Below are 72089 nucleotides of genomic sequence, written 5' to 3'. Positions count from 1 at the left end.
CACTCGATCAGCTCTGCTGGGCAGGCCACATAGTCCACATGCCAGACATGGGACTCCCAAAGCAAGCGCTCTACTCGGAACTACTACATGGCAAACAAGCCAAAGGTGGACAGAGGAAATGTTACAAGGACACCCTCAAAGCCTCCCTGATAGAGTGCGACATCCCCACTGACACCTAGGGGTCCCTGGCCCAAGACCGTCCTAAGTGGAGGAAGTGCATCCGAGAGGGCGCAGAGCACCTCGAATCTCAACGCCGAGAGCATGCAGAAATCAAGCGCAGACAGCGGAAAGAGCATGCGGCAAGCCAGTCCCACCCACCCCTTCTCTCAACGACTATCTGTCCCACCTGTGACAGAGTTGATGGCTCTCATATTGGACTGTTCAGCCACCAAAGAACTCACTTCAGGAGTGGAAACAAGTCTTCCTCGATTCCAAGGGACTGCCTATGATGATGATTTTTATTCACTGAAATGAGTAGCAAAAAAGAAAAGTCCCATTTTCAAGTTACTTAAGAGGAATATGTCCATTACTTCTCCCTGATGAAAAGAGCAGTATCAGAAATAGTTGGAGATTGGAGATCTGATCTGGTATTTTACCATTTTGAAGAAGCTTGTTTTCAAAAAATAACAGAAGTTATCAATAACTCCAACCTTTGTTCTGGAAATTAACAGGTTTAGAAGCAGATACATCTTAGTATATAAAATCATCTTACAGGATAATCACAATTTTCCAGGAAACAACTTGAAACTGATTTTTATCAAGTCAGATAATTTGGTATTAAAACAGTTTATACGCCTACAGTTTAAGAACAAAGTTCCAGTCTGTTATAAACTGAAAATAATGGTCAAGTATGATCAGACAATAACCGTGGAAAAACAAGTGGTAAAAATGAAATGGTAATCAGAATAACATCGCCCTTGAACGGAGATGCAGCACACATTGCATTCAAATAAATAAAGCTATTCTCGTAGTTCTGTGGACTGGCAAATCATATTCATGCTGCAGTACACAGCATCTGGGCTATACTACAATTTGTTACTACACTTTAATTTTCCTGCTCCACCGCACGCTATTTTGAGATATTTTAGTTATGTGGTTTAAATAGCGAGCAGGCTATCCACAAGCACATTGTCTAGTGGTCTACTTTTTAAACCTAGTGGGGTGGGTGTCCCAGATGCACTACACATGTTGACCCAACAAGTCCATTAACCCCGCATTTTGCAAATTAAGATCGGGACCACTGGGGAAGGTGACCCGGCACGGCCTTACCTCCACCACAAATTCCCGTTCGTTCACTGCAAACCCCTTGGAGGTCGGAAGTTTGTCGATCTCCACCCGGATCGGAACACTCTCGGGGTTTTCGATGGCCAAAGTCTCGGTTTTCGAGCAGCCGGTCCTCACCGTTTTGAAGCAGACGAAGGGCCTTCGGGCGAAGTGAGTGAGTGTGAGGACGGGGACATCCTCCCGGCTGTTGCTGCTCGCCACTGCGGCCCCGCCGTGCGGGCGGCGGGTCGAGCTCACGGCCACAGAGACGCTTCTAACGTTTGGATCCATCGGTTGCCGATCGTCAAAAATGGGGAGGGGGTGGGGGGGTGGTGCGGCGGTGGGAAAAGGATAAGACACTTCCCCGAGCTAGGCTCTGCCTCTGGCCCGGTCTCTGGTCACTGTAGCCCTGGCCTCCTGTTCGTTACATGGACATTACCGCAATCGTCTCCTCAAGCAAAACAAATTCAGCTTCTCATCATCGGACCTGTGCCGACGATCACTGAATTCAAATTTCCAGCTCCAGCCAATCGCCCGCTACCATCCACACCAATCACCAATCAGACGCCGTAAAATGCAAGCCAATAGGAGAGCGGCGCCCACGAGGCACCGCCTCTCGCGGTCCCGCCCCGCCAGTCGTTTTCAAACCCGATCGCCCAATCAGCGACCGGCCTCTCAAAATATCCTGACCAATCGCACGCAGCGACTCCAAAACAATTTTTTTTACAATGCACAGGTCGAATCTGTTTAAATCTTCGCCTTCACGAGACGGCAGATAACGGTTGGTCGGGAGGGAGGGGCTTAACCAGGGATGTGGATTGACTGATGAGTAGTTACACTCCTGGTTATAAGCACTCAGCTCCAGACCGCCTTGGTCCAAACAGGGGTATTTGATAATTCGGAAGGATAGACAGAAAGGAAAAGGAGGTGGGGTAGCTCTGTTAATCAAGTATAAGATCAGTGCAGTAGTGATAAAATTATATTGGCTCAGAAAATCAAGATGTAGAATCAGTTTGGGTGGAGATAACAAATAATAAAGGGAAGAAGTCACATGCAGGCAGTCTATAAACCCCCTAACAGTAACTACACTGTTGGAGAGAGTATAAATAAAGAAATAATGGAGGCCTGTAAGAAAGATATGGCAATAATCATGGGTGATTTTAATTTTCATACTGATTGGACAAAACAAATTGGCCAGAGTAGTCTTGAGAAAGAGTTCATAAAGTGTATTCAGGATGGTTTCCTTGAACAGTGCGTTGTCGAACCAACCAGGCAACAGGCTCCCTTAGATCTGGTACTGTAATGAAACAGGATTAATAAATGATCTTATTTCTGGAGTATCGGTAAGGACAATGGCGCCTCTGGGGAGTACAGCCAGAGGCAATTCCAAGGCACCACGAGTGGCTCAGCTGCACAGGGTGGAGTGACAAAGAATAAAAGAGCCTTAGTGATAGGGAATTCTATAGTTAGGTGAACAGACAGGCATTTCTGGGGCCATAGACACGACTCCCGAATGGTTTGGTGCCTCCCTGGTGCAAGGCTCAAGATTGTCACAGAGCGGACGCAGGGCATTCGGGGGGGGGGGGGTAAACAGCTAGAGATCGTGGTCCATATCAGGACCAACAACATAGGTAAAATGAGGGATGAGATCCTACAGGAAGCTAGGAAGAAAATTAAAGGGTAGGATTTCAAAAGGTAGTAATCTCCGGGTTACTACCAGTGCCACGTGCCACAGGCCAATGAGTACAAGAATAGAAGGATAGACATGTGACTGGAAAGTTGGTGTAGGAGGGAGGGCTTTAAATTTTTGAGGCATTGGGACTGCTTCTGGGGGAGATCGGATCTGTACAGATCGGACCTATACAAAAGCAGACAGGTGGCACCTCAACAGCACCAAGACCAATATCCTCGCAAAGAGTTTTGCTAGTGCTGTTGGGGAGAGTTTAAACTAGCTTGGCAGGGGGATGGGAACCTGAGAACAAATTCAAAAGGGAAGGAAGCAAAGCAGAAATTGGATAGCAAGAATCTAGAAAGTGAATCTGTAAGACAAAGGAAACAGTGCTTAGTATGTAGTAAGCAAGGACATCTTCCTGTGCTGAATGGTATATACTTTAATGCAAGGAGTATAGCGAATAAGGCGGATGAGCTAAGAGCACAGGTAGACACTTGGGAGTATGACATTATAGCCATTACAGCCATTACAGAAACATGGCTGAAAGAGGGGCAGGTTTGGCAGATCAATATTCCTGGCTACAGGATTTTTACACAAGATAGAGAGGCGGGTAAAAAGGTGGGGGTCGCGGTACTGATTAAAGAAACTATTACAGCAGTGAGGAGGGATGATATGTTAGAGGGATCATCAAATGAGGCCATATGGGTCGAATTGAAAATTTTTAAAAAGGGGCAATCACACTGCTGGGCGTGTATTATAAATCCCCAAACAGTGGGGCGGAGATAGAGGAGCAAATATGTAGGTAAATTGCTGTGAAGTCCAAAAATGATAGGGTAGTAATAGTAAGGGATTTTAATATCCAAATATTGATTGGGACAAATTTAGTGTGAAAGGTGTAGCGGGTGCAGCATTCTTGAAATGCATTCAAGAGAACTTTTTTGGTCAGTATGTAGCAAGCCCAACACAAGAGGGGGCGGTCTTCGATTTCGTTTTGGGGAATGAAGCTGGGCAGGTTGAAGGGGCATTAGTGGGGGAGCACTTGGGTGCCAGTCAGATTCAAGTTGGTTATAGATAAGGACAAGGATAGGCCTGGAATAAAAGTTCCAAATTGGGGAAAAGCTAATTTTGCTAAGTTAAGGAATGATTTGACCATAGTGGACTGGAAACAGCTACTTGTGGGTAAATCAGTGTTGGAACTGAGGCAGTTAAGGAGGAAATCCAGAAGGCTCAGGCCAAACATGTGCCCTTAAAGAAAAAGGCTGGGAAAAATAATTCTAGAGTCCCCTGGATGTCTAGGGACTTGCAGGGGAGGATTAAGGAAAAAAAAGGGACGCTTGTCATATACCAACGGCTAAATACTATAGAATCTTTAGAAGAATATAGAAAGTTAAGAGGCAAAATTAAAAAGGATATTAGGAATGCTAATAGAGCACGAGAAATTCTTGGCCAGTAAAATTAAGGAAAACCCAAAGATGTTCTATAAATATATTAAGAGCAAGAGGATAACTAAAGAAAGGATAGGGCCTATTAGAGACCATGAGGGTAATCTTTGTGTGGAGGCAGAAGATGTTGACAAGATTCTTAACAAATACTTTGCATCTGTTTTCACAAAGGAAAGGGACAATGCAGATATTGCTATCGAGGAGGAGTGTGATATTCTGGATGAAATAGTGAGAGAGGATGTATTAAGGGACTTAACAGCTTTGCAAGTAGATAAGTCCCCAGACCCAGATGAAATGCATCCCAGGCTGTTGAGCAAACTAAAGGAGGAAAAAGCAGAGGCCTTTACCATCATTTTCCAGTCCTCTTTGGATCTGGGCATGGTGCCGGACGATTGGAGGATTACTAATGTAGTACCCTTGTTTAAGAAGGGAGAAAAGGATAGGCCGAGTAATTACAGATCTGTCAGCCTAACATCAGCAGTGGGAAAATTATTGGAAAAAATCCTGAAAGACAGGATAAATCTACATTTGGAAAGGCAAGGATTAATTAGAGAGTCAGCACGGATTTGTTAAGGGAAGATCGTGTTTGACTAACCTGATTGAATTTTTTGGGGAGGTAACCAAGAGGGTCAATGAGGGTGGTGCGTACAATGTAGTATATATGGACTTTAGCAAAGCTTTTGATAAGGTCCCACATGGTAGACTGGTCATGAAGGTTAAAGCTCATGGGATCCAGGGCAAAGTGGCAAGTTGGATCCAAAATTGGCTTGGAAGTAGGAAGCAAAGGGTAATGATTGATGGATATTTGTGACTGGAAGGATGTTTCTGGTGGGGTTCTACAGGGCTCAGTACTGGGTCCCTTGCTTTTTGTGGTATATATCAACGATTTAATTTGAATGTAGGGAGTATGATTAAGAAGTTTGCAGATGACACTAAAATTGGCTGTGTGGTTGATAATGAAGAGGAAAGTCATGGGCTGCAGGAGGATATCAATCTACTGATCAAGTGGGCAGATCAGTAGCAAATGGAATTTAATTCAGAGAAGTGTGAGGTGATGCACTTTAGGAGGGCTAATAAGGAAAGGGTATACACATTAAGCAGTAGGCCACTTAATAGTGTAGATAAACAAAGGGATCTTGGAGTGCTTGTGCACAGATCCCTGAAAGTAGGCCAGGTGGATAAGGTGGTTAAGATGGCATACGGAATGCTTGCCTTTATTGGCCGAGGCATAGAATATAAGAGCAGTGAGGTTATACTTAAATTGTATAATGCTTTGGTTAGGCTACAGCTGGAGTACTGCGTGCAGTTCTGGTCGCTGTATTATAGGAAGGACGTGATTGCACTAGAGAGGGTGCTGAGGAGATTTACTAGGATGCTGCCTGGAATGGAGAATCTTAGTTATAAGGACAGATTGGATAGGCTGGGTTTGTTCTCATTGGAACAGAGGAGGTTGAGAGGAGACCTCATTGACGTGTACAAAATATTGAGGGGCCTGGACATAGTGGATAGTAAGGGCCTATTTCCATTGGTGGGAGGGTCTATTACGAGGAGGCATTACAAGGTGGTTGGTGGAAGGTTTAGAGGGGATTTGTGGTGGGGGTGCTTCTTTACACAGAGGGTTGTGGGGATCTGGAACTCACAGCCTAGAAGGGTGGTGTATGCAGAAACCCTCACCACTTTTAAGAGATGGTTGGATGGGCACTTAAAGTGCCATAACCTGCAGGGTTACGGACCCAGAGCTGGTAATTGGGATTCGACTGGATGACCTTTTATTGGACGGCACAGATATAATGACAAGTACTGCAGGGAATCGAATATGGCCAGGGTGATCTCCTGGACTAGTTTTGATTGCCTAGATGGGTCGGAGAGGAATCTTCAGATTTTTTCTCCCAAAATTGAGCTGGGTTTTTAAACTGGTTGGGGTGGAGTGTAGAATGCTTCAGTATAAAGGGTGTCACAGTTTTGTGAGGTGGACTGGTTGGGCAGGGTGCTCTTTGCCTTTCTGTCATTGTTCATAGGTTTATACATGTAAGGGATAGAGTTGTAGCAGGCAAAGAGCAGACAGATAGGTGGTCAGAACACATGCTGAAGGTAGTGAACTAATCAGTATTAGGAGGGTCTGAGGAATCAGTGATGATATGGATTATAATTGCCTATTGTATGTAAAACTCACTTATGTAAAGCACGCTTATACAATCACTTACATTGGGTTAAGAAGAGGGAGGCAGCAATACCTGATGGTTAAAGAACCATCTGAAGTAGCCAACACTGCATTGACCCTTTGTACAGAAAAAAGATGAAGAAAACATACACTCAGCACTGAAACACAAGGGCAGTGCAGAATCAACCTTCCAGAAGGATACCCAGAGAAGCAAGGTCAATCAACACGTCATGAGGAACTGAGGCAAAGTTGAACACATTCCAGAAGGGTGACAGCATGGGAGATGGACAACAGGTGGGGGAGAACCACTCAGAGCCAGTCTGAGCAGTAGGCCAATCGTGGTTTTGTAGGAGGGTCGCACAAATCGAAAAATTGTATAACTGTGCTTGTAGAACTCTTGTACTTTGAAGTATTCATCGGAACATTTCCCAAGCATGTTCAAATAATAAAACGGTAAACCGAGGTTTCGTTTGTTTGATTCCATGGTCGTTATACAGAGGAAAAGGGCAGGTGTCGACTTCCTATATCAGGTAGTCCGCCTCGAGGGAGAGAAGTGTTCCTTTTACCCCAACAATATGTAACCTTTAGGGTTGCTGACCAGGGGCCTTACGGCTCTTTGTCGGCCAGCGTGGATACAATGGGCTGAAATGGCCTCCTTCTGCGCCGTAAATTTCTACGTTCCTAAAGAGATCCTCTCGGAAAGAGTGATCATAGCATGGTTGAATTTCAAATTCAGTTGGAGTGTGAGAAAATTGGGTCTCAAACCAGTGTCCTGATCTTAAATAAAGGCAATTACAAAGATATGAAGGCAGAGTTGACTGGGAAAATAGATTAAAGTATAAGACGGTTGATGAGCAGTAGCAGACATTTAAGGAGATATTTCATAACTCAACAAAAATATATTCCAGTCAGAAGGAAAAACTTTGAGAAGGGAGAACCATCAGTGGCGAATTAAAGAAGTAAAGGATGGTATCACATTGAAAACAATGGCATACAATGATGCCAAGATTCAGGAGAGACCAGAGGATTGGGAAATTTTTAAAAACCAGCAAAGGATGACTAAATAAAACTGGATTGAGAGAGTAAATTAGCAAGAAATATAACAGAAGAGCTTCTACAGGTATATAAAAAGGAAGAGGGTAGGTCCCTTCGAGGATGAGGATGGGGAATTAATAATGGGGAACAGGGAAATGGCAGAGGCTTTGAACAAATATTTTGTATTGGTCTTCTTCACAGTAGAAGACACTAAAAACATCCCTATAATAGATAATCAAGGTTCTATGGGGGGGGGAGGGGGGGGTAAAGAGACTTAAAACAATCACTATCACTAAACAAAAAATACTTGGTAAAATAATGAAATATTGATGGCCTGCATCACTAGGGTCTTAAAAGAAGTGGCTACAGAGATAGTGGATGCATTGGTTGCAATCCACCAAAATTTCCTGGAGTCTGGAGGGGTCCCAGCGGATTGGAAAACTGCAAAAATAATGCCCCTATTTAAAAAAGGTGGGAGACAGAAAGCAGGAAACTATAGACCAGTTAGCCGAACGTCTGTTGGGAAAATTTCTGGAGTCCATTATTAAGGAAGCAGTAGCAGGACATTTGGAAAATTATAATTCAATCAAGCAGAGTCAGCATGGTCTTATGAAAGGGAAATCATGTTTGACAAATTTGCTGGAGTTCTTTGAGAATGTAACGAGCAGGGTGGATAGGGTGTATTTGAATTTCCAGAAGGCATTCGATAAGGTGTCACATAGAAGGTTACTGCAGCTCACGGGGTTGGGGATAATATATTAGCATGGATAGAGGATTGGCTAACAGAAAACAGAGTCGGGATAAATGGGTCATTTTCCAGTTGGCAAATGGTAACTAGTGGAGTGCCACAGGGATCGGTGCTGGAGCAGGCAGATGGGCACACAATGCACTCAATTATTTACAATCTATATTAATTACTTGAATTAAGGGACCAAGTGTAATGTAGCCAGATTTGCTGATGTTACAAAGATGGATGGGAAAGCAAGTTGTGAGGACACAAAGAATCTTCAAAGGGATATAAGACAGGCTGAGTGGGCAAACATTTGGCAGATGGAGTATAATGTGGGAAAGTGTGAGGTTATCCACATTGGCAGGAAAAATAAAAAAGCTAATTATTTAAATTGAGATTACAAAATGCTGTTAATTTCCTGTTAAGCAACTGGTTGATGGAGCAGGCAGATGGGCACACAATGTAAATTTAGAATAGAAACAGAAAATGCTGGAAATACTCAACAGGTCAGGCAGCATCTGTGAAGAGAGAAAGAGAGTTAATATTTTAGGTTGATGACCTTTCGTCAGACCTGAAACTTGAACTCTCTTTCTCGGTCTCTTGCTCTGTCTACAGATGCTGCCTGACCTGCTCCGGAACCTTCTCTGATCTGCCTCCAATGCAAGTATATCCCTTCTTAAATAACCAAGACCAAAACTACACAATACTCTAGGTGTGGTCTCACCAATACCCTGTATGGTTGTAGCAGGACTTACCTGCTTTTATACTCCACCCCCCTTGCAATAAAGGTAAGCATTCCATTTGCTGTACCTGCATCTGATCTTGGGCCCAGCTCCACTTTCTTGCCCACTCCCCACAACCCTTCACTCCACTTATCATTCAAAATTCTGTCTATGTCCACCTTTCAACCCAGCCTCCACAGCTCTTTAGGGCAGAGAATTCCACAAATTTACAACCCTCAGAAGAAATTTCTCCTCATCTCAGTTCTAAATGGGTGACACTTTATTCTTAAACTATGTCCCCAGTTCTAGATTCCACCATGAGTGGAAACATCCTCTCTGCATCTACCTTGTCAAGCCCCCTCAGTATCTTATTTGTTTCAATAAGATCACCTCTCATTCTTCTAAACTCCAATGAATATAGGCCCAACCAACTCAACGTTTCTTAAGTCATCCCTTTCGTCTATCGACTCTGGATCAGTTCCTATGGACTGGAGGGTAGCTAATGTAACACCACTTTTTAAAAAGGGAGGGAGAAATCAGGTAATTATAAAACGGTTAGCCTGACATCAGTAGAGGGGAAAATGTTGGAATCAATTATTAAGGATGAAATAGCAGCGCATTTGGAAAGCAGTGATAGGATCGGTCCAAGTCAGCATGAATTTATGAAAGGGAAATCATGCTTGACAAATCTTCTGGAATTTTTTGAGGATGTAACTAGCAGAGTGGACAAGGGAGAACCAGTGGATGTGGTGTATTTGGACTTTCAAAAGGCCTTTAACAAGGTCCCACATAAGAGATTGGTGTGCAAAATCAAAGCACATGGTATTGGGGGTAATGTACTGGCGTGGATAGAGAATTGGTTGGCAGACAGGAAGCAGTGTCGGGATAAACTGGTCCTTTTCGGAATGGGGGGCAGTGACTAGTGGAGTGCCGCAGGGCTCAGTGCTGGGACCCCAGCTCTTTACAATATACATTAATGATTTGGATGAAGGAATTGAGTGTAATATCTCCAAGTTTGCAGATGACACTAAACTGGGTGGCAGTGTTAGCTGTGAGGGGGACGCTAAGGGGCTGCAGTGATTTGGATAGGTTCGGTGAGTGGGCAAATGCATGGCAGATGCAGTATAATGTGGATAAATGTGAGGTTATCCACTTTGGTGGCAAAAACACGAAGGCAGAATATTATCTGAATGGTGGCAGATTAGGAAAAGGGGAGGTGCAACGAGACCTAGGTGTCATCGTTCATCAGTCATTGAAAGTTGGCATGCAGGTACAGCAGGCGGTGAAGGCGGCAAATGGCATGTTGGCCTTCATAGCTAGGGGATTTGAGTATAGGAGCAGGGAGGTCTTACTGCAGTTGTACAGGGCCTTGGTGAGGCCTCACCTGGAATATTGTGTTCAGTTTTGGTCTCCTAATCTGAGGAAGGACATTCTTGCCATTGAGGGAGTGCAGCGAAGGTTCACCAGACTGATTCCAGGGATGGCTGGACTGACATATGAGGAGAGACTGGATCAACAGGGCCTTTATACACTGGAGTTTAGACGGATGAGAGGGGATCTCATTGAAACGTATAAGATTCTGACGGGATTGGACAGGTTAGATGCAGAAAGAATGTTCCCGATGTTGGGGAGGTCCAGAACCAGGGGACTCAGCCTTTAGGGTAAGGGGTAGGCAATTTAAGACTGAGATGAGGAGAAACTTCTTCGCTCAGTGAGTTGTTAACCTGTGGAATTCCCTGCCACAGAGAGTTGTTGATGCCAGTTCATTGGATATATTCAAGAGGGAGTTAGATATGGCCCTTACGGCTAAAGGGATCAAAGGGTACTGAGGGAAGGATCAGCCATGATCTTATTGAATGGTGGTGCAGGCTCGAAGGGCCATATGGCCTACTCCTGCACCTATTTTCTATGTTTCTATGTCTCAGGAATCAACCTGTTGAACCTTCCCTGATCTGCCTCCAATGCAAGTATATCCCTTCTTAAATAACAAGATAAAAACTACGCAATACTCTAGGTGTGATCTCACAATACCCTGTACAGTTGTAGCAGGATTTCCCTGTTTTTATACTCCATCCCCCTTGCAATAAATGTTAGCATTCCATTTGCCTTCCTGATTACTTGCTGTACCTGCATATTAACTTTGTGTTTCATTCACAAGGACCGCAAGTCCCTCTGTACTGCAGCATTTTAATAAGATCACCTCTTATCAGAGAAGGTTCAGCAGGTTGATTTCTGAGACAAAAAGGGTTGACTTAAGAATTATTAAATGGTGGAGCATGCTCAAGGGGCCAAATGGCCTGCTCCTGCTCCTATTTCTTATGTTCTTATGTATTCAGCAGGTCAGGCAGCATCTGTAGACAGAGCAAGAGACAGAGAAAGAGAGTTCAAGTTTCAGGTCTGACGAAAGGTCATCGACCTAAAATGTTAACTCTGTTTCTCTCTTTACAGATGCTGCCTGACCTGTTGAGTATTTCCAGCATTTTCTGTTTCTATTCTTAAATTTACATTGTGTGCCCATCTGCTGTCCAAGGTCTGCTCCATCAACCAGTTGCTTAACAGGAAATGAACAGCAATAATTGCAGTGTTCTCTACAGACTACAACCAGCGACTTCAATTAACAGCACCAGTAATGGCGGAGGCAGATGACACACAAGAAATAAACAAACAGAGTCCTGAGCGACTTTACCTACCCTATCGCCGTAATTCCCTTAGTGACAAAGGCAACCCTTCTACAAATAGCTGGTGATATCTCAAAAGACACAAGCACCCAGACTAGGCCTATCCATCAGTCAGAGAAGCACTATGGCCATGAATGTAAAGCTCAGAGTCTGAGGGATGAGGAAAATTGTGATGCCTTCAACTATTTTATCAACTCAAACTAAAGACATTGAAGGAATCACGTGGGATCCCGATTATTGCGGCCTTACCACAGGCCCAGAGACTGGAAAGCCTCTTTCTTTGCTCCAGGCCTCCCCCCCACGCATCATACATGCACTCTCTCCTTTGACAGCGCTCTTTTCAAATGCGTCAGCAGCTTCCATCTGACACAGGGCATCTCCGCATGAGGGGAAAGAAAAGGGTTGAAAGAAAGGCTCATACTACCTTGACCCACACAATGTTGGACTAATTTGTGAATTTTCCCACCCTAAGCTCAAGTTTTAATCCTCCGGAAGAGAAGTTATCACTTCCACTATTTTATTTAATAGTTAAAAGCAGCAAATGGTTTATGAATGTGGTAGCGATTAGGGCTGGAACAAAAAAAAACATACCACTGACATGCAAAGGGATTGTCTAAGTGTTCAAATAGTATCCAACAGCAAGAACTTGAATTGACTGCACATGCACTATCTTTGTAGAGCTGAGATTATTCCACTTGTCTCAGTATACAGGGGAGTCTACGGATGTTTATGCCATCAAAATCAGTAATCTCCCCATATATAGATGGAACAAATCAACTGTCGGATCTCCTGAAATCTTCTCGGGCCGCGGACCCCCAGTTGAGAACCCCTGATTTAGAAAGGTGATACAACATGTGGTTAATAACTTTTCAAAAGTAGTACATTACTGTAGAACAAGTCAATTATGTATAATAGGTTGGTTATAATCCGGTAAGGCTTACAAGTGAAAAACAAAGTTGTCTCTTTGCCAGGAATTAAGGTTCTAAATGCAGAATTTTTGTTTATAGAATTTATTAGAGGGAATGATACTCACAGACAACACATACGACGCTGAAAAGATTGCGGTGCACTTCATGTTACAGCTGCGGAGTTTGATCACAGAACGATTAACCCTCCGCGTCTTCCCTAACTTCCTGATGAAGGTCTTGTTTTTTAAGCGCAGCTAAAAAGGCCAGTACATCATATCCTCTCCATGATCTTCACTCTTGGTTTTTACACCAACTTTCATTAACTCAGCATTCCAGAGAGTGGGTCTCATATGTCATTAGAAGGACACAAAATAGGGCCCTAAACATAAAACAGACTATTCACTAAAACCTTTCCTGCTAGCGTTCCTAAAAATCAGCATGATATAACTCATGTACTTGTAACAATTAAAAATGCAGTGTAATCAACATTAATTTTTCAAGAAATAGGTCATATAAATTCATTTAATTCATAGTTGACGATTGCAAACTTGTGATATTGTACGAAAGTGCACCGTGCACACACAAATGCTTTATGTCATTCTTATTTTGTGACCGAACTATAGTCGTCAAAAATATTAAGTCTGCTTAATAATTTTCTTCCACAATAGTTTTCACATAATTTCCTGATTTGATTTTTTTTTTAAATCTTTATTTAGCAAGGAAACTTAAAACATTGTATTGGTCTTGTACTTCAGTTCAATTTGACAATAAACTATGACAGGTAGCTTTACTTAACAATCTTCATTTATTATATATAAAATCTATCATGTCTGGCAAGTTTTTCAACTGGAGAAACTCAGGATGCCTGTGCCTTTAAGACATTTTAAGTATTTACATCTTTGATTTTCCTTTCATGTGTATAAATGCATGGTTTCTATGCGTCAGTTGAGTTTCTTTTTACCTGCTATCGGCAAGTCACAAAAGCAAGCTGTATATTGTGTACAAAGCAAATCTATTTCCCCCCCCCGCCCAAAAGTTTAAATTTATATCCAAGTTTTTATTTAAGTTTGTTATGGATATTATATCAGACATTATTTTTGAATACTGCACATAATCTGCAGCAAACCTTCGCAAGCTATTAAGGCACCGAGTGCCTCTGGTTTCTCCCCTGAACCTCTGCAAAGTTTGAGAAAGGAATAAAAATACAAAACACATGCTCAGCAGTGTTATAAATGACTGATGAAAATTAAAATAAAACATAGTAGTTGTTCCCCCCCCAGTCTCTGCTGAAATATCCAAACTCATTCAAGGCTAGGAAGAGGGAATAATTTTGAAACAGACCAAACCCACTTTATACCAAGAACCAAACATTCTCCAGGGTAATGTCCTTTACTAACTTCATCAATGTTCCATTCACTGCTTAACAGAATGGAGGACTTGTGTGATAATGGACCCTAGAAAAATGATCTTCACAATTAGTTGCAGAGAAATGTTATCCAAGACTAAATACTCAGCATTCATAGGACAATTATATTCTCTTAAAGAATGTAAATATAGAGGAATACTTTTTAATATAAAATACTATTTGTGTTAAAAAAATATTGAAAATACCTACTTTGTAGAACATATCTGAAATGTTATTTCTTTCCCCCCCCCCCTCCACCTATCATTTCAGTGTAATGCAAGCAAATCGCATTAATCTAGCCTTTTCATAACCTAGAAGCTAAAAAGTAAGGATTTAACTGAGAAACTTCAGTACCTTCTGAATACATGTCAAATCTGACCATCAACCACAGAGGACAGAATGGCTTCTCCTGCAACTGCTTACTGACTGCTCTTGTAACTGACATCAGTTTGAGTTGTTACCCAAGATAGGCATGTAAATTTGTAGAGCTACCCACAATTTGGCAGGACCGTGTACTCACAATGTGTGAAGTAAAATCAAAAAGGTAGATTTTAGTGCAAGTTATAATTCCTCAGTTAAAGTTTTATTTTCAATACTGTACTTCCTGCCACTTATGGATTCATCTGCAGGTTTTCTTGACTGCACATTTTTCCTTCTGTGCTAATCTATATTCCAGATTGTTTTTTTTTTTAAATGGAGGGAGAAGAAAACTCATCTTTATTAATGTCTTCCTATGGTCTATTTTATTTTTACTATCCAGATAGTTTAATACAAAAAATTCTTATTCCCAATTTTCAGGTTATTTTGATAGTAGTTTCTAAAGATGGCATTTCAAATTGTATATGTTTCTCATTTCAATGTTATATATTTATTTCCAGTATAAGAGAAAGGTTTCTACTTTCTTTTCAATGGGACTGAAATGAATGGATCTTGACTGTTACTGAGTCTGATGCCAAGATATTTCCACCAGTCAAAAAAAATAATGCAGCTGTATGAAGCAGGTTGTCTTCGGTGCAATTTTTTGGGAAACCTAGGTTCTTACTAAAATGCTTCTCAAAGAATCAGGCATCCCTCAGATTTTTCAAGCTGCATAATTAACTTAATAGTATGCAGAACTGAAGATGGAAAAGTTTAGCCGTCTATCTTTTCATCCTCCTACAAGAATGAAGACATTATGGTCAAACAATAAATATCAATTTAATATTAATCTTTAATATTAATCTTTGGATTCAAATAGTTTAATGTTTAAAATCATTCAAGTCATCTTAAAACTGGTGCTGAAGCATAATTTCAGTTATATACAATAACTGAGCCTTGCACGGTCACTCAGAAATCAGACTGAAAGGACAGGAAGTAAATGCAAACATGACAAATACCCCCTTTTTAAAATACATTATTATAATTTACCTGGGGTAGCAAACCGTGGATAATTGGAGCAAATCATACCAATTTACTAACTGATATCAAATTACTTTTGACGTAAAAGTTAATTTTTTTACTTTTCTGTATAAAACTACAACTCTACAGAGGGTGAATTGTTCATTACAATTAATGCTCTGCATTGGAAATACTTTGTACTGGTGTACCCGTGTCAAGCCCAAGTAAAGTTCCAAGATATGATTGGTCTCTCGGATCTAACATCTGATCAGCACGAACCGGATGCACAATATTGGTAGGTTGTGGTGTAAGAGTGTACTTCTCCAGAAATTCAAGGTCTGTAGCTCTTTGATAATCAGTCTGCTGAGGCAGCTGTTGGGAGTGAAGGAGGCTGTGAGGTTGTGAAGCCAAAGTTGCACCATGTTGGGTTGCATCAGTTTGGACAGGAGCATCAGCAATCCGTACTGGTACAAGTGTTACATCTCCGTGAACGTTCTGAACTGTTGTTTTGCCCTCTGCTGAGTAAACCTTATTTTGATCCAAATATGGTTTAGCATCTGTTTGGTACATTTTGCCATCTTGTGCATATAGCAACTGCTGGGATACCATTTTCACTTCAGAAGCTGCCACAATTGACTGTTCTATAGACTTAGTGCCGTGAACATGATCCATATGATACTTCAGCTTGTCTTTCCGTTTGAATGTTGCATTGCAGTGGTGACAGTTGAAGGGACGAGCATCAGAATGAATAACCATGTGTTTTGTTAAAGTCTTCTTAATTCGAAATGCTTGGTTACAAACTTGGCATTTATAAGGCTTTTCACCTGTGGTAAAGAAAACACCTTGGCTATGTTTTAATTTAACCACTAAAAGGTTTATGACATGATTAGATCAATTTGTCATCATTCATATATTCAGTATTATTGTTTTCCAAAAAGGAAGTCACCACCAGCACTAGAGGATATCTGGAATAAGGTTATGTAGTCAAGCCCAAATCAACTCAATTGTGCAGAATTAGAAAAACTCAAATGTAAATTCCTAGGACTCTCGACAAAATCTTTAAGGAATCTAAACTGTTGAGGACAGAGTCAGAGACTTTCCAGAAGTGATGGTATACATCTCTGCATGAAAAGGCCAATTCATTGTTATATGTTACAGGAATTTGAGCTTAAAAATCAAAATGGGACTCTGTACCTCCAAGAAATACCAACAATTTGACTTGTTCAGAAATAGTAATTGACAGCTACATATACCACATTTATACCAGTATATACACTGTGCAGTGAAACGTGTGATTGTACAATCTTTTGTAATGCTTAATAAAACAATAAGCTATCACATGCTTTCTTGAGTCATGATGCATTACAGAATCATTCTGTATGACAAGTTGCAAGGTAATTGCAAATGCATTATCTTGAATTTCTGACATAGTTTTGCACATATCCCACATTACTTCATTGGCTGTAAAGCGCTTTGAGACATCTAGTGGTCATGAAAGGCTCTATATAAATCCAAATCTTTCTTTCTTTCCCTTTCTTTCTTTCTTTGGTTGAGTGAAAAATGGGCCCTTACATTTTCTGGTGTCTTTCCATCTGCAGGCATAATCCATGTATCTTTCACTTGGGAGTGGAAAATGGTCCACAGATGGGGGCCTCCAATATGGTTAGTCTACACTGGAACTTTTAGGGAATAGCAGGGTCCTGGAGGCAGTGTCAGATATGAATAGTGTGTGACCTGCAACTTACCTACAAAGGCTACTGGAAGGACATAATTTGACCACTGCAGAGCAATTTGCCCATCCAGTCAAGAGCCTTCTCATGCTCAGAGCTGAAGTCACTCGCAGTCAGCATGTCTGGTGGGTTGAAACTGCATCACTGTGGTGAGAGGGCTGATGGGTCCAATGACAGATCCTTCATCCACAACACCTTACAATCTTTGCTGAATTTCAACATACTTAACCTGACAATTGAACAGGACCCCCAGGAAGCTCGCTGCTTAGCATCAATGAGCCAAAATATGTCATCATCAGTCCACAAGCTCTAGAAAAAGAAACCATTATACCCTTGGTAAATCCAAAGAAGAGCTGAACCGCCACAAGAACTGCATTATAATCTATGCTGATCTTGGTTCTGCAGAGCTGCAGAGAAGCTAAGCATCAAATGACAATGTCTATCTTCTAGAACAAAAACATTAAATATAGGACATTACATTCCAACAAACTAAAAGACAAAGGGGAGTACATTCCTTATTGGGTACAGAGTACAATGTATATCCAAGAAGCCAGCTGACTGAACCAGGGCTCACAGATCACTGCAGCTGCCTTTCTCGAACTTCCCATTTCAGCAGGTAGTTGTCCAGGTACTTGAGCATACCTTTATATGCTGACCTGTGGGTTGGATGATTACACTGGTCCTCCTATTTGGTTTAATATGTACCCATGGTACATGATACCCAAGAACATCAAGTGATGCTGGTGAGTTTGTGTCAGGGTGTATTAGGTTTCTCCCTTGGCGGATATCACTGCCAAACTGCACGAGGTTCTGGATGCTGTAAAATCTTTGGCTTTTGTCTATATGAACATTTGGGGGCTTCAAGAAGTAATTCCTTTTAGCAATGTTTATTGTGTAATTGTAATTTCCTTATTTTGCCCAATACTATCGCAGAGTGGATACAATGCAACCAAGCACCTGATCATCTAAAGTATTATTTTTTCTACTTTGGAAGCTGTAATTCAGGTTTTAATTTTTATTTATGTAGATATATAGGGCCCAAGTTTCCACACGCGCCTAGAACGGCGCAGTCCCGACCTGGACACCCGTTTTTCGCGCCACAGAGTGCGCCTAAAAAAATCCTCGGTATTCTCCACCTACCTGCAGGTCCTCTGGCCCTCGGCGCTGCCAGCACGAGCTGTGGGGGGGGCAGAGCCAGGTCCCTGCGCTGAAAACAGTGCCGGGACCTTTGCACATGCGCGCTACAGTGGGCATGCAAGTGCAGTAGCTCCAGGCGCCGAACTGTGTGGGAGGGGCCCGAAGCACGCAGTCCCTAGCCCTGGCTGAATGGCCTCACTGGGGCTGCGTGAATAAGGCTCCTCCCACGGCCAGCTCCTGCTCCCCCCCCCCCCCGACACTCGCTCCCCGCCCCCCCCGCCTCCGGACCAGACCCGACACCCGCTCCCCGCCCCCCCGCCTCCGGACCAGACCCGACACCTGCGCACCACCCTTACCCACCACCCTTACCCCCCCCCCCCCCCCCCGGCGACTGACCCGACCCGCGCTCCTGTTCCCGCTCCCCGCCTGGACCCGACCCGACCCCTGCTCCTGTTCCCGCTCCCCAACTGGACCCGACCCATGTTCCCGCTCCCCGCCCCCCCGACTCAACCCACGCTCCTGTTCCCGCTCCCCCCCGACTGGGCCCAACCCGTCCCGCACTCCCGCCCCCCCCCCAGACTGGATCCGACCTGACCTCCCTCCCTCACCCCCATCTCTCTCTCGCTCTCTCTCTTCCCCCCCCCCACCCCTCCCCTCCCCCCTCTCTCTCTTCCTCTCTTCCCCGACCCAACGCCACCTACCTGTAAATCTGGTGCTGGGGACGGGCCCTGCCCGAAGTCTCAGGCCGGCCCGTTCAGCCTTCGGTCCCGAAAGGCCTGCCTGAAGCACTTGATGGTTTATTTAATCTTTTCTTTGCTTATAAATGTTTATTCAGGTTGGATTTATTTGTATAATATTTGTATAAGTATAAATAAGGATTTATTATAGAATTTAATGACTTCCCTTCCCCCCCACCCCCCCAACCTCGTTCTGGACACCTAATTTGTAACCTGCGCCTGATTTTTTAATGAGTAGAACAGGTTTTTTCAGTTCTACAAAAATCTTCACTTGCTCCATTCTACTTTAGTTTGGAGTACGTTTTCACTGTGGAAACTTTCAAATCAGGCGTCAGTGGCCGGACACGCCCCCTTTTGAAGAAAAAATTCTGTTCCAAAGTAGAACTGTTCTACCGGACTAGAACTGCAGAAAAAAAAAATGTGGAGAATTGCGATTTCTAAGATAGTCCGTTCTCCACCAGTTGCTCCTAAAAATCAGGCGCAAATCATGTGGAAACTTGGGCCCATTACTTCAACAATCTTACTGATATTTTGCACATGAAAAACTACTATTGTATCAAACAGACAGGAGAATTTGAGGAGAGTTCTCAATGATATCGATAAAAGAGAGAAATGGATTAAACTGATTACAGCTGCAATGGATGTCACAAACATACTATCAGGATACCTGAATGTGTCCTAAAATGCATATCCAAGCTTGATTTCCCTTTAAATTCTTTTTTGCATACTTCACACTGGTGAAGAGTAGCTTTGTACCTGTAATTAGTATAGAAAAATGTTAGAGATATTTTTGTTGCCTTCATCAAAAAAACTCTCTTTAAAACTCGAACGCTATTAAAAAAAAGTTTTTTTCAGATCAACTATAATTTGCACCACATTTAAAAATTATAAATACTTGAATAGAAAATGATGGAAGCCATATCTAAATTGTTTTCATTAAAAGTATCTATGCTGAGGAGTCAGTGTTCTTGCATTTTATATTTTTTTCCAAAGGCTGTGTGTGAAAATTGCCACAGTAACATTCAAGAAACTGTATCAACAGATTTCTTAGCGGATCAGGAATATATCACAGCAATTCAGCCCTCTTTGACATTGTCAAATTCTCTAATTACAACATAGAGTTTCACCCGCTAAGTATTTACTTAATTTACTAAGATTTCAAAATTCTCATCCTGGTTTACAAATCACTCCATGGCCTTGTCCCTCCTTATCTCTAATTTTTTTCAGCCTCAAGATGTCTGCGCTATTTAAATTATGCCCTCTTGAACATCCCTCATTATAGCTGCTCAACCATCATTGGCCATGCCTTCAGCTGTTTAGGCCCCAAGCTCTGGAACTCCCTCTCTAAACCTCTCCACCTCTCTTTTCTCCTTTAAGACACTCCTTAAAACCAACCTCTTTAACTAAGCTTTTAGTCATCTGCCTTAATTTCTTCTTTTGTGGCTCGGTGTAAAATGTATCTGTTTTGTCTTGTAACACTGTTGTGAAGCACCTTGGGACGTTTTACTATGTTAAAGGCGCTAAATAAATAAAAGTTATTACTACTACTTCATCATTGGTCCGCCCAAGGTATACCCATGCTAGATTGGATCTCGCTTACACGTGTATGCCGATGACACACAGCTTTGCCTCTCACACATGATTCAAAACTCTGCTGCCCACATCCTATCCCACGCTAAGTCCCATTCACCAATTCCTCAGTATTCGCTGACATACACTGCCTGAGCTTTTGGCGACTCTTCCTTTGCCTCACTGAACCTCTTTTTAAACTCATGCTCACATTTGCTGTATGTTAAAGACACAATATATTGCAAATTGTTGTTAATCTCTGATCAGGAATACCCATAAATGAGGATGGAGCGGGAAGGCTTCTGTCCAATTCTAAACATTATTCATTACCTTTCACTACATCAGCTTCTGCTCAGACACAGTCACACTTGTACATTGGCTTTTGGCACACGGATGGATCCACCACATCGTGACGAGGCCCAATGGATCCCAATAAATAATCCCAATAGCCCCCGTAACTTTCTCCCAGCTTCTGCAAACTAGGTCTGTCAGGGGATAACTGACAATGTATGCACAACCATGGTGAGCTTTATCTCTAGATAAGGGGATTTCTTTGCACTCTATAGACTAGAACAATTTGCTTAGACAGTCATACCACTGGTTTGCTTTTTGATTTTATGTGCATCAGAGACAATATGGATCTCCCCCTTTCTATCCATCTTTCTTTCAAGCTACTGAAAATGAAAAGGTGCTTCACAAATTAGAGAATGACGTAGACAACGAGTGGAAGGGAAAATAGGTAAAATGGAGTTAAGTGCAGTTGCACAGAGATTTTTTGAGAGTAAGGAGGGAAGAGATAAGCAGAGGGATTATGGGAGGGAGTTCCAGTAGGCTTAAGGAGCAGTTGCCAACAATGGAATGAAAATGGCAGGGGAATGAAAAACAGATAAATGTCAGAAAAGCCAATGGTGGGAGCTGGTGACAGATACAGTGGGGCGAGGCCATCGAGATGCTCGAAGGTCAAGATAAGGATCCTGAAATTAATTAAGAGCAGCACAGGGAATGACTGGAACCAAGTAAGGACTGGAGTAATGGAAATGTGGGGCTTTGAGTTGTTAAGAACATGGTAAGTCGTATTCTGAATGAGTTCCAGTTTGTGTCGGGTGGTTGCGGGCAAATCAGCAGGAAAGCATTATGCAAGTTGAACCCCAAGGTAATAAAGGTTAGAGTTTCTGTAGCATTATGAAAGCAGGCACAGAGGCAAGCAATGTTGTGAAAGTGGGGAAATGATTGATGAGAGAGCAGATGAGAAGGAAGCTCAGCTCAAGCTGCGCATCCAACTTACACACTGCCAGACTTAGTCTAAAGGTGGCAGTTAGGAAGATTGAGTGAAAAGCAGAAAGACATAGGCGCTAATAGGGGCAAAACTGAAACCATCCTGTTTTGCTCATGTTAAGCTGAAGAAAATGTTGGCCCTTCTGAGACTTAATGTTGGAAAGGCAATTGGAGAAGGTGCAAAGGTATGGCTGTCCATGATCAGCATACACATGGAAGCTGGTCCCAAAAATTTGGATGATGTCACCAAAGGGTAGCTTATAGAAGAGAATAATGACGATGTGACTGAATGAGGACAGAAGGATTAGTGGGACATGTACAAATGGAATCTGGAGAAAACAGTGTAAGGTGGACTGCCGAGAGAGATGCTGGAGGAGGATGAAATGATCAACAGCAAAGACAGCAGCGGCACCAAGGCAATGAGGTCACACAGGATGCTGTTAGTGACTTTGACATGAATAATATCTGCTGTGATGAAGCAGAAATCAGAATGCAGGGTCTCAAACAGTGATGTGATTGTGAAGTAAAAAGTGTTCCAAGATTTTGGGGAGGAAGGAAACATTTAAGATAGGACGGTAATTAAGAAAGGTTTGAGGGTTTTTTTGAGGATGAGGTTGACTGCTTTGACAGCTGTTTGAAGGAATTTGGGATGAAGTGTGAGGTAATGCACTTGAGAGGGCTAATAAGGAAAGGGTTACACATTAAACGGCAGGCCACTTAGAAGTGCAGATGAACAAAGGGACCTTGGAGTGCTTGTCCACAGATCCCTGAAAGTAGGCCAGGAGGATAAGGTGGTTAAGAAGGCATACAGAATGCTTGTCTTTATTGGCCGAGGGATAGAATACAAGAGCAGGGAGGTTATGCTTAAATTGTATAATACACTGGTTAGGCCACAGCTGGAATACTGCAGGCAGTTCTGGTTGTCGTATTATAGGAAGGATGTGATTGCACTAGAGGGTGCAGAGGAGATTTACTATGATGCTGCCTGGAATGGAGAATCTTAGCTATGAGAACAGATTGGATAGGCTGGGTTTGTTCTGGGGAGCGGGCAGGGAAGTGGACCAGAGTCCATGATCGGATCAGCCATGATCGTATTAAATGGTGGAGCAGGCTCAAGGGGCCGTATTGCCTGCTCCAATGTTATGTTCTCCTTGGAACAGAGGAGGCTGAGGAGACCTCATTGAGGTGTATAAAATGTTGAGGGGCCTGGATATAGTGGATAGCAACGGCCTATTTCCCCTGGTGGAAGGGTCAATTACGAGGGGGCATAGGTTTAAGGTGGTTGGTGGAAGGATTTGAGGGGAAGCTTCTTCATGCAGAGGGTTGTGGGGTTCTGGAACTCACTGCCTGGAAAGGTGGTAGAGGCAGAAACCCTCACCACATTTAAAAGGTGCGTGGAGGGGCACCTGAAGTGCCGTAACCTGCAGGGTTACGGACCTAGAGCTGGTAAGTGGGATTAGACTGTATAACCTCTTGTTGGCTGGCGCAGATACGATGGTATGTACTTCAGGGAATCTAATACGTCCAGAGTGATTTCATGGACTAGTTTCGATCGCCTGGTTTTCTCAGATTTTTTCCCTCAATTGGCCTGGGTTTTTTATCTCTCAGATCATCACATGGCTTCGGGTGGGGTGGAGTATAAAATGTTGCGATACATGGGGTTATCACAATTGTGTGGGGCAGACTGGTTGGGCCAGATGCTCGTTACCTGTCCGCCATTGTTCATAGGTTTATATGCAACTTTCAGGGCTGCTGACCAAGGGCCGTGTGGCTTTTTTTTTCGGCCGGCGCGGACACGATGGGCCGAAATGGCCTCCTTTTGCACTGTAAATTTCTATGTTTCTATGATGCCAGGAGGATAGAGATATTGTAATCTTGGACACACAGAAATCCATAAGTTCCTTGCATTTAGAATGTGAAGGAAAGATAGAGATGCCAGTGGGGGGAGGAATGGAAGGGATTACTGATCATGCAGAGGAGGAGTTCAGTTACTTCTACTATTCAAAATAATTTTGTAGTAGCTCAATTTAACCAGGGAGGACTGACGGTAAATATCACTGTTCAAGCCACTTCTTGTGGTAAACTAACTGGTCTGTAACATATAAGGCATGTTCAAGCTTACAATTCACAGAATTGAGGTTACTGTTCTACTGGGCCCCAACAAGGTCGAGACACCATCCGAGATCCAATGAGGTTGAGGCCATTAAAGGTGGAGGCTAGGCAATTATGGGAATTAGTGGAGGTGCCAATATCATCACATATAGCAGAGCAGAGAAGGCAAATAATAAAATGATAGTAAGCATTAAAGGCATTTTTCTTGGAAGTTGGAAAATTACAATAATCAACAATGAGGCGAGAGAAATAAGGGAATGGGCAGGAGAAATGAGGTAGTAGGGGGAAAATGGTGCAAGAGGGAGAGGGGACTGGAGGGAAAGGAAAGGTGGTTTTTGCTGGGGAAAATAATCTAATTATCTAGTAATTTAAATTATGCAAGAGATCCCTTTCAAATTAACAGATGATTTGGACTTACTTCTGCCAGACTTTTTCTCCCAAATGAACACTTCTGTAATGAACACTGAGATGATCCCTACGGCCAAAACATTTCCCACATTCTTCACACTGATGAGCTTTTTCTCCTTTAGAGAGAAAACAAGAAATTTGAATATTATACAAAAATGGGTTGTTGTCAATATAACTGCATCTCCTCTACATGCTGAACAAACATTTAATGCATCAGATAAAAAAAGTTGTAAAGACAACAAAAATATTCTTGGGGAAAACAAAATGGACAGAGATGTTAAAGCAACTAGTGAATCCAGAAATTTAAAGGGTATCTTCAAGTAAACTCAATATGCGCTACAGGAATTAGAAATTTGTAACATATTAAGGGGTGAAGATGAGAACCAAAACAATTAAAAGTTTGTGATTTAATTTATCAGTAATTAGTAGGCAGGGACAGAAAAGAAGCCGCTAACAACTGTTATGGGGCAGGCCTGGAGCCAACAAGATGCACATTTCCCCTTTTGACAGCATGGTGTGCGCAAATTACTAAGTACTTTACCTGAATGTGTTTTTCTGTGTTTCGTGAGATGGTCATGGCGAATAAAGGTTTTCCCACATTCTTCACATTCATAGCGCTTGTCATCATGGTGCACACGGAGATGTAATCTAGTACAAAATGCAAATTAAAAAATTTTTTAAACAACATTTCTTGCTACTCCATTGATGTTATGAACATCAGCAATGTCACAAACAATTAAAATGCATTTAAAAAAACTGTGAATAAGTTACATTTATCTTCATTGTAAATAAATTCCTTTTATTCAGAAAGGTTTCAAGAAATCTTTTATTAATTTATGTAACAAAGTTAAGATTAACTGCAGAAAATAATTAATGTCCTTGTAAACATGATCAATATTAGATATCTGACTATACCATTAACAGTTTATAGAAAGCAATCTGATGCCACAACACAAGACAGTGATGCAACTATGAATGCAAATGAACTGAACATTGGAACAAAAAAACCTTAATACATATTTACACATTTCCTACAGCACTGCGTCACTCTTAATTATAGGCAAATTTACTCTATCGATTTGATTTGGTCATTCTTCTGATTTTTGACTCCCCAACCTAGTTTCCATTTTATTATGACTGAGAAGCAAGTTAAAATACAAAATACCACCGAAAAACTGCAAGGTATGTGCACACATTTAAGATTTTTCAACGAGAACTACAACAATGAGCATAATGTACACATGCTTGGCTCTTTTTTTTTATTACAGATGAGAACAATTCTTCTCAGTCATCATTCTGTTTTCAGTGTCTCCCACCATGTTAATTGGCCTGTTAATCAAAGCCAGGATTCTCCTCTACAACATCACTGCAAATGAACCAACATTCAACAACAACTTGTATTTATATAGCACCTTTAACGTAATAAAATATCCCAAGGCACTTCATAGGAATATTAGGACATAAAATGTGACACAGAGCCACATAGGAGAAATTAGGGCAGGTGACCAAAAGCTTGGTCAAAGAGGTAGGTTTGAAGGAGCATCTTAAAAGGAGAAAAGAGAGGTAGAGAGACAGAGAGGTTTAGGCAGGGAATTCCGCAGCTTAGGGACTAGGCAACAGAAGACACGGCCGCCATTATAATCAGGGATGCTGAAAAGGGCAGAATTAGAGGAGCGCAGATATCTCAGGTGGGTTGTGGAGCTGGGAAATTACAGAGATAGGGAGGGGTGAGGCCATGGAGGGATTTGAAAACAAGGATGAGAATTTTGAAAATCGAGGCATTGCTTAACCAGAAGCCAATGTAGGTCAGCGAGCACTGGGGTGATAGGAGAACGGGACTTGGTGAGGACACGGAGAGCCAAGATTTGGATGACCTCAAGTTTAGAAACATAGAAAATAGGTGCAGGAGCAGGCCATTCAGCCCTTCTAGCCTGCACCGCCATTCAACGAGTTCATGGCTGAACATGAAACTTCAGTACCCACTTCCTGCTTTCACGCCATACCCCTTGATCCCCCGAGTAGTAAGGACTTCATCTAACTCCCTTTTGAATATATTTAGTGAATTGGCCTCAACTACTTCCTGTGGTAGAGAATTCCACAGGTTCACCACTCTCTGGGTGAAGAAGTTTCTCCTTATCTCGGTCCTAAATGGCTTACCCCTTATCCTTAGACTGTGACCCCTGGTTCTGGACTTCCCCAACATTGGGAACATTCTTCCTGCATCCAACCTGTCCAAACCCGTCAGAATTTTAAACGTTTCTATGAGGTCCCCTCTCACTCTTCTGAACTCCAGTGAATACAAGCCCAGTTGATCCAGTCTTTCTTGATAGGTCAGTCCCACCATCCCGGGAATCAGTCTGGTGAATCTTCGCTGCACTCCCTCAATAGCAAGTATGTCCTTCCTCAAGTTAGGAGACCAAAACTGTACACAATACTCCAGGTGTGGCCTCACCAAGGCCCTGTACAACTGTAGCAACACCTCCCTGCCCCTGTACTCAAATCCCCTCGCTATGAAGGCCAACATGCCATTTGCTTTCTTAACCGCCTGCTGTACCTGCATGCCAACCTTCAATGATTGATGTACCATGACACCCAGGTCTCGTTGCACCTTCCCTTTTCCTAATCTGTCACCATTCAGATAATAGTCTGTCTCTCTGTTTTTACCACCAAAGTGGATAACCTCACATTTATCCACATTATACTTCATCTGCCACGCATTTGCCCACTCACCTAACCTATCCAAGTCACTCTGTAGCCTCGTAGCATCCTCCTCGCAGCTCACACTGCCACCCAACTTAGTGTCATCCGCAAATTTGGAGATACTACATTTAATCCCCTCGTCTAAATCATTAATGTACAATGTAAACAGCTGGGGCCCCAGCACAGAACCCTGCGGTACCCCACTAGTCACTGCCTGCCATTCCGAAAAGTACCCATTTACTCCTACTCTTTGCTTCCTGTCTGACAACCAGTTCTCAATCCACGTCAGCACACTACCCCCAATCCCATGTGCTTTAACTTTGCACATTAATCTCCTGTGTGGGACCTTGTCGAAAGCCTTCTGAAAGTCCAAATATACCACATCAACTGGTACTCCTTTGTCCACTTTATTGGAAACATCCTCAAAAAATTCCAGAAGATTTGTCAAGCATGATCTCCCTTTCACAAATTCATGCTGACTTGGACCTATCATGTCACCATTTTCCAAATGCGCTGCTATGACATCCTTAATAATTGATTCCATCATTTTACCCACTACTGAGGTCAGGCTGACCGGTCTATAATTCCCTGCTTTCTCTCTCCCTCCTTTTTTAAAAAGTGGGGTTACATTGGCTACCCTCCACTCGATAGGAACTGATCCAGAGTCAATGGAATGTTGGAAAATGACTGTCAATGCATCCGCTATTTCCAAGGCCACCTCCTTAAGTACTCTGGGATGCAGTCCATCAGGCCCTGGGGATTTATCGGCCTTCAATCCCATCAATTTCCCCAACACAATTTCCCGACTAATAAAGATTTCCCTCAGTTCCTCCTCCTTAATAGACCCTCTGACCACTTTTATATCCGGAAGGTTGTTTGTGTCCTCCTTAGTGAATACTGAACCAAAGTACTTGTTCAATTGGTCTGCCATTTCTTTGTTCCCCGTTATGACTTCCCCTGATTCTGACTGCAGGGGACCTACGTTTGTCTTTACTAACCTCTTTCTCTTTACATACCTATAGAAACTTTTGCAATCCGCCTTAATGTTCCCTGCAAGCTTCTTCTCGTACTCCATTTTCCCTACCCTAATCAAACCCTTTGTCCTCCTCTGCTGAGTTCTAAATTTCTCCCAGTCCCCAGGTTCGCTGTTATTTCTGGCCAATTTGTATGCCACTTCCTTGGCTTTAATACTATCCCTGATTTCCCTAGATAGCCACGGTTGAGCCACCTTCCCTTTTTTATTTTTACGCCAGACAGGAATGTACAATTGTTGTAATTCATCCATGCGTTCTCTAAATGTCTGCCATTGCCCATCCACAGTCAACCCCTTAAGTATCATTAGCCAATCTATCTTAGCCAATTCATGCCTCATACCTTCAAAGTTACCCTTCTTTAAGTTCTGGACCATGGTCTCTGAATTAACTGTTTCATTCTCCATCCTAATGTAGAATTCCACCATATTATGGTCACTCTTCCCCAAGGGGCCTCGCACAATGAGATTGCTAATTAATCCTCTCTCATTACACAACACCCAGTCTAAGATGGCCTCCCCCCAAGTTGGTTCCTCGACATATTGGTCTAGAAAACCATCCCTTATGCATTCCAGGAAATCCTCCTCCACCGTATTGCTTCCAGTTTGGCTAGCCCAATCTATGTGCATATTAAAGTCACCCATTATAACTGCTGCACCTTTATTGCATGCACTCCTAATTTCCTGTTTGATGCCCTCCCCAACATCACTACTACTGTTTGGAGGTCTGTACACAACTCCCACTAACGATTTTTGCCCTTTAGTGTTCTGCAGCTCTACCCATATAGATTCCACATCATCCAAGCTAATGTCTTTCCTAACTATTGCATTAATCTCCTCTTTAACCAGCAATGCTACCCCACCTCCTTTTCCTTTTATTCTATCCTTCCTGAATGTTGAATACCCCTGGATGTTGAGTTCCCAGCCCTGATCATCCTGGAGCCACGTCTCCGTAATCCCAATCACATCATATTTGTTAACATCTATTTGCACAATTAATTCATCCACCTTATTGCGGATACTCCTTGCATTAAGACACAAAGCCTTCAGGCTTGCTTTTTTAACACCCTTTGTCCTTTTAGAATTTTGCTGTACAGTGGGCCCTTTTTGTTCTTTGCCTTGGGTTTCTCTGCCCTCCACTTTTCCTCATCTCCTTTCTGTCTTTTGCTTTTGCCTCCTTTTTGTCTCCCTCTGTCTCCCTGTATAGGGTAGAACGTATGAGGCCAGCTAGGAGTACATTGGAATAGTCAAGTCTAGAGGTAACAGACATGGATGAGATGCAAATAGGCAGTCTTAGTTATACCGCTGATATGTGGTCGGAAGCTCATTTCAGGGTCACCAAGGTTGTGAACAATGTGGTTCAGATGGAGTCAGTGGCTAGGGAATGGAGTTTGTCGAGGGGATCAAAAACAATGGTTTCGGTCTTCCCAATATTTAATTGGGAGAAATTTTCTGCTTATCCATAACTGTATGCCAGACAAGCAGTCTGACAATTTAGAGACCCCCCATGGAGGGGTCAAGAGAAGTGATGGTGAAGTAGAGCTGGGTGTCGTCAGCGTACATGTGGAAACTGACGTTGTGTGTTCAGATTATGTCGCCAAGGGGTCGCATGTAGATGAGAAATAGGAGGGGTCCAAGGATCGATCCTTGGGGGACATCAGAGGTAATGATGCGGGAGTGGGAAGAGAAGCCATTGCAGGCGATTCTCTGTCTACAATTAGATAAGAATGGAACCAGACAAGTGCAATCCCACCTAGCTGGACGATGGTAGCGTGGCGTTGGAGAAAGATGGAGTGGTCAACCGCTGCTGACAAGTCGAGAAGGACGAGGAGGGATAGTTCACCTGTTACAGTCACAAAGGATGTCATTTCAAGAATACAGAACAATTACACCTTCCAACCTACAAGGGACTCAAGCCTACATTCCATTTCAAGTATTATAATAATGGTCCTGTCCATACCAACAAAAAAAAAGAGTATCCTCTGAGCAGCACAGGAAGTTTATTGTTATAATATACTGCACATTTCCTGTTTTTTCCAAACATTGAATGAACAGTAATAACATTCATTTGGCTTAATCCACCATCAATCTCTGAGCAATCATTTCTAATAACTGTTCAAAACTCTCAGGTACATGCCATAATATTGAGACAACCCCCACTGAAATTGAAAGAAAGGCATCTTGTCACACCCAAAGCGGTTTCCAACTATGCGAAAGCAAAATTAGTAGAACTTCCACATGTACTTTGGGGAAATGAAATTTGATAATTTGTTCAAAGATCAAAATTGCAGATGTGTCTAGTCAAAGATCCACACTCAAATCCCACTACAGTAGATGGAGATCTTTTTCTTCCATTGGTGCAGGAGGAAAACCCACAAGGAGAGTTTAGTGTGAGGCCCAGGCCTCATTTAAACCAATCAGCAATGTTCCCCCCACCCTCACTCCCCCGGAACAAGAGGGAATGGTGTGAGGACCGGTGGTAACAGAAATTAGATCGGGAGCCCAAGGGTACTTGGGATCCAAGGGAACAGTCTCCAACATGAAGTTAGTGCTGAGGAGGGTGTTTAGCAGAAGATGCAGACACTGGAAAGGAGATGCAAGTCTGGGACTGGGGAGGCCCGTAGACTTCCTGCAGGCCACAGAGGAGCATACCTGCCTTCCTGGCCCATAAGGATGCCACAAAAAAGTTAAATTAAACTCATTACCTTGACATGTTCACTGTATGCTATCATGGTTTAGTTGTCAGGTCACGTCACAGCCCGCCTGTCTGGGGCTGCGTGGCCCGCCCATGCTAGATCTGAAGTCCCCCCCCACCCCCCCCCACCCCAAGCTATCTTAACCCCCAAATCGCCAAATTGTTCCCACTGTGCTGGGGGTTACAATCGACTGAAGAAAGTATTTCTCTTTTCTTTTTAGTTTGCATTTTCAGAACAAAAAAAGGTACGTTTCAGGGATCATTTTAACCTAACCCACTAGACAGGAAACTCACACGATCAGTTTTACCACTGCCCAATATTACTCTCCACTGACTTCGAGAGAGTAAAAATCGGACGGGGTAGGTTAAAATTGCCTCTTTCATTTCGAATTAGAAACAAATGTATTACAACATTCAGTAACTGTGTAGGAAAAGCTAAGCATGAAATGTTTCAAGTACTCCCAAATTTAAGAATATATATTTAATCTGCAAAATGGTTTGGTGTACCAAGATGCAATGCCCAAGGACATCAGTTGTATCCACGATGCCATACACACAAATTCCCAATTAGTCGTAACACTATGAACTAAGTGAGCCACGGTGGATCATTTTCACACACCTCAGAGGCCATTTTCAGCCTGAATGCAGGTTTCCTATTGCTTTCTTGGCCAGATTGTTTGTATTACAAGTATGCCGTGAAAGGGAGAGAAAATAGTTTTTTTTAAAAACAGTAACTTATGAAAAATTACCTTCAAATTACGTTTAAAAGTCCAAGGTAAGACCTAGAATACTCCAGAGGGCACATTTAAAATAAAATGGATTGTCACCCATGTTAAAGTAATGCTGACTGGAAAATCTGGGCCTATAATTTGTTTTTGTACTTCAGGGACCAGGGTACTGTGTCTTTAATGGACAACAGGTCAGAGCAGAATAGAAGAAATGCAAGATGGATGAATAGTCTAAAAGATTTGTTGGATTACATTTGAGAATCGTGACGTGATTGAGGAAGGGCGATAGATTCTACCGAGCTCAAGAAAGAGTCTTCTCTTATTCCATACTTGTTCTTACCTGTATGAACTACCATGACGAAAACTCTGTCCACAAATGCTGCACAAATGTGGCTTTTCCCCACTGTGGATCCGAAGATGTTCTTTTAATGTAGTTCTGTAGTTTTTAAAAATAAAATGGGCAAATAAATTAAAGACCTCTCAAAATATCTTTTTCTTGACTTTCATTTCATTATTTATCAATTACTATCAAATTATGGCACTGTTATGAAGGCATAAGATATCAAACTTATTTCAACTTTATCACTCAGAGCTCGCAGAGAAAGAATGAAGTAAAACGAACCCCTCACCAGCATATACGGTGAATGAATATTACCTTTTGAACATCACCATGTTTTTAACTGCATCATGCACTGTTAACAAAATAGCCCATCAGCGTTAAAGTAGATTTATGTTTTATTAAATTGGGAAACGGTTTAATTTTTTCATTAAATTGCAACTAATTTACCACATCTAGTTTTACCTTTCCCTTACAGACTTCCCACAAATAAAACAAGTCCACTTTCTTTTTCCTCCATGAGTGCATTCAATATGTCGTTTGAGGTTCCCAGTATCATTAAACTGCCGACCGCAAATATCACATGGAAAAGGCCCTGAAATTAGAGAGAAATAAAATTAGTGTTAGCTTCAAGTTACAAGTCTTAGATCATTAGTCTGAAGTTCTGTACCACCAAATGGTCAATATTATTCTGCATTACGTTTAACTCCATTCATCAAATCGAAAAAATAGCAATTGGTCCTGATACAAAGATCTAGGCTAGATCACACACTGCAAGTTCATCAGCCTGGACATACAATATTTATACTTTGCAACACATAATGTCTGTTATTTTCTTGTAGGGAGAGCGGGTATAGTTTAATGTTTATTTTGGTGTGGGGGGAGAGAAAGGACAATAAAAAGCAAAACTAAGTTTATTTTAATTACTGCATAATCTTGAATGTTTTAAACACTCACTGGTATCTCAGTCATCCTTTGTTCTGTGTGTCATGCTTTAAAATCTGCTATTCAAAAGGTACCCTGAGAACAACCAAATATTTTGTATAGAGTATTTTCTCCAATAACATAGAAAATTATGCTCTGTACATTATTAATATGGATAGGTGCCCACAGTCCACTCAGTATCTGAATTAGAACCTGACAATGTCACTGCAAGTCATTTCATTCAAAATGTCTATCCTCAAGCTGTTTATGATTTGTTTTTGAAAGCTATCGTATTAATGCCCCCCACCCCCCGCCCCCCGCCCCACCACAATTAGATTGCTAAGATCCATACAACATCCCTACCCAAGTTGGTTGGCAGCTTACTCCCAGACCACCGATGATCAAACTGAATGGCAGAACAGGCTCAAGGGGCTGAATAGCCTACTCCTGTTCTGATGTATTCAAACAATGGCTGTTGATCATGAGATCTTTGATCCGACATTAGACTGGTTTGCGGATATAAATTGCTAAAGCATGCATTAATGTAAATCAGAAGTTTTCCACAAGCTAAAGATTATTGTGATTATCTTGTAACATGCGTATTGAGCGACTCCCAACAGGTTTTCTGCTGATTCAGTGGTGTGAATCTGATCAAGCTCCACTTCCATATGTATAAATTCAGATTCAGACTTTTGTGCTTATAATTTTTTTTTTTGTCAAGTTACCTGGGAATCTGATTTCACAGAATCCAGTGCATTTTTATAAAAGCAATTCTGATGGTGTCTGCTGTTTGGCATCAGACTTTCTTGAGGGAGACATTTCAATTTGTTTTGCAAGTAGGTACTGGAAGTGTTACGAGATGTCTTAACTGCCGAATTTGCTTTGTTGATCAAGAAGAACTTGGATTTAAAAAATGTCTTCCACATCTCCCAGATATCCAATAGCACTTTGCAACCATTGGATTTCTTTTTAAGGGCAGTCACTTCTGGTTATACAGCCAAATGGAACAATTGGCAGGTTACGACTTGTGGTGTCCCGCAGGGATCGGTGTTGTAGTCTCAACTATTCACAGTATTTAGATGATGGCATAGAAAGTCGTATCAAAGTTTGCCGATGACACAAAAATAGGCAGCATTGTACGCAGTCTAGATGGAAGCATAAAATTACAAAGGGAGGTCGACAGATTAAGGGAACGAGCAAAACTGTGGCAAATGGATTTCAAGGTCGGCAAATAGAAGGTCATCCACTTTGGACCTAAAAAGGACAGAACAGGGTACTTTCTAAATGGTGAAAAGCTAAAAACAGTGGAGGTCCAAAGAGACTTGGGGTCCAGGTACATGGATCATTAAAATGTCATGAACAAGTACAGAACATAACTAAAAAGGCTAAAGGAACGCTGGCCTTTATATCTAGAGGACTAGAATACAAGGGGGTAGAAGTTATGCTGCAGCTATATAAAACCCTGGTTATAACACACCTGGAGCTCTGTGAGCAGTTCTGGGTACTACACCTTCGGGAGAATATACTGATCTTGAAAGGAGTGCAGTGTGGGTTTACCAGAATGATACCCAGACTCCAAGGGTTAACTTACGAGGATAGATTACACAAGTTAGAGTTGTATTCCCTAGAATTTAGAAAGTTAAGGGTGATCTGATCGACGTTTGAAAGATATGAAAGGGAACAGATAGGGTAGATAGAGAGAGAAACTATTTTCACTGGTTAGGAATTCTAGGACTAGGGGGTATAGTCTAAAAATTAGAGCCAGACCTTTCAGGAGTGAAATTAGGAAAAACTTCTACACACAATGGGTGGCAGAAATTTAGAACTCACTTCCTCAAATGGCAATTGATGCTAGATCAATTCTAAATTTTAAATCAGAGATTGATAGCTTTTAGTTAATCAAAGGTATTAAAGGATATGCGGCAAAGGCAGGTATATGGAGTTAGGTTGCAGATCAGCCATGATCTCATTGAATGGTAGAACAGGCTTGAGACCCCCAATGACCTACTCCTGTTCCTATGTTCCTAATATTTGCTTTCAGTAAAGTCCGCCAAATAGCAAAATGAATGAATGACCATATAATCTGTTTTTAGTTGTGTTGGGGAGGTCTGCAGAGGACAGTGTGTGGTGGTGGTGGTGGGCGAGAGGTGACTCCCCACTCTTTCAAAAAGTGTCTTTTTCAAAATTGGATCTTTGAAGTCCACCTGAGCAACCCCCCGCCTGAAAGAGTCACCTTCAACAATGCAGCACTCCCTCAGTATTGCACTAAGCTTAGATTATGTGCTCAAATAAACTGTGGAACTTTAACCCATAATCGTCTGATTCATAAGCAAAAATGGTACCCACTGAACCAAGGTGACAATTATATTCATACAATACAGCTGGCAGGAAACTACATGTGCGTCTGCTAGGATTCACTCTACTTCCCAAAAAAGACAACTTTAATTTCGTGAAGGATAACCAAGTTGTTAAAGAGTTTTCTCGTATTGTGGTTCATATTTCTATAACAATAAGTATATTAGTCATTCTAGCCCTTTTGTCGCCGTTTGATAAGTGACAATCCAAAGTGAGTGTATACTGCAGCACAAGACTACATTTAATCTAGTAAACAGATTAATGCACGTCGGGCAATTATTGCTCCACAGGTCCGATAACAATGAAGGTAGATCAATTAAAATAAACTTCTGAATTGTAAGAGACAAAATGCACATATACACATGGTGAATTCAGAGCGAAAATGTTCTATAAAAACTTGAGATTGTAACAATTGCCAAATAAGACCTACATCCAGACAGAACTATTTCACTCGATGGTAAACGCTAACACAATCAAAACTAGTTTTGAATGAAATGATAAGTCTTGGACTTTTTTTATTTTAACATTTTAGTTCGTGAACTTATCCATACCCAGATGAAACTTTTCCTGATGTTTAAGTCTTGCAAATCTTGATTTGAAATGTTCCTCACAGTAGCTACATTTGAATGGTTTATCCTGTGTGTGAAGAATCATATGCTCCTCAAGATGAGGTCTCCGTGTAAAAGTTTTGTTACATACCTATGGCCAAAAGAGTAATTGAGAATCATCACAAAAAGTTCCAATACTTTAAATACTGCAAGCTGCTAATAAAAAAAGGGGCGAGAGCAGTTTAACACAGCTACTGTTTATGTAGGTTATTCTTTCGGGGGAGGGGGGTCGGTCAGGTGGTGAGCAATGGGGAAGGAGCGGGAGAGAAACCGAAAGAACTTACATCACACTTCCAGGCTTCACTCTTCTTCTTTCTGGCAGCAAAAAACTCTTGTACATTATCTGGGTGGAATCTGGAAAGATTTCCAAATCAGATAAATTAGTGCTTTGTTGCCATTGCAAATAGAAATAAGGATGAAAGCACACTTAAAAAGGCAAACAATTTTTGGCAAATCCTTCACAGGGAATGCATTCTGCTGAATTGCAAATCCTCAACATTATAAAAAGGTGGATAACCTGCATTTCAGTTTCCCCCGAGTTGCTGTGTTTGATCTTACTGTTGAACATTATATAAACTATGTTTTATTTAAGGAACACTGAAAATATCCTTTACCACTTCTGCCCCACATCATGCACAGCAATTGTAGGAGTGGTAAAATCACAACGTGCACACCTTCTGTTATTCAATATTGCCATAAAATTAGGGCTTCTGTTGTATTATGTATGCAAGCTCTATATATGACAGTTGTTAATTAAAGTAGCTTTTTATGCTTTCTGCTCTCTCCCAAATGTTGCGTGTTGTTTTGCTTATGAACATTAATAAGCTAATATTTATGCAAGGAGAGAAGAAACATGCAGGTTGTGGTTACTTTTAAAGTTTGTATTAACTGAAAGCCTTTCAGAAAAGCAGCTGTGAGGCAAATAATGAATAAATTATATATTTTTTTCTAAAACAAAACAATATTTATTGCTGCTTACAACGTAGTTTCAAATAGGCAGAGATGTGATTACAACAGAAACAAAAAGCAGAGAGAGATCTATCTGAATTGAATCTTGAAAATGAAACGCCCAAATGTGCATACTGGGGGCTTTACAATGCTTTCAATCACAGCATTACTATTGCCGCAGAAAGGATTGATCCTGTCTTCACTAGATATCTACAGATAGTTACTGAATACTGATCAGGAACACGAGTTCTGACAGATTTTTTTTCACCCTTCCGCAGCCAGTATTTAATTTCTGTTTTTTCTTGGGTGTTAGAGCGAATTTAAATCACGTACATCCTGGCTGAAATCAGCTAGCTCAACATAGTCCACAAATCAAATAGGGACTGTTATATATAACGAAACAGAATCCCAATGATTTAATTTAAACCTGCTCTTTTATTACAAGTAAATTATACAAATAACTGAGATTTAAGAGATTCCCTCAACAGTGACAGCCTTGGGGCAGTCAAAACTGTTCCAAAATAAGAGAGCAATTTTCTAGTAACATTTATATATTTCTCTTTTTTTTTAAATATTGCAGTTTATTTAACATTTTATTTTGTTCAAACTAACAAATATATAACTATATTGCTAAAAATTGGTAACAACCCAATAATCAAGAGTGAATACTGGTTCATCTTTATTAAATCGACAGAAAGCAGAGGGACATACAAATACTACAACAGGATACGATCAACAGTTTAGACTTACCTCCTCACATGTTTTGCTAATGTTTTTTTGCTTGCATGTAGCTTGTTACAGAATGGACATTTTTGTTCCTTTCTTTGAATAGCAGCTTGTGCATTATGCTTCTTTCTGTGAGCAGTTAAGTTGGATTTGGTGGAGTAACGCTGATTACAAATATCACACTCAAAAGGTTTTTCCCCTGTATGCACACGAGTGTGGCATTCATATTTCCCTATAAAATCCAATAGGCAATTAGGAAATGGGCAATTAGGAAAGTTAGGATACAAGATTAAGGTACAGGATGTTTGCAGTAAACTACTGGATTATGGCAGCACAGTGTACAAACGCATTCAACATAATACACCACAAGGGGCAGCAGATAGTTTTTGCTCACATAAGCCCCCACTGCAGTTAGTTCTCAATCTCAAGTATGCATGACAGGAAGATTCAGGTACTTCTTCACATAAAAATTGGAAGAAAGCAAGCGTTTGGGGCTGAGGAAGAATTAGTCAACAGACATAAGAATGTAAGAAATAGGAGCAGGAGTAGGCCAAGTGGCCCCTCGAGCCTGCTCCGCCATTCAATAAGATCATGGCTGATCTTCTACCTCAACACCATTTGCCTGCATATCCCCATATCCCTTGATTCCCAAAAATCTATCAATCTCTGTCTTGAATATACTCAATATACTGAGCTTCCACAGCCCTCTGGGGTAGAGAATTCTAAAGATTCACCACCCTCAGTGAAGAAATTTCTCATCTCAGTCCTAAAAACCAACCCCTTATTCTGAGATTGTGACCCCTGGTTCTAGACTCCCCAGCCAAGGGAACCATCCTTCCTGCATATACCGTCAAGCCCTGTAAGAATTTTGTATGTTTCAATGAGATTACCCCTCATTCTTCTGAATGCTAGAGAATATAGGTCTTGTCAATCCCTCCTCATAGGACAATCCCCCCATCCCAGGAATCAGTCTGGTGAACCTTTGTTGCACTCTCTATGGCAAGTATATCCTTCCTTCATTAAGGAGACCAAAACTGTGCACAATACTCCAGGTGTGGTCTCACCAGGGGCCTATATAATTGCAGTAAGACATCTTTACTCTTATACTCAAATCCTCTTGTAATAAAGGCCAACATACCATTTGCTTTCTTAATTGTTTGCTGTACCTGCATGTTAACTTTCAATGATTCGGGTACAAGGACACCCAGGTTCCTCTGAACACCAACACTTCCCAATCTCTCAACCATTTAAAAAATACTCTGCTTTCTATTTTTCCTACAAGAAGCAGTATTTGCAAAGACTTATGCCTGTTTGCCCAGCATCTCAGCTGGGGAATGAAGCATGAAGCAAAAACACAAATTTGTATTTTAGTTATCATTATACACAATTCAATATTGTAGAATGGAATTACATTCTAATAAATACATATCAACTGTTGGTTTTTAAGTCATGATTACAAATATTTACATATGGTAAATAAAATTGAGATCACCTGTTTTAGATTAAATTTAAAATAATTTTAATCTCCGATTTTGTTTTTACAAGGGAGTCACGTACTATTAAATGGGAACAAAATGGCAACATAACTACCCAAAAAAACAAGCATGGTTTATCTTACCAACCTATTCGATCAAAACTTTTATCACATTTAGGGCACTGGAGCGTTTTCTTGCTCCCAGTCTGTAAAATGACTGGAGCTAGTTCCTTAGGAATATTTTGCTCAATTTCATCTGCATCCATAGCCTCATCCTCATCAGTTTGTTCATCATTAGTTTGTTCATCATTCTCATCCTCCCTTTCAATTTCTTCCTCCCTTTCCATTTCTTCCTCCCTTTCCATTTCTTCCTCAAACTTTACTGCAACTCCTTCCATTTCATCTTCACTTTCTGTATCTTCACAATCATCATGCTTCTCCGTGTCACTACCACTTTTACTGGAATATTCATCTTCCGAGACATCTGTGTTTTCATCATTACTTTTACTCTCAAATTTCGCTGGACACTTGCGAGTTCGAGTTGACCACCTCCTTTTAGAAAGTTCCATCTTTGCAACATCTACACTTTCTTCTTGCACCACAGCACTGGCGCTGTGAGCTTTAGTTATATGGTTTTCTAAGGATTTTTTGTAACAGAACCTTTTATTGCAGAAGGGACATACATTGCTATGTTGTAATTTGGCAGTGGGTTCAAGAGAATCCTTTTCTTCCGAACATTGGTAGTTTTCAGTTAACAATTCTGTTTGAGTTGACCTAGACACATTTTCATCACCAGTCAACAATTTAACTGCATCTATAATGTCTAGAAACTGTGCCGCTTCCAAAACTGAAGCGATTTCATTTTCCTGTATGAAGAATTCAGAGGTGTATAGAAACTCCAACAAGTGATGGAAAACATAGTAACTTACGTGGTCCAACTGGATACTATCCATGTTTGGGTTTTTGCTTAAGCAAGCATGGAAATAACTGCTACCAACAGCAACAACCACCTTATGGGCACAAAAATGTTTTCCTTCCACCATGATAACCAAGTCGCAGAAAGGCGACTGCTTGAGTCGATCATCATTCATATATTTCAATAGATTTTTGTTATGCAACAGTGATCTCAGATGTACAATTGGTGAGGATGATCCTAAAGGAACATCTAAATTGTCTGCAACATTTGAAAGGCCTTGTATTGATCTGGGACCATAGTATAGATTTTCAAATTTTGCTGTCTGTAAATCTAAGAAAACATCTTTGCAGGGTGTTCCGGTTAAACATGAACCAGTTTTATAAGAACTGTCAATATTCTGAGACATGGTGTTCATGAAAATTGAAGTGGTTGTATGTTAACTTTTTTTCATTCTGCCGATAGACAGCAGAACATCATTGTAGAACAAAAATATGTTCTTTCAATACAAAGTTTCCTTGTAATTTTCATTGATACCAGATGATCTTATACGGCACAATCTTCTTAATACGGTTACAATATTCACCAGGCCTGCAAGAAGATCATCCAAACGAATTATATTATTACAATAATAAAATTCCAACATACTTTAGCTTTATTTGTCAAAAAGAAATGGTGAACGCCGCAATGAACACTGATTAATTGAATTACAAAAAATGTGCTTATGCTAAGTTGGCAACTGATGCAATACTTCCAGTTATTGTGCAAGATGCACAGGTACCTGTAATAATTAATACCCTCATTTACCTCTCCTTACACAGTGAAACAAGTAAAAGTAACTTTTTTCCCCAGTTATTTCTCCCACTTTAATACAATGCACCCAATCTACCTTCTAAAAGAAAGTTGACCTATTTGTTTAAAACTCAGTGTTGCACAAGAATTTTACAAGATTCTTAGAGAGCAGTGAGTTTATAATGCGAGCAGAAATAGAATTGAAATAAAAGTTACTTTATTCATCATTTATATGCAAAATATCCAATGTCACGAGTTAGTTAAATGACTAAGTTCTCTTTAAACAATATAATTTATTATTGATACAAATCATTTTTCACTCAGCCTGCTGGAAATGCAAATTCTTATTGACTACAAATATGTCCAGGTGATGCACGTTAACTAACAAAATTCAAGCTCTGGTCAGGTTTTTAATGAAAGTAACATTCCTTAAATACCACAATATTTCAAAGAATTGAATCTAGTCATTTTATCAAATGATTACAATGGCAACTTACAGTGGCTATTATAATCTAATTTAACCTGTGCTAATTAGTACTCCATATAAAATCTGGTTGAAATGTAAAATTCAGGACACTTCTAGCTTTTTATTGTGTGTCTTATTGGCAAGAGCTTAAAAATAAGGTGAACAGTAAAAATAAACAACAGCAACCTTGTTTTTATATAGCACATTTACCATAGCAAAGCGTCCCAAGGTGCTTCACAGTAGCGTTATAAAACAAAGCTACATAATAAGATATTAGGACAGATGACTAAAAGCTTGGTCAAAGAGGTAGGTTTCAAGGAGCGTTTTAAAGGAGCAAGAGAGGTAGAGTGGGAATTCCAGAGATTAGGGCCCAAACAACTGAAGGCACGGCCACCAATGGTGGAGCGATTAAAATTGGGCACGCTCAAGAGGCCAGAATTAGAGGAGCACAAATATCTGATGCATGTGGGACTGGAGATAACTGAGTTAATGCGGGGCAAGGTCATGGGGGAATTTGAAAACAAGGATGAGAATTTTTAAATTGAGGCATTGTTTAACCGGGAACGAATGTAGATCAGTGAGCACAAGGTGATGGTTGAACGGAACTTTCTGCAAGTTAGGACATGGGCAGCTGAGTTTTGGATGACCTCAAGTTTATGGAGTACAGAACGTTGGAGGTTGGCCAGGAGTGTATTAGAGTAGTCAAGTCTAAAGGTAACAAAGACATGGATGAAGGTTTCAGCAGCAGATAAGCTGAGGCATGTGTGGAGTGAGCGATGTCCCAGAGATGGAAATAGGTAGCCTTAATGATAGCATAGATGTGTGGTCAAATATGACACCAGGGTTCCAAACAGTCTGAATCAGCCTCACTCAGTTGCCAGGGAAAAGGATGGAGTCGGTGGCTAAGGAACAGAGTTTGTGGCAGGGACCGAAGACAATGGCTTCAGTCTTCCCAATATTTAGTTGGAGGAAATTTCTGCTCATCTAGTACTGGATGGCAGACCAGCTGTCTGACAATTTGACAGTGGAGGGGTAGAGCTGGGTGTTGTCAGCGACATGTGGGGACTGATGCAGTGTTTTCGGAAGATGTCGCCAGAGGGCAGCATGTAGATGAGAAATAGGAGGGGGCCAATGATAGATCCCTGGAGAACACAAGAGGTAATTGTGCAGGAGCAAAAAGAGAAACTATTGCTGGTGATTCTTTGGCTACGATTAGATAGATAAGAATGGAACCAGGCAAGTGCAGTCCCACCCAGCTGGACAACAGTAGAGAGGCGCTGGAGGAGCATGGTTTGGTCAACTGTGTGAAAGGCTGCAGACCAGTCAGGAAGGATGAGAAGGGACAATTTACCTTTGTCACAGTCACATGGTGACTTTGATAAAGAGCCGTTTCAGTATTGTGGCTGGAGCGGAAATCTGTTTCGAGGGATTCAAACGTGGAGTTCCGGGAAAGATGGGTATGGATTTGAATGGCGACAATACGTTCCAAGGACTTTAGAGGAAAAGGAGTTTGCAAGGACAGAGGGGTCAAGGATTTGTTTTTTTTGAGGAGAGGGATGATGACAGATTTGAAGGAGAGGGAGGACAGTGCCTGAAGAGAGAGAACCGTTAACATTGTTAAGAGTGAAATCTCCATAATGTAACTGTCAGTAACATATTCTGGTGATAGAAGTTGGTTCACTGTGCATCTGTCTGTGCTGAACAAAACAGTGTCTAAAATTTATAGTTTGTACTCAGAAATAAATGAAGAAACAAGCACAACTTCGCTAGAACAGAATTAGAGATTGAGAAACAAACCAAGACATATAAAAAGAACAGATCTCATTAAAGGTTGCATTAGTCCAACTGATTTTTATATTGCCCAATGTTCCAATTCTACTCATTATTGAATCTACAAGCAGACCTCATTGATAGTCTGGGGCCTGTAGTACATTTGTGATCGTCAGATGCCAATCTGCTCTGTATCTTATCCAAGTGGCAATTTTTCACACAAAAACCTACACTAAACACAGTTGGCCGTTCAACCATACTGAGCATCACAGCAACGTCCAATCCTGTCCTCACCCAACATCCACAAGTGTACATTTCAAGGAGGGGTCACTTGATAGCAACCAGGAGTATAAACCCTTTCCTGATTCAGTGCCTCTTAAGACCGATTGCAGTAACCATACCATTATGGCTGAGATCAGCAAATTCAGCACAGGATCAAACTTGAAAACAATATGATCTAACTGGTTGAGTTATGCACTGTCTTAACCAGCTGAGTCACTCATGGAGACCCTCACTGACAATATTTATCATCATTCTTGTTTCAATAGGACAAGGAAATTCAGCACTCGGGTTAATGTGTGTTGCAAAGGACATTCATTAATTCATTTGTTATCCTAAATAACAGGTTCAAACAAAACAGGCAATTACTTAGGATAAGGGGGAAGCCATTTAGGACTGAGATGAGGAGAAACTTCTTCACTCAGAGTTGTTAACCTGTGGAATTCCCTGCCGCAGAGTTGTTGATGCCAGTTCATTGGATATATTCAACAGGGAGTTAGATATGGCCCTTACGGCTAAAGGGATCAAGGGTATGGAGAGAAAGCAGGAAAGGCGGAGAGAGAATGAGCAGCCATGATCTTATTGAATAAAGGTGCAGGCTCGAAAGGCTGAATGGCCTACTCCTGCACCTATTTTTTATGTTTCTAACACACCCTTCCATTTAGGTTGCCTAGTTTAGAATGCCAGATTCTAAAACATTAAGAAACACCACCAAGTAACAATGCTTCTTTCTAGCAGTCTGAACTTGCATTTAGTTCTTCCTCATCACATACAGTAACTGATAACCAAACACACACAAATATTGATAGCATCATTCTAGTCCAGTACAAGAACTAGTCTAGAACATAGAAGCCAAGAATCAGGAACCTGCCAAAACAATGCATACTAAATTCTTAATGAAAGCACAAACACAACAGAAGCACCCCTTAACAAATGGCATCCCCAAAATGAAATTACAATTGAACATGTCATTGTAAAAGTAAGAGGTAACAGGTCAATTTAATGCAGGCAAATGGAGCAGCCAAGTGGCGTGCAGTAATGAATTTCAGGCATAAAGGACATCTTGGAAGGGGAAAATCATACATCAAAAGAGAAAGGGGATCCATCAGAAGAAAGGAGTGGTTAGGGAGTCGAAAAGTGAAAGTTCATGTTGGCTGTTATTTTCTCCTAGTTATTTAAATCCCAACTCCTGCTTCCAAGGACACATACGTTAATAGAAGGATGCATTTGAACCCTGGTATTTAATGGGAAAATTGAGAAACTAGGAGGGGTCCTCATTCATTTATTCAGTAGATAACAGGCAATTGCAATGTGCTGAAAAAATTTTACCATTGACCTTTCCAATAGTTGAAATATATTCCAAGCAGACTGGTGGGCTGCTAGAGAAAATATGACTGCCATGTCATAAGGCTTAGGAAATTAGCTAATTTTTCAGGAACCTGCCACTCAATGGCCCTGAATTTGTAGTCAGCAACTATGCGAAGGCATTCGCCGCTGGCCCCGAAGTATGCTTTGCACATTGATCTTGCGATCTCCATGTCGAGAACTTCAGATTTTCATTCAATTCAACGAAGTATGGTCCGGATCCCCTTGTGCGAACTGGTGTGGCATCAACAAGCTGTCCAAGCAGCCAATCAAAACACAGAATTCTCGCAGACAGCGAACAAGGAACATAACATAAGAACTCGAAACAGGAGCAGGCCATACGGCCCCTCAAGCCTGCTCTGCCATTCAATACGATCATGGCTGATCTGATCATGGACTCAGCTCCACTTCCCTGCCCGCTCCCCATAACCACTTATCGTTTAAGAAACTGTCTATTTCTGGCTTAAATTTATTCAATGTCCCAGCTTCCACAGCTCTCCGAGGCAGCAAATTCCATAGATCCACAACCCTCAGAAGAAATTTCTCCTCATCTCGGTGTTAAATGGGCGGCTCCTTATTCTAAGATCATGCCCTCTAGTTCTAGTGTCCCCCATCAGTGGAAACATCCTTTCTGCATCCACCTTGACAAGCCCCCTCATAATCTTACACGTTTCGATAAGATCACATCTCATTCTTCTGAATTCCAATGAGTGGAGGCCCAACCGACTCAATCCTTCCTCATAAGTCAACCCCCTCATCTCCAGAATCAACCTAGTGAACCGTCTCTGAACTGCCTCCAAAGTATATCCATTCGTAAATATGGAAAGCAAAACTGTACGCAGTATTCCAGATGTGGCCTCACCAATACCTTGTATAGCTGTAGCAAGACTTCCCTGCTTTTATACTCCATCTACTTTGCAATAAAGGCTAAGATTCCATTGGCCTTCCTGATCACTTGCTGTACCTGCATACTATCCTTTTGTGTTTCATGCACAAGTGCCCCCAGATCCCACTGTACTGCAACACTTTGCAATCTTTCTCTATTTAAATAATAACTTGCTCTTTGATTTTTTTTCTGCCAAAGTGCATGACCTCACACTTTCCAACATTATACTCCATCTGCCAAATTTTTGCCCACTCACTTAGCCTATGTCCTTTTGCAGATTTTTTGTGTCCTCCTCACACATTGCTTTCCCTCCCATCTTTGTATCATCAGCAAACTTGGCTACGTTAAACTCAGTCCCTACTTCCAAGTTGTTAATATAGATTGTAAATAGTTGGGGTCCCAGCACGGATCCCTGCGGCACCTGACTGGTTGCCAACCAGAGAATGAATGAACTATTTATCCTAACTCTGTTTTCTGTTTGTTAGCCAATCCTCTATCCATGCTAATACATTACCCCCAACCCCGTGAACAAGTAAGCTCTTAAAATTCTTATCTTTTAAAAATGTTAGAGAGCAAAACAAAGATTGGTGCTCTCATGAGGAAAAGGTAAACCTGAAATAAAGTTCAACAAACTTTTCTTTTCAAATTATAATTTAAGTTTAAAAAATTTAATTTATTAAAATGGACAAATTACATACTGCACAAAATTGAAAGTAATTTTCAAGAATCAGGGTTCAAATGCAACATGTGTTTAGCATTAGCAGTAAGAACACTGTCAAAACCCAGTTACACCTAATCGAGTTGGGTCTAACTTTTAGTGGGGAATTTAACATCGCCCTTACTGAGAAAGAGCCAAAGTTTCTGACAGTTGATTTGGCAGATTACAGACTGTCGACTCCGTAGGGGAGGGGGGCGCACACCGCAGCATGTTTTGGAGTTGTCAATGCATGCGCAAAATCTCAAAGTTGCAGTTAGTTTCAAAGGCGGAATGGCAGCAAATCTCAACTGCAAATTCTGGGCCAATATTGTTTAAGGCTTCATTTTTTTGTACTCAAAAGTAAGCGATGTACGGAATTGAAGAATTTTTGCTACTTAAATGTCAGCATCAAGCACTCCAAGGTCAGGAATTGCACACACAGCCTGATGCCCCAACAACAGTCTCAACTTTAACAAAGCATCAGGTTTTGCAATAAAAATGAATTACCCAATCATTTGAATTAAGCAACTTTTAATTGAGTACACTGAGCAGCAGCAGACCTCCATTTCCAGCCACCCTTGTCACCTCTCTTACAATTTCTACTAGTTTAACACTGCAAACTCAAGCTGTAGAAATTGGATTGTGATATTCCACTCTCACTTCAGTCACTAGAGAGTCAAGACATTCATCGCAACAGTTTACCCTAGATTCAAACCAAGGTTAGAGACTTTTGCCTTGCACCATCAAACTTTTTGTCTTTTAATCTCTCCTGTCTTCAACCCTATCAGACGTTCCCTTTTGTTCTTTCTCCGTACCCTGATCCCTGCCTCTGCACTTGCTTAAAATCTGTGAATCTCTAACCTTTTCTAATTCTGATGAAAGGTCAACGACCAGAAACGTTTCTCTCTACACAGATGCTGCCTGACCTGCTGAGTATTTCCAGCATTTTGTTTATCATTTTAGATTTCCAGCATCCGCAGTTGTTTGCCTTTGCGTTAAAGAAGTTAAGAGCAGTTTGCTAACTCACTGAGACAGCAGGTCCAAGCTCAATACTTCCCACCCACGATAGTAACCGAAAAGGTTGACACTATCTTTTTTTGTTAAAACCGCCAAGGCACCCTCCCCCTCCCTCCCTGGTTCGGAATGACCCAGCCCTGGCTGGCAGAGTTTCTTGTACATGTTAGTCACATCGATACTCCTCTGATGTACACAGGGCGAGGAAGGGGGAGGGAAGCACCCAGACACTTTCACACTCAGCGCCACAGCTCTGCTGATCACTGGAGCTAGTGTAAGGATCGCAGTAACACTGGTTGGAGCTCCCGGGGCTAGACCAATGCAGGGCCCGACCCGGGCTCCGCGCTTCACCTTCCTCCTTCTTCTCCCGCAATAGATCGGAGCCGAGCCCCCCGGTATTGGACGGGGGGGGGGGACACCCAGTCTCTCTCTCTCTCTCTCTCTCTCTCTCAGCACCCTTGGGCCGGCCCACCCATCCACTGGCAATTCCGGGTGCCAGTCTCTCTCTCTCTCTCTCTGTCTGTCGGCTGGCTGTCCCGGGGCCGCGCTGTCTTTCCCTCGCCCCACCACCTGCTGATGCCCCACCCAGTAAACCCGGCTCCCATTGGTTTCCTCCTCCGCCCGCCCGGTGCTCGTGCTCGCCTTTTTTTACTGGTTTTTATTTTCGAACCTTTTGTTTTCGTTCCACGGCCAAGACCAACCGAGACGCCGGGCGCCCGCGCGTGCGCAGTGGCTCGCCTGTCGCTGAAGCCGCCGCGCATTGGACTGTGGGAGCGTTATCGAACGTGCCCCGGGAAAGGGAGCCTCGCTCTGAGCTGCGGTGAGCCTGCGCCAGACGTTCCATTCCAATTGTCCTCGGCAGCTCGCGCACGTGGACCTCGCTGGCTGCAGCCTGAAGCCACTCAGTGCATCGAGGGGAGCGGGCGAAGCTTGCCCAGTTGCCCTCCTCCTTTCTGCCCAGTTGCCCTCCAGCCGCTGGAAGCGCGAGTCAAGGTTGCCAGAAGTTAAAGGACATTCGCAGCCCAGAGTCAAGCAAATACCAACCCCCAAAAGTAGCCCGCTGTTGTATAAAGTGAAACAGAAAATGCAGCAAGCACCAAGCAGCTCAGGCAGCATCTGTTGAGAGAAGAAACAGAGTTAACCTGCGATCTTTTATCAGACCTGGAAGCTGTTCGAGATTAGCAGATTTTAAGCAAGTGCAAAGCCAGAGAACGACACAGATTCTGCCTGACCTGCTGAGCGTGTCCAGCATTTTCTGGTTTCCTAACATCTGAAGTATTTTGCTTTTGTTTTCACCCAATCTTATGTTGCTTAACTAGCCTAAAGGAAGTCCAATTGCCATGATATATTTAAGTTTATTTCTATATTTTTAAACTTATGGTTTTAGAATGATCAGATTTCAGCACCAATATACACACAGTATAGTGATGGGTAGCAAGAGTGGCCGATTTAGGTTAATGTGTTTGGAACTGAGAAAATGTTTGACTAATAAAACTACACAGCTATTTAAGGCTGAGCGTTTGGAACCATCTTCAGCCAGAAATGCCGAATGGATGGTCCATATGACCTCCTGAAGTCTCCCACCATCCACAGAAGCCAGTCTTCAGCCAATTCAGTTCACTCTACGTAATATCAAGAAACGGCTGAGCGCACTGGATACAGCAAAGACTATGGGCCCCGACAACATCCCGGTTGTCTTGCTGAAGACTTGTGCTCCAGAACTAATCGTGCTTCTAGCCAAGCTGCTCCACTACAGCTACAACACTGGCATTTACCCAACAATGTGGAAAAGTACCCAGGTATGTCCTGTCCACAAAAAGCAGGACAAATCCAATTCCCGCCCCATCAGTCGACTCTCAATCATCAACAAAGTGATGGACGATATTGTTAACAGTGCTATCAAGCAGCACTTACTCACCAATAACCTGCTCACCATTGCTCAGTTTGAATTCTGCCAGGATGACTCGGCTCCACACCACATTACAGCCTTGGTCCATTCATAATAATCATAACTTTTATTTATATAGCGCCTTTAATGTAGTAAAACAAATGGGTATGATTTGGTGGCCATTACAGAAACATGGTTGCAGGGTGGCCAAGACTGGGAATTAAACATACAGGGGTATCTGATGATTCAGAAAGATAGACAAGAAGGGAAAGGAGGTGGGGTAGCTCTGTTAATAAAGGATGATATCAGGGCAGTTGTGAGAGACGATATTGGCTCTAATGAACAAAATGTTGAATCATTGTGGGTGGAGATTAGAGATAGTAAGGGAAAAAAGTCACTGGTGGGTGTAGTTTATAGGCCCCCAAATAATAACTTCACGGTGGAGCGGACAATAATCAAGGGAATAATGGAGGCATGTGAAAAAGGAACGGCAGTAGTCATGGGGGATTTTAACCTACATATCGATTGGTCAACTCAAATCGCATGAGGTAGCCTGGAGGAGGAATTCATAGAATGCATACGGGATTGTTTCGAACAACAGTATGTTACAGAACCTACAAGGGAGCAAGCTATCTTAGATCTGGCCCTGTGTAATGAGACAGGAAAAATAAACGATCTCCTAGTAAAAGATCCTCTCGGAATGAGTGATCACAGTATGGTTGAATTTGTAATACAGATTGAGGGTGAGGAAGTTGTGTCAGAAACGAGCGTACTATGCTTAAACAAAGGGGACAGTGGGATGAGGGCAGAGTTGGCTAAAGTAGACTGGAAACACAGACTAAACGGTGGCACAATTGAGGAACAGTGGAGGACTTTTAAGGAGCTCTTTCATAGTGCACAACAAAAATATATTTCAGTGAAAAAGAAGGGTGACAAGAGAAGGGATAACCAGCCATGGATAACCAAGGAAATAAAGGAGAGTATCAAATCAAAGACCAATGCGTATAAGATGGCCAAGGTTCGTGGGAAACTAGAAGATTGGGAAAATTTTAAACAACAGCAAAGAATGACTAAAAAAGCAATAAAGAAAGGAAAGATAGATTACGAAGGTAAACTTGCGCAAAAAATAAAAACAGATAGTAAAAGCTTTTACAGATATATAAAATGGAAAAGAGTGACTAAAGTAAATGTTGGTCCCTTAGAAGATGAGAAGGGGGATTTAATAATGGGAAATGTGGAAATGGCTGAGACTTTAAACAATTATTTTGCTTCGGTCTTCACAGTGGAAGACACAAAAACCATGGCAAAAATTGCTGGTCACAGGAATGTGGGAAGGGAGGACCTTGAGACAATCACTATCACTAGTGCTGGACAGGCTAATGGGACTCAAGGTAGACAAGTCCCCTGGTCCTGATGAAATGAATCCCAGGGTATTAAAAGAGATGGCGGAAGTTATAGCAGATGCATTTGTTATAATCTACCAAAATTCTCTGGACTCTGGGGAGGTACCAGTGGATTGGAAAGCAGCTAATGTAACGCCTCTGTTTAAAAAGGGGGGCAGACAAAAGGCAGGTAACTATAGGCCAGTTAGTTTAACATCTATAGTGGGGAAAATGCTTGAAACTTATCATTAAGGAAGAAATAGCAGGACATCTAGATAGGAATAGTGCAATCAAGCAGACGCAGATGGATTCATGAAGGGGAAATCATGTTTAACTAATTTACTGGAATTCTTTGAGGATATAACGAGCATGGTGGATAGAGGTGTACCGATGGATGTGGTGTATTTAGATTTCCAAAGGCATTCGATAATGTGCCACACAAAAGGTTACTGCAGAAGATAAAGGTACGCGGAGTCAGAGGAAATGTATTAGCATGGATAGAGAATTGGCTGGCGAACAGAAAGCAGAGAGTCGGGATAAATGGGTCCTTTTCGGGTTGGAAATCGGTGGTTAGTGGTGTGCCACAGGGATCGGTGCTGGGACCACAACTGTTTACAATATACATAGATGACCTGGAAGAGGGGACAGAGTGTAGTGTAACAAAATTTGCAGATGACACAAACATTAGTGGGAAAGCGGGTTGTGTAGAGGACACAGAGAGGCTGCAAAGAGATTTAGATAGGTTAAGCGAATGGGCTAAAGTTTGGCAGATGGAATACAATATTGGAAAATGTGAGGTCATCCACCTTGGGAAAAAAAAACAGTAAAAGGGAATATTATTTGAATGGGGAGAAATTACAACATGCTGTGGTGCAGAGGGACCTGGGGGTCCTTGTGCATGAATCCCAAAAAGTTAGTTTGCAGGTGCAGCAGGTAATCAGGAAGGCGAATGGAATGTTGGCCTTCATTGCAAGAGGGATGGAGTACAAAAGCAGGGAGGTCCTGCTGCAACTGTATAGGGTATTGGTGAGGCCGCACCTGGAGTACTGCGTGCAGTTTTGGTCACCTTACTTAAGGAAGGATATACTAGCTTTGGAGGGGGTACAGAGACGATTCACTAGGCTGATTCCGGAGATGAGGGGGTTACCTTATGATGATAGATTGAGCAGACTGGGTCTTTACTCATTGGAGTTCAGAAGGATGAGGGGTGATCTTATAGAAACATTTAAAATAATGAAAGGGATAGACAAGATAGAGGCGGAGAGGTTGTTTCCACTGGTCAGGGAGACTAGAACTAGGGGGCACAGCCTCAAAATACGGGGGAGCCAATTTAAAACCGAGTTGAGAAGGAATTTCTTCTCCCAGAGGGTTGTGAATCTGTGGAATTCTCTGCCCAAGGAAGCAGTTGAGGCTAGCTCATTGAATGTATTCAAGTCACAGATAGATAGATTTTTAACCAATAAGGGAATTAAGGGTTTCGGGGAGCGGGCGGGTAACCTGAGTCCACGGCCAGATCAGCCATGATCGTATTGAATGGCGGAGCAGGCTCGAGGGGCTAGATGGCCTACTCCTGTTCCTAATTCTTATGTTCTTATGTAAAACTTCCAAAGGCGCTTCACAGCAGTGTAACAAGACAAAACAGATAAATTTGACACCGAGTAAAGAAGAAATTAAGGCAGATGACCAAAAGCTTGGTTAAAGAGGTAAGTTTTAAGGAGCGTCTTAAAGGAGGAAAGAGGGGCGGAGAGGTTTAGGGAGGGAGTTCCAGAGCTTAGGGCCCAAACAGCTGAAGGCACAGCCACCAATAGGTGAGCAGTTATAATGTGGGATTTTAAAGAGTGCAGAATTTGAGAAGCGCTGACATCTTGTGGGGTTGTGAGGCTGAAAAAGATTAGAAATAGGGAGGGAAAGGCCATGGAGTGATTTGTAAACAAGGATGAGAATTTTGAAATTAGGGTGTTGTTTAACAGGGTGTTGTATGTCAGAAAGCACCGGGGTGACTTGGGTGATGAGTGATCATGACTTGCTGCGAGTTAGGACACGGGCTGCAGAGTTTTGGATGACCTCAAGTTTACGTAGTGTAGAATGTGGGAGACCAGCCAGGAGTGAGTTGGAGTAGTCAAGTCTAGAGGTAACAAAGACATGAATGAGGGTTTCGGCAGCAGAAGAGTTGAGGCAGGGTTGTAGGCAGGCAATGTTAGGGAGGTGGAAAAAGTCCGTTTCAGTTATGCCGTGGATATGTAGCTGGATACTCATTTCCTGGTCAAGTATGACACCTAGGTTGCGAACAGTCTTATTCACCCTCAGATTGATGCTCGGGAGAGGGATGGAGCCAGTGGTTAGAGAACGCAGTTTGTGGTGGGGACCAAAGATAATGCCTTTGGTCTTCTTGATATTTAATTGGAGAACATTTCTGCTCATCCAGTACTGGATGTCGGACAAGCACTCTGACAATTTAGATACCAAGCAGGGGGCAAGAGAAGTGGTGGAAAGGTAGAGTTGGGTGTCGTCAGCATACATGTGGAAACTGATTACGTGTTTTCGGATGATATCGCCAATGGGCAGCATATAGGTGAGAAATAAGGGGGGGGCAAGGACAAATCCTTGGGGGATACCAGAGGTAATGATGCGGGAGTGGGAAGAGAAGCCATTGCAGGAGATTTTCTGGTTACAATTAGATAGATAAGAAAGGAACCAGGCGAGTGCAGTCCCACCTAGCTGGACGATGGTGGAGAGGCATTGGAGAAGGATGGAGTGGTCAACTGTGTCAAAGGCCGTAGACAGTCCAGAAGGACGAGGAGTGATAGTTTAACCTTTGTCACACTCACAAAGGATATCATTTGTGACTTTGATGAGAGCCGTTTCAGTTCTGTGGCAGGCGAAAACTAGATTGAAGGGATTCAAATATTGAATTCATGGAAAGATGCTCACGGTTTTGGGTCACGACAATATGTTCAAGTATTTTACACAAGAAAGGAAGGTTGGAGATGGGGCAATAGCTAGCAAGCAAAGTGGGGTCAAGGGTTGGTTTTTTGAGGAGAAGGGTGATGACAGCAGATTTGAAAGAAAGGGGAACAGTACCTGAGGAGAGAAAACCGTTAACAATGTCGGCTAACATGAGAGCCAAAAAAGAAAGTTGGGTGGTCAGCAGTTTAGTGGGAATAGGGTCAAGAAAGCACGAAGTGGGTCTCATGGACAAGATGAGTTTGGAGAGATCAAGAGGGGAGATCAAAGAGAAACTAGAGAAATATGTAAGTTTAGGGCTAGGGCAGGTGGGGGCATCAGATGAAGTTTGGCCCTGTGGGCTAGATGAAGGAAGGGAACTCACAGAGGCAGCTGATCTGATGGTCTCAATCTTTGAGACAAAGAAATCCATGAGCTCCTCACACTTGTTGGAGGTGAGTGTGGTGGAGACAGTGGAGAGGGATTTAAGGAGATGGTTAGCAGTAGAGAATAGTAGCCAGGGGTTATTTTTGCAATCCAGAATAATCTTGAAATAGTGAGCAGATTTTGCAGAAAAGAGTAGGAACCAATAATGTTTGATGTGTTCAAGCCAGATCTGGCGGTGAATGGATAAACCAGTTGGCCGCCACATCTGTTCAAGTCTGTGCCCTTTTGACTTCAGGGAGCAAAGATGAGGCTTGTACCAGGGGGAACGGCCAGCGTGGGAGAGAGTAATCCTTTTAATAGGGACTAGGGCATCAAAAGTGGTTGTGAGGGTGTGGCTGAGCAGATCGGTGGCTGCAGAAATGTCATTGTTATAAAAGGGCCAAAGCTTGGACAGTTTTGAATTGATAAGTGCAGTAGTAAGAGAGTTTGGAGGGAGTTTTTTTCCAGGGGTGGATGCAGAAGGAAGTAAGTTTGTATTGTGGAAGAGGGGTGTGGATCGAGAGCGATACAAGGAAATGGTCAGAAATGGCTTTATCTTTAATTGAGGCGGTTGGAATAGCAAGGCCACGAGAGATTGCAAGGTCAAGGCGGTGATCGTGAGTATGGGTTGAGGAATTTACATGGAGGGAGAGATTAAGGGAGGATAGGAGCATAATGAAATCAGAGGAGAGAGAGCATGAGATGGAGGTTGAAGTCACCAAGGATGAGAAGTCGCTCGGCGCATAGGCTGAGGGAGGAAAGCAATGAGGATATATCCGTGATAAAGTTTTTATCATACTTGGGTGGGCAGTAGAGAATGAGAATTTTCAATGAGAGATTGAGAGGTCGGGAGGTCCGTGAGGTCTGAGAGGTCGGGAGTTCCAAGAGTCCAGGAGGTCTCAGGAGCAGGAGGCCCGAAGGTCGGTGAGGAGTTCAATTCTGACGAGGATCTCACAGTCCGAGTTCGGGTGAGTCCGAGAGCGGGAAAGTCCGAGTTCGGGTGAGTCTGAGAGCGGGAGAGTCCGAGTTCGGGAGGTCGGTGAGTTTGGTAGGCCGTAGTAGTCGGTGATTCGGGAGGCCACAGGGGTCGGTGATATTGGGAGGCCGCAGAGGTCGGCGAGTCAATAGGCCCTGTGAGGTCGGCAAGTCGGGAGTTCTGAGGCCTCGGAGGTCGATGAAGTGAGTTGGTAAGTAGCTCGCTTTTCTCTATTTCTTTTTAAGTAGGTTGGGTGTTCGGAGGCCAAGAGGTCGGGAAGCCACAGAGGTCGGTGAGTTCAGGAGGCCACAGAGGTCGGTGAGGTGAGTTGGTGAGTAGCTCTCTTTTCTCTTTCTTTTTAAGTTGATTTTAAACTAGATGAGGCTAACTAGAGGGATAGCAGTGCAGCTCAGTCCCGTGGAGTGCACATCCTGCGGCATGTGGGAAGTCCTGGATGCTTCACGCAGCCTAGACAACCATGTGTGCAGGAGGTGTCTCCAGCTTCAACTGCTCGAGCTCTGCATCCGCGAGGCTGAGCACTACGTGGATAGCACGTACCGGGAGGTGGTCACCCCGCAGCCTAAAGGCATGCAGGCAGAGGGGAAGTGGGTGACCACCAGACGTAGTAAGTATGCTAGGCAGGTAATGCAGGAGCCCCCCCGCCCCGTGAGTCCATCTCGCTTTCAAACCGATGTTCACTTCTGAGTATCGGTAAGGACGATGGTGCCTCTGGGGAGTGCAGCCAGAGCCAATTCCAATGCACCAAGGGTGGCTCAGCCAAACAGGGGGGAGGGACGAAGAACAAACGAGCCCTAGTGATAGGGGATTCTATAGTTAGGGGAACAGACAGGCGTTTCTGCGGCCGTAGACGTGACTCCCGAATGGTTTTGTGCCTCCCTGGTGCCAGGGTCAAGGATGTCACAGAGCGGACACAGGGCACCCTGGGGAGGGGGAGGGTAAACAGCTGGAGGTCTTGGTCCATATCGGGACCAAAGATATAGGGAAAATGAGGGATGAGGTCCTACAGGAAGAATTCAGGGAGCTAAGAAGAAAATTAAAGGGTAGGACTCGAGGGTAGTAATCTCCGGGTTACTAACGGTGCCACGTGCTAATGAGTATAAGAATAGAAGGATAGAGAGGATGAACACGTGGCTGGAAATTTGCTGTAGGAGGGAGGGCTTTAAATTCTTGAGGCATTGGGACTGCTTCTGGGGGAGATGGGACCTGTACAAACCAGACCGGTTGCACCTCAACAGCACCTGGACCAATATCCTCGCGGGCAGTTTTGCCAGTGCTATTGGGGAGAGTTTAAACTAGCTTGGCAGGGGGATGGGAACCTGAGAACGAATTCAAAAGGGAAGGATGTAAAGCAGAAATTGGATAGAAAGAATCTAGAAAGTGAATCTGTAAGACAAAGAAAACAGGGCTTAGTATGTAGAAAGCAAGGAGGTCTTCCTGTGCTGAATGGTATATACTTTAATGCAAGGAGTATAGCGAATAAGGTGGATGAGCTAAGAGCACAGGTAGACACTTGGGCGTATGACATTACAGCCATTACAGAAACACGGCTGAAAGAGGGGCAGGTTTGGCAGATCAATATTCCTGGCTGCAGGATTTTTAGACAAGATAGAGAGGGGGGTAAAAAGGGCGGGGGGGGGGGGTCGCGGTACTGATTAAAGAAACTATTACAGCAGTGAGGAGGGATGATATGTTAGAGGGATCATCAAATGAGGCCATATGGGTCAAATTGAAAAATAAAAAAGGGGCGATCACACTGCTGGGTGTGTATTATAGACCCCCAAACAATTGGAGGGAGATAGAGGAGCAAATATGTAGGCAAATTGCTGTGAAGTCCAAAAACCATAGGGTAGTAATAGTACAGGATTTTAACTATCCAAATATTGATTGGGACAAATTTAGTGTGAAGGGTATAGAGGGTGCAGAATTCTTGAAATGCATTCAAGAGAACTTTTTTAGTCAGTATGTAGCAAGCCCAACACAAGAGGGGGTGGTCTTGGATTTAGTTTTGGGGAATGAAGCTGGGCAGGTTGAAGGGGTATTAGTGGGAGAGCACTTGGGTGCCAGTGACCATAATTCAGTCAGATTCAAGTTGGTTATGGATAAGGACAAGAATAGGCCTGGAACAAAAGTTCCAAATTGGGGAAAAGCTAATTTTGCTAAGTTAAGGAGTGATTTGGCCATAGTGGACTGGAAACAGCTACTTGTGGGTAAATCAGTGCCGGAACAGTGGAAGGCATTCAAGGAGGAGATCCGGAAGGCTCAGGCCAAACATGTGCCCTTACAGAAAAAGGCTGGGAAAAATAATTCTAAAGACCCCTGGATGTCTAGGGACTTCCTGGGGAGGATTAAAAAAAAGTGACGCTTATGTCATAGCTAAATACGTTAGAATCTTTAGAGGAATATAGGAAGTTAAGAGGCAAAATTATAAAGGATATTAGGAATGCTAAGAGAGAGCATGAGAAATTCTTGGCCAGAAAAATTAAAGAAAACCCTAAGATGTTCTATAAATATATTAAGAGTAAGAGGGTAATTAAAGAAAGGGTAGGGCCTATTAGAGACCATGAGGGTAATCTTTGTGTGGAGGCGGAAGATGTTGGTAAGATTCTTAACGAATACTTTGCATCTGTTTTCACAAGGGAAAGGGGTAATGCAGATACTGCTATCGAGGAGGAGTGTGATTTTCTGGATGAAATAAATATAGTGAGAGGGGAAGTATTAAGGGGTTTAGCAGCTTTGAAATTATGAAATGCATCCCAGCAAAGTAAAAGAGAAAATAGCAGAGGCCTTTGACCATCATTTTCCAGTCTTCTTTGGATCTGGGCATGATGCCGGAGGATTGGAGGACTGCTAATGTAGTACCCTTATTCAAGAAGGGAAAAAAGGATAGGCCGAGTATTTACAGGCCTGTCAGCCTAACCTCAGTGGTGAGAAAATTATTGGAAAAAATCCTGAAAGACAGGATAAATCTGCATTTGGAAAGGTAAGGATTAATTAGGGACAGTTAGCACGGATTTGTTAAGAGAAGATCGTGTTTGACTAACCTGATTGAATTTTTTGAGGAGGTAACCAAGAGGGTCGAGGAGGATAGTGCGTATGATGTAGTATATATGGACTTTAGCAAGGCTTTTGATAAGGTCCCACATGGTAGACTGGTCATGAAGTTTAAAGCCCACGGGATATAGGGCAAAGTGGCAAGTTGGATCCAAAATTGGCTTGGAGGTAGGAAGCAAAGGGTAATGATTGATGGATGTTTTTGTGACTGGAAGGATGTTTCCAGTGGGGATCCGCAGGGCTCAGTACTGGGTCCCTTGCTTTTTGTGGTTTTTATCTATGATTTAGATTTGAATATAGGGAGTATGATTAAGAAGTTTGCAGATGACACTAAAATTGGCTATGTGGTTGATAATGAAGAGGAAAGTCATGGGCTGCAGGAGGATATCAATCTACTGGTCAGGTGGCAAATGGTATTTAATTCAGAAAAGTGTGAGGTGATGCACTTTGGGAGGGCTAATAAGGAAAGGGTATACACATTAAGGGTAGGCCACTGAATAATGTAATTGAACAAAGGGACCTTGGAGTGCTTGTCCACAGAACTCTTTTGGGAGGAAACGAAAACATTAAATCGTGGCCCCCCGATCTGGGGGACGCACCAAACATTTACAAGGCTCTTTTTTGGGGGTTTTTTTTGTATTTTTTTTTGTGTTTTTTTTTAAAGTTTTTTTTTGGGCACTAAAATCATATTTTTTTCCCCAAGTGCCCCCTATAAAAGGGGAGGGGGACACTAAAAACACCGGCAATTAAAACAAATTAAACTTTAAAACATAAAATCAAATTAAAATTTAGTTGCCGGGCGTGATGATGCACTCCAGTCCCGGTGGACACCGTGTGCTCCATCTCCAAGGACACCCTGGTGCGGATGTACGCACGGAAGAGAGGCAGGCAGTCAGGTTGAACGACCCCCTCGACCGCCCGCTGCCTGGACCAGCTGATAGCACCTTTGGCCGTGCCCAGGAGCAGTCCTATGAGGAGGCCCTCGGACCTACCCGTTCCCCTCCGCACAGGGTGCCCAAAGATCAGGAGTGTGGGACTGAAGTGCAGCCAGAATTTCAGGAGCAGCCCCTTTAAATAATAAAACAAGGGCTGCAACCTTGTGCATTCGATAAAAACATGGAACACGGGCTCTTCCAGACCGCAGAAATTGCAGGCGGCATGGGAGCCCGTGAACCGGCTTAAAAATTTATTGCACGGCACTGCTCCGTGCACCACCCTCCAGGCCAAGTCCCCGATAAATACTGGGAGGACTCCCGCGTAGAGTGCCCTCCATCGGGGGCCCCCGCCTCCTCCGGACGGCAAGATGGTACGCCATGGTGTGTCCAGATGGCAGGCGAGAATGGCAAAATTGAGGGTGTGCAGGAGCAGCCCGTACAGGAAACCCCTCTGCGCGGAACTGAAAGGCACGGAGGGGATTTCCCCGAGGCGGCTCAAGTTGTGAGGTGCCGTCTCTCGAGGGAGGTTTCGGGGTTTGGCGCCGATGAGGAATTCCATCCGGACGGTGGTCAGTTCGGACGGGATCACCCCACGTGCTTGAGCCTCCTCGATGCACCTAACGGAGTCAGGGCCCAGAGCTGTTTTTAGCGACTCGATGGCATCGGCCGCGTGGCAGACGTCGGCCGTATTTAGGCGCTGCGCCAGCGTGTCTGGCGCCATCCAGCCCGCTCCTCCGCCATCGAGCAGGTCCCTGACCCGAGTCACCTCACCAGCCACAGCCTTCTCATCCGACTGCCACTTAAAACCTCGGTCATGGAGGTACGGATTCCTGAGCCGCGGCTCGTGCAGGACAGCCGCCACTCCAGCCGGTGGAGAGCTGCGCTTGATGGAGACGTTGTTCCAGACTCTGGTGAGTTCCTTGTAAAAGACAGGCAGCTCCAGGAAGGCGGTCCTGACGCCCCACATGCTCAGAAACAGGAGCTGCGTGTCGTAGTTGAGGCCGTGCTGCTGGCGGAAGAAATACGTCGCCAGAGCACGCCACCTAGGAGGGGGCTCGACGTAAAGGTATCTCTGCAGGGTCTGAAGATGGAAAGTCGCGAGCTGGGCGCTGACGCACACCAACGACTGACCGCCCTCCCCAAGCGGGAGCCTCAAGACCGCGGCAGAGACCCAGTGCTTCCTGTTGTTCCAGAAGAAGTCCACCAGCTTCTTCTGCATCTTGGTGACAAACGCAGGGGGAGGGGTCAAAGTGACCAGCCGGTACCACAGCATGGCGGCCACCAGCTGGTTTATGACTATCGCTCGACCCCTGTAGGACAGCACTCGGAGCAGTCTTGTCCAGAGCCCTAGGCGAGCGGCGAACTTGGCCTCCAGCTCTTGCCAGTTCGCCGGCCAGGCTTCCTCGTCGGGGCTAAGGTAGACTCCCAGATAGAGGAGATGGGTCGTGCTCCAGGCAAAAGGCCTGAGCTCCTCCGGCAGGGAGTCCACCCGCCACTGACTCACCAGGAGTCTGGAACATTTCTCCCAGTTGATCCTGGCGGAGGACGCGGCCGAGTAAATCTCCTGGCACTCACGCATCCTCCGCAGGTCAGCGGGATCCTCTACCGCGAGGAGCACATCATCGGCGTAAGCCGAGAGGACGACCTCCACGCCCGGCCCTTGCAGAGCCAGTCCCGTCAACCTCGTCCGCAGGAGGCGCAGGAAAGGCTCCACGCAGATGGCATATAACTGGCCGGACATGGGGCATCCCTGACGCACCCCTCTCCCAAAGCAAAGGGGCGCCGTCAAGGACCCGTTAACTTTTATCAGACACTCCGCGGCGGCGTATAAAAGTTGGATCCGGGCGACGAAATGCATCCCGAACCCAAAAGCGCGCAGAGTCCCGAACAGGTAGTCGTGATCCATCCTGTCGAACGCCTTCTCTTGGTCGAGAGATAGGAAGGTGACCGACAAACCAGCCTCCTGGGAATGATGGATGAGGTCCCGGACCAGATGGATGTTATCGTGGATTGTCCGGCCAGGGACCGTGTAGGACTGGTCGGGGTGGATCATGTGGTCCAGCACGGCGCCAAGGCGAGCAGACATCGCCCTGGCGAAGATTTTGTAGTCCGTGCTGAGGAGGGAGACCGGGCGCCAGTTTTTAAGGAGGCGGAGATCGCCCTTCTTCGGCAGCAAGATGATGACTGCCCTGCGCCAAGAGAGGGGCATCTCCCCGGTCGCCAGACTTTCCCCCAGGACCCGCGTATAGCCGCCCCCAGGACGTCCCAGAACGCCCTGTGGAACTCCACGATCAGCGCGTCCAGCCCTGGGGCTTTTCCCCTCGAGAGCCGGTCGAGGGCGCCGGTCAGCTCCGCCAGGCTTAGCGGAGCTTCCAGATTTTCGGCACCCTCCGGGCTTACCTTCAGCAGGTCCTCCCACGAAACTCTACGCGCTTCCTCGCTGGACGGCTCCGGAGAGAACAGAGCCCCGTAATATTCACGGGCCCTGTTGTTGACGCCATCCGGATCCGAGACGAGAGAGCCATCGTCGGCCAGCAGCGTCAAGAGCTGCTTACGGACACTCTGTCTTTTTTCCAGCGAGTAAAAGAAGGGGGAGCCGCAGTCCAGATCCTGCAGGAACCGGATCCGTAACCTCACGAATGCGCCTCGGGACCCGACGAGCTGCAAGTCCTTCAGCACGGCCTTCTTCGCTTCGTACACCATCCGCAGGGCCGAATCCTCGACGACTTGACCGAGACGGGCCTCCAGGTCGAGCACCTCTTTTTCTAGGCGCCCGACCCTGGCCGCCCGCCTCTTGGTCGACCCCCTCGCGTACTCTTGACAGAAGCCGCGGACGTGAGCCTTTCCCATGTCCCACCATAGCCTCAAGGAGGGGAAGCCCCCCTGCTTCCTTCTCCAGTCGGCCCAGAAACGACGGAACGAATCCTGGAACCGCACGTCCTCCAGCAGCTGGTTGTTAAAATGCCAGTACGCGGACCCCGTCCTCGCGCGGAGCGAAGCGAGCTCCGCCCACACCAGGTCGCATCCAAACACGGCACCGGCCGCATGGAGTCCGCCGGGACGCAGGAAACGTACACCCGAGGCACGTAAAGGCGGTCGATTCTGGACCATCCTACTCCAGGCCTCACCCAAGTAAAGGCGCTGGAGTCGGGGTGGAGATTTCGCCAGACATCCACCAAGTTGAAGGACCCGACCAGGTCCCTCAACTTCTCCATCGCCGTCATGCTCTGCGGGGCACCGGAGCGGTCCCTCGCCTCGAGGGTGCAGTTAAAATCTCCCCCGAGGACAATGCAGTCGCCGACGTCGACGGAGCCAAGAAGAGCGGACACTTCTTCGAAGAAACGCGTTTGCTGCGGGCCAGGCTGAGGGGCGTACACGTTTACGAGATGGAGCGGCACGTCCCCCAGGCGAACCGTGACGTGCAGCAAGCGGCCTGGCACGGGCTCCTCGACCCGCAAGATCTCCGGCTGAAAATGCAGGGCCAGCAAGATGGCCACCCCACAAGAAGTGGCGGTGAGGTGACTCATGCGGACCTTCCTTGCCATTCCAGGAGCCACGTGGCTTCATCTCCCGGAACGGTGTGGGTTTCTTGCAGGAAGCACACCGCATATTTCCCCTCCCGCAGGAGCGAAAATTTGTTAAATCTACGGCGTGCCTCTCTGCCGCCGTTGATGTTGAGGCTGGCTATGGTTATCTTCATGACAAAAGCATAGTGCAACCTCTACCTAACCTATTGCAGCCCAGCGAGGAACCTTTTGAGCCGGCGCAGCTCAAGGCCTTGCGCCTTTGATAAGGGTTTTAGCGGCGGCGCGGACGGACGCGATGAGCAGCCCCGGCTCGGACCATCTTTCCAGGGCCAGATGGGCTCAGTTGCGCGACCCTGGCTCTGGGCCAAAAAGTCCCGGAGTTCCTTTACAGGAATGAGGGGGGACTCAGCGGCAGGCACGAGGAGATCCACCGCCTCACTGGCGATGGACTCAAGATCTTCTCCCTCGTCCCCCACCGAGTCCCCATCCCCCTCCGGGAGGTCACCGCCAGCAGCCAGCCCGTTGACCGCACGACCACCCCCAGGATCGTCGGCAGAGGAGTCCCCACTTGGCTCTTTTAAAAGTGGTGCTGGGTCAGGAAGTGACAGCTGAAGGGGTTCCTCCTCCGCCCCAGGAACCGGGGAACACGGAGAGACGTGGCCAAAGTAATTCTCCAGGTCCTCCAAGTACCCCAGCTCCAAAGTAGGGGGCGAGTGTTGTTGTTCTTCCCCCATCTGCCGCCACCCCTCGGCCCAGCGTGTACAGAATCGTTAAAATTGTTCATATTTTCTGTTTCTTCCGGGCCGAGCGACTCCCGGGGGAAGTTGGTTAATAGCTGGGCGGGCTCAGGTTCGGCCTTTTCGGCCCCGCCCGCCTCAGTCCCCGGGACGCCCGGCCCGGCGGCAATGCATTCCTCCGCTGGCCCCACGCCCCCCACGACAGGCAGATCTTCCACGCCATCCCCGGGAGGCAGAGGCTGGGCAGCCTCGACTGTCTCACCCTCCCCGGGGACAGACTCCTCTCGCCTACAGCGCAGTTTGGTGGCGCTGGTGGGGGACGCGGGACATGCGGTGGGCACCAACTCCTCCGCGGAGGGATGTTGTTCCCCCTCCGCCTCATTGGAGCGGTGCCTCCTTTTATTCCTGGGGGGGCGCGGAGGCAGGGAGACCTTCATGACTGCCGAGGCCTCCCGCTCCACTCCCCCCTTTTTCTTATCTTGCCCGCGCCCGAGCCCCTCTGTGATATTGGTCAAGGGCTCGGTCACGGGCTCAGGGCACCCCGCGCTCGCCGGTGACAGGGTTGGGCTGAGCGCGGTAAACAAATCATCTGGCGCACTGAGGGGACCCGCCTCGAGATGTTTCGCCTTCTTCCGCGCCTTCCTTCCGATCGGACGCTCTCCCTCCCCCCTGCCGGAGGCCGTGAAAACAAAGGCCCCCGACGATGCCCGCGCACCTACGGCTCCCTGCACGCGGATGCAACTAGGGGGAGGGGTGGCGGTGGCGCCAGCCTTGACCGCCCTCAGTGGTTTGGCGGCCTTGGAGGCGGGGCAGTTCTTGCGAACGTGCCCCACCTCCCTACAGGCATGGCACCACATGCCGTCCGACGTCCAGAAGACGCAGTAGGCAGTCCCCTCGTGCACCACATTAAACGATCCCTCCGTCGTCTCCTCCCGCGCCAGCTGGACAAAGAGCTGGCGGCGGAAGGAGAACATGTGGCGCAGGCTGCTCTCCCTGAGGCCGAGCGGTATGGGGTTGATCCCCGACCTTACCTCCCCCAGTTGGTGTAGGTGAGGGAGGAGGAGCTCAGCGGGAAAAAAGGGCGGTACGTTAGAAAGGATGCCCCTCTGCGCGGTGGCCTCGAGAGGGTCCACCGGCAAGAATGTCCCGCCCACCGTGAGCCCCTTTTCAAGGGCCAGGGACACCGCCCGCTTCGACCCCAGGAAGAATACAGCCTTCCCAGACATCTTGGAGGCTGCGACAATGGCCGAGGGGCCGACTACCCCAGCCATCGCCCGCACGCACTCCTCGATGCTCATTGTGGGGTGAGTGTAGCTCTTGACCCCGTGTTTTTTTGTTATAAGTCTGAAAGGTGGCAGGGCATCAGGAGGCGCAGGAGGCGCCGTGGATGTGGACGCCGCCTGCGCATATGTCTTTGCTGGCCCTGCAACCGGCGTGGATGGGGTCGCCATCACGGGGTCCCTTTAAGGGCCACACCCACCCCAAAGTCACAGGCCTTAATGATCTTAAATGGCCTCGTTGGTGTTTGAACAGAGGGAGCTCTAAAAGAGGCACACCTCTCCCCTAGTTGACAATTGGGGAGAGGCCTTGCTCCCTCTGTTCAGTTGTCTTAATTGTTTTTTAATTAGGAGGAAAGGGGCTCTCAGAGAGAGAGGGGAGAGACAGAGAGAGAGAGTGAAAGAGAGTGGGGGGTGGGAAAGAGGGAAGCTGTGAGGGCAGGTCTCCCCTCACAACGATGGGTGGGTGTTTTTCTTGGGGTGCACTCCCCAGATGATGGCAAAACAAACACAGTCTTTGTAGATGGTCTTCGGGTGGGGGGTGAAGATGTCTTCACCTGGGACAGCTGGAGCCACCCAGGCACACACTCCCAACGATGTTAAATAGGTGATTAATAGTTCTTCAGCCAGGTAGCTCCAGCTATCCCAGGCTAGGCAATGGGGGAGGGGTGCTTCAGTGGTGTGTGGGGCCGAGCTGTAAGCAAGACCCCCACACACACTTCCACACATACACACCCCCCGCGATGTACCGGCCCTCTAGCAAGTCTTCTTTCCTCCCCCCACCGATACAACAAAGTCTTTAGGGGAATGCACCAAAACACACCCACCTTTGCTTGATGAAGTTTCTCCCTCCTTCCACACTGGATAGTTGTTCTTTTTTCCCCCTCTCTCCAACTCTCTGCAGCAGTATTAAATGTTGTTAAATTTTCAGCTCTCCTCCTCTCCCTCTGGATGGATTGGAATGTAGAAAGCCCCTTCCTCCTCTTCCTGGGCTGTTTCACAGGGCTCACTCAAGGTCTCCCAGACAGGAGCAACAGCAGGGAGTTCCTTCTCTCACAGCAACAGAGCTCCAACTGATTAGCCACGCCTCCAAAGCTCCACCATTGGTCCACAGAACTCTTTTGGGAGGAAACCAAAACATTAATTCTTAAATCGTGCCCCCCCCCCCCGATCTGGGGGGCACACCAAACATTTACAAGGCCCTTTTTTTGGTGTTTTTTTTGTGTTTTTGTTTTTTTTTAATGTTTTTTGGGCACTAAAATCATATATTTTTTCCTCCAAGTGCCCCCTATAAAAGGGGAGGGGGACACTAAAAAAACACCGGCAATTAAAACAAATTAAACTTTAAAATATAAAATCACGTTAAAATTTGGTTGCCGGGCGTGATGATGCACTGCAGTCCCTCCGGTGCCCACCTCTCGCGGAAGGCCGCGAGCGTACCGGTGGACACCGTGTGCTCCATCTCCAAGGACACCCTGGCGCGGATGTACGCGTGAAAGAGAGGCAGGCAGTCAGGTTGAACGACCCCCTCGACCGCCCGCTGCCTGGACCGGCTGATGGCACCCTTGGCCGTGCCCAGGAGCAGTCCTACGAGGAGGCCCTCGGACCTACCCGCTACCCTCTGCACAGGGTGCCCAAAGATCAGGAGTGTGGGACTGAAGTGCAGCCAGAATTTCAGGAGCAGCCCCTTTAAATAATAAAACAGGGGCTGCAACCTTGTGTATTCGCTAAAAACATGGAACACGGACTCTTCCAGACCGCAGAAATTGCAGGCGGCCTGGGAGCCCGTGAACCGGCTTAAAAATTTATTGCACGGCACTGCTCCGTGCACCACCCTCCAGGCCAAGTCCCCGATAAATACTGGGAGGACTCCCGCGTAGAGTGCCCTCCATCGGGGATCCCCGCCTCCTCCGGATGGCAAGATGGTACGCCATGGCGTGTCCGGACGGCAGGCGAGGATGGCAAAGTTGAGAGTGTGCAGGAGCAGCCCGTACAGGATACCGCTCCGCGCGGAACTGAAAGGCACGGAGGGGATTTCCTCGAGGCGGCTCAAGTTGTGAGGCACCGGAGTTTGGCGCCGATGAGGAATTCCGTCCGGACGGGGGGCAGTTCGGACGGGATTTCCGCACGTGCTTGAGCCTCCTCGATGCACCTAACGGAGTCGGGGCCCAGAGCTGTTTTTAGCGACTCGATGGCATCGACCGCGCGGCAGACGTTGGCAGAATTTAGGCGCCGTGCCAGTGTGTCTGGCGCCATCCAACCCGCTCCTCCGCCATCGAGCAGGTCCCTGACCCTGGTCACCTCACCAGTCACAGCCCTCTCGTCCGACCGCCACCTAAAACCTCGGTCGTGGAGGTACGGATTCCCAAGCAGCGGCTCCTGCAGCACAGCCGCCACTCCAGCCGGTGGAGAGCTGCGCTTGGTGGAGACTTTGTTCCAGACCCTGATGAGTTCATGGTAAAAGACAGGCAGCCCCTGGACAGCAGACCTGATGCCCCCCAAGCTCACAAACAGGAGCTGCGTGTCGTAGTTGAGGCCGTGCTGCTGGCGGAAGAAGTACGTCACCAGAGCACGCCACCTGGGAGGGGGCTCGACGTAAAGGTATCTCTGCAGGGTCTGAAGACGGAAAATAGCGAGCTGGGTGCTGACGCACACCAACGACTGGCCACCCTCCTCAAGCGGGAGACTCAAGACCGCGGCAGAGACCCAGTGCTTCCTGTTGTTCCAGAAGATGTCCACCAGCTTATTCTGTATCTTGGTGACAAACGCAGGGGGAGGGGTCAAAGTGACCAGCCGGTACCACAACATGGCGGCCACCAGCTGGTTTATGACTAGCGCTCGACCCCTGTAGGACTGCACTCGGAGCAGTCCTGTCCAGCGCCCTAGGCGAGTGGCGACCTTGGCCTCCAGCTCTTGCCAGTTCGCCGGCCAGGCTTCCTCGTCGGGGCTAAGGTAGACTCCCAGATAGGAGGCGCAGGAAAGGCTCCACGCAGATGGCATATAACTGGCCGGACATGGGGCATCCCTGGCGCACCCCTCTCCCAAAGCGAAGGGGCGCCGTCAAGGACCCGTTAACCTTAATCAGACACTCCACGGCGGCGTACAAAAGTCGGATCCGGGCGACGAACGCGCAGAGTTCCGAACAGATAGTCGTGATCCACCCTGTCGAACGCCTTCTCTTGGTCAAGAGATAGGAAGGCGACCGACAGACCAGCCTCCTGGGAATGATGGATGAGGTCCCGGACCGGATGGATGTTATCATGGATTGTCCGGCCCGGGACCGTGTTGGACTGGTCGGGGTGGATCATGTGGTCCAGCACGGCGCCAAGGCGAGCAGACATCGCCCTGGCGAAGATTTTGTAGTCCGTGCTGAGGAGGGAGACCGGGCGCCAGTTCTTAAGGAGGCGGAGATCGCCCTTCTTTGGCAGCAGGACGATGACTGCCCTGCGCCAAGAGAGGAGCATCTCCCCGGTCGCCAGACTTTCCCCCAGGACCCGCCCCCCAGGACGTCCCAGAATGACCTGTGGAACTCCACGGTCAGCCCGTCCAGCCCCGGGGCTTTTCCCCTCGAAAGCCGGGCGAGTGCGCCGGTCAGCTCCGCCAGGCTTAGCGGAGCTTCCAGATTTTCGGCGCCCTCCGGGCCGACCTTCGGCAGGTCCTCCCACAAAGCTCTACGCGCTTCCTCGCTGGATGGCTCCGGAGAGAACAGAGCCCCGTAATATTCATGGGCCCTGTTGTGACGCCCTCCGGATCCGAGACGAGAGAACCGTCATCGGCCAGCAGCGTCAAGAGCTGCTTACGGACACTCTGCCTTTTTTCCAGCGAGTAGAAGAAGGGGGAGCCGCGGTCCAGATCCCGCAGGAACCGAATCTGCGACCTCATGAACGCGCCTCGGGACCCGACGAACTGCAGGTCCTTCAGCGCGGCCTTCTTCGCTTCGTACACCATCCGCAGGGCTGGGTCCTGGACGACTTGACCGAGACGGGACTCCAGGTCGAGCACCTTTTTTTCTAGTCACCCGACCCTGGCCGCCCGCCTCTTGGTCGACCCCCTCGCGTACTCTTGACAGAAGTCGCGGACGTGAGCATTGCCCATGTCCCACCATAGCCTCAAGGAGGGGAAGCCCCCCTGCTTCCTTCTCCAGTCGGCCCAGAAACGACGGAGCGAGTGCTGGAACCGCACGTCCTCCAGCAGCTGGTTGTTAAAATGCCAGTACGCGGACCCCGTCCTCACGCGGCGCGAAACGAGCTCCGCCCACACCAGGTGGTGGTCCGAACACAGCACCAGGACGCAGGAAACGTACGCCCTAGACACGTAAAGGCGGTCGACTCTGGACCATCCTACTCCAGGCCTCACCCAAGTAAAGGCGCTGGAGTCGGGATGGAGATTTCGCCAGACGTGCACCAAGTCGAAGGACCCGACCAGGTCCCTCAACTTCTCCATTGCCGTCATGCTCTGCGGGGCACCGGAGCGGTCCCTCGCCTCGAGGGTGCAGTTAAAATCTCCCCCGAGGACAATGCAGTCGCCGACGTCGACGGAGCCAAGAAGAGCGGACACCTCTTCGAAGAAGCGCGTTTGCTGCGGGCCGGGCTGAGGGGCGTACACGTTCACGAGATGGAGCCGCACGTCCCCCAGGTGAACCATGATGTGCAGCAAGCGGCCTGGCACGGGCTCTTCGACCCCCAAGATCTCCGGCTGAAAATGCGGGGCCAACAGGATGGCCACCCCACAAGAAGTGGTAGTGAGGTGGCTCATGCGGACCTCTCCTTGCCATTCCAGGAGCCACGTGGCTTCGTCTCCCGGAACGGTGTGGGTTTCCTGCAGGAAGCACACCGCATATTTCCCCTCCCGCAGGAGCGAAAAATTGTTAAATCTACGGTGTGCCTCTCTGCCGCCGTTGATGTTGAGGCTGGCTATGGTTATCTTCATGACAAAAGCATAGTGCAACCTCTACCTAACCTATTGTGGGGGGGGGAGTGGAGTAATTTGTTGACCTCCACTTCTTCAGCAGCCCAGCGAGGAACCTTTTGAGCCGGCGCAGCTCAAGGCCTTGCACCTTTGATAAGGGCCCGCCCGCAGCCATGGTTTTAGCTGCGGCGCGGACGGACGCGACGAGCAGCCCCGGCTCAGACCATCTTTCCAGGGCCAGATGGGCTCAGTTGCGGCGACCCTGGCTCTGGACCAAAAAGTCCCGGAGTTCCTTTGCAGGAATGAGGGGGGACTCAGCGGTGGGCACGAGGAGATCCACCGCCTCACTGGCGATGGACTCGAGATCTTCTCCCTCGTCCCCCACCGAGTCCCTGTCCCCCTCCGGGAGGTTGCCGTCAGCAGCCGGCCCGTCGACCGCACGAGGTACGGCAAACGGCCTGGCCGCTCCATCCGGCCCTGGCTCTGCCCTGATCCCACCCCCAGGATCGTCGGCAGAGGAGTCCCCACTGGGCTCTTTTAAAAACGGTGCTGGGTCAGGAAGCAATAGCTGAAGGGGTTCCTCCTCCGCCCCAGGAGCCTCATTGGAGTGGTGCCTCCTTTTGTTCCTGGGGGTGCGCGGAGGCAGGGAGACCTCCATGTCTGCCGAGGCCTCCCGCTCCACCCCACCCTTTTTCTTTTCTTGCCCGCGCCTGAGCCCCTCTGTGATATTGGCCAAGGGCTCGGGCACGGGCTCAGGGCACCCCGCGCTCGCCGGTGTTAGGGTTGGGCTGAGCGCGGTGTTCAAGCTGCCTGGCGCACTGAGGGGACCCGCCTCGAGATGTTTCGCCTTCTTCCGCGCCTTCTTTATGATCGGACGTTCTGCCTCCCCCCCGCCGGAGGCCGTGAAACAAAGGCCCCCGACGATGCCCACGCACCAACAGCTCCCAGCACGCGGACGCAAATAGGGGGAGGGGTGGCGGCGGCGCCAGCCTTGGCCGCCTTCAGTGGTTTGGCGGCCCTGGAGGCAAGGCACCGCACGCCGTCCGACGTCCAGAAGACGCGGTAGGCAGTCCCCTCGTGCACCACATTAAAACTTCCCTCCATCGTCTCCTCCCGCGCCAGCCGGACAAAGAGCTGGTGGCGGAAGGAGAAGACGTGGCGCAGGCTGTTCTCCCTGAGGCCGAGCGGTATGGGGTTGATCCCCGACCTTACCTCTCCCAGTTGGTGTAGGTGAGGGAGGAGGAGCCCAGCGGGAACAAAGGGCGGGACGTTCGATATGATGACCCTCTGCGCGGTGGCCTCGAGAGGGTCCACCGGCAGGAACGTCCCGCCCACTGTGAGCCCCTTTTCGAGGGCCAGGGACACCGCTCGCTCCGACCCCAGGAAGAATACAGCCTTCCCAGACATCTTGGAGGTCGCGACAATGGCCGAGGGGCCAGCCATCGCCCGCACGCACTCCTCGATGCTCATTGTGGGGTGAGTGTAGCTGTTGACCCCGTGTTTTTTTGTTATAAGTCTAAATGGTGGCAGGGCAGCAGGAGGCGCAGGAGGCGCTGTGGATGTGGACGTCGCCTGCGCGTACGTCTTAGCTGGCCCTGCCACCGGTGTGGATGGGGTCGCCTTTAAGGGCTACACCCACCCCAAAATCACAGGCCTTAATGGCCTTTAATTGGCCTCGTTGGTGTTTTGAGCAGAGGGAGCTCTTAATGGGGCACACATCTCCCCTAGTTAACGAATGTGGAGGGGCCTTGCTCCCACTGCTCAGTTGTCTTAATTAACTTTAATTTAAGGAGGAAAGGGGCTCTCAGAGAGAGAGAGGGGAGAGACAGAGAGTGACAGAGAGAGAGAGACGGGGGTGGGAAAGAGGGAAGCTGCGAGGGCAGGTCTCCCCTCACAGCGATGGGTGGGCGTTTTTCTGGGGTGCACTCCCCAGATGATGGGAAAAAAAAACAAGACACAGTCCTTGTAGATGGTCTTCAGATGGGGGGAGAAGATGTCTTCACCTGGGGCAGCTGGAGCCACCTAGGCACACACTCCCAACGATGTTAAAATAGGGTGATTAGTAAAACTTCAGCCAGGTAGCTCCAGCTATCTCAGGCTAGGTAATGGGGGAGGGGTGCTTCAGTGGTGTGTGGGGCCTAGCTGTAAGCAAGACCCCCACACACACTTCCACACACACACACCCCCCGCGATGTTCCGGCCCTCGAGATGGTTTTCTTTCCTCCCCCCACCGATACAACAAAGTCTTTCGGGGAATGCAGCAAAACACACCCACCTGTCAAAGATTGTAGAAATGGCTCTCCCTCCTTCCACACTGGATGGTGTTTTCTCAGGTTGTTCTTTTCCCCCTCTCTCCAACTCTCTGTAGTAGTAATAAGTTGATAAATTTTCTGCTCTCCTCCTCTCCCTCTGGACGTTGAATTGTAGTAAGCCAGCCCCTTCCTCCTCTTCCTGGGCTGGTCTCAGGGTTCACTCTAGGCCTTCCAGCCAGGAGCAAAGCAGGTAGCTCCTTCTCTCACCACAGCACAGCTCCAACTGAATAGGCCACGCCTCCAAAGCTCCACCATTGGTCCACAGATCCCCTGAAAGTAGCAGGCCAGGTGGATAAGGTGGTTAAGAAGGCATACGGAATGCTTGCCTTTATTGGCCGAGGCATAGAATATAAGAGCAGGAAAGTTATGCTTAAATTGTATAATACTTAGGTTAGGCCACAGCTGGAGTACTGCGTGCAGTTCTGGTCACCGTATTATAGGAAGGACGTGATTGCACTCGAGAGGGTGCAGAGGAGATTTACTAGGATGCTGCCTGGAATGGAGCATATTAGTTATGAGGACACATTGGATAGGCTGGGTTTGTTCTCATTGGAACAGAGGAGGTTGAGAGGAGACCTCATTGAGGTGTACAAAATATTGAGGGGCCTGGACATAGTGGATAGTAAGAGTCTATTTCC

At 45.6% G+C, this 72089-nt stretch overlaps 2 protein-coding genes across 2 annotated transcripts in view; both read right to left on the bottom strand.

The window, feature by feature from the left end:
• Positions 1–1744, bottom strand: part of aspm (assembly factor for spindle microtubules) — an 86311-nt gene extending 84567 nt beyond the window's left edge. The window contains exon 1 of the mRNA XM_070887325.1: positions 1270–1744. Within this exon, the coding sequence (XP_070743426.1) occupies positions 1270–1554 (285 nt within the window). The 5' untranslated portion in view covers positions 1555–1744. The remainder of the gene's footprint in view (positions 1–1269) is intronic.
• A 10984-nt stretch (positions 1745–12728) lies between these two features.
• On the bottom strand, positions 12729–47822 carry zbtb41 (zinc finger and BTB domain containing 41). Its single transcript, XM_070887323.1, has 11 exons — positions 47739–47822; positions 39035–40390; positions 37437–37644; positions 36023–36092; positions 35682–35829; positions 32317–32446; positions 31855–31950; positions 24903–25009; positions 24372–24477; positions 19665–19753; positions 12729–16217 (listed from the first exon to the last, which is right to left on the bottom strand). The coding sequence occupies exons 2-11, from the start codon at positions 40215–40217 to the stop codon at positions 15565–15567; spliced, it is 2790 nt and encodes a 929-aa protein (XP_070743424.1). The 5' UTR covers positions 40218–40390; positions 47739–47822; the 3' UTR covers positions 12729–15564.
• Positions 47823–72089: the final 24267 nt, after the last annotated feature.

This window comes from Pristiophorus japonicus, chromosome 8, assembly GCF_044704955.1.
Source record: "Pristiophorus japonicus isolate sPriJap1 chromosome 8, sPriJap1.hap1, whole genome shotgun sequence".
In the NCBI taxonomy this organism is placed as follows: domain Eukaryota; kingdom Metazoa; phylum Chordata; class Chondrichthyes; family Pristiophoridae; genus Pristiophorus; species Pristiophorus japonicus.
This window is presented reverse-complemented; position numbering and strand designations above follow the sequence as displayed.

Coding starts and splice junctions, on each gene's coding strand:
- zbtb41 (XM_070887323.1), bottom strand. CDS start 40,217: ATGAACACCATGTCTCAGAATATTGACAGTTCTTATAAAACTGGTTCA. Junction 35,830..36,022: donor GTGAAGCCTGGAAGTGTGAT/GTAAGTTCTTTC, acceptor TTTTGGCCATAG/GTATGTAACAAAACTTTTAC. Junction 24,478..24,902: donor ACACAGAAAAACACATTCAG/GTAAAGTACTTA, acceptor TTCTCTCTAAAG/GAGAAAAAGCTCATCAGTGT.